The 72,089-nt window shown below is 34.1% G+C and overlaps 3 protein-coding genes and 1 pseudogene across 3 annotated transcripts; 1 reads left to right on the top strand and 3 right to left on the bottom strand.

The window, feature by feature from the left end:
- Positions 1 to 14,577: 14,577 nt before the first annotated feature.
- On the bottom strand, positions 14,578 to 20,272 carry LOC108982699 (3-ketoacyl-CoA thiolase 2, peroxisomal-like). The gene is made up of 14 exons (XM_018954137.2): positions 20,130 to 20,272; positions 19,626 to 19,702; positions 19,414 to 19,498; positions 19,200 to 19,326; positions 19,007 to 19,105; positions 18,846 to 18,913; positions 18,654 to 18,761; positions 18,498 to 18,575; positions 18,277 to 18,409; positions 18,075 to 18,171; positions 17,070 to 17,193; positions 16,874 to 16,982; positions 15,032 to 15,115; positions 14,578 to 14,915 (listed from the first exon to the last, which is right to left on the bottom strand). Exons 1-14 carry the CDS (start codon positions 20,217 to 20,219, stop codon positions 14,803 to 14,805), a joined length of 1,392 nt encoding a protein of 463 aa, XP_018809682.1. The 5' UTR covers positions 20,220 to 20,272; the 3' UTR covers positions 14,578 to 14,802.
- A 6,579-nt stretch (positions 20,273 to 26,851) lies between these two features.
- LOC108989311 (uncharacterized mitochondrial protein AtMg00810-like) lies at positions 26,852 to 27,805 on the bottom strand. The gene has a single exon (XM_018962868.1). The coding sequence runs from the start codon at positions 27,803 to 27,805 to the stop codon at positions 26,852 to 26,854; it is 954 nt and encodes a 317-aa protein (XP_018818413.1).
- Positions 27,806 to 38,994: 11,189 nt separating this feature from the next.
- Positions 38,995 to 42,736, bottom strand: LOC108989313 (probable voltage-gated potassium channel subunit beta). Its single transcript, XM_018962869.2, has 4 exons — positions 42,072 to 42,736; positions 40,081 to 40,224; positions 39,661 to 39,825; positions 38,995 to 39,381 (listed from the first exon to the last, which is right to left on the bottom strand). The coding sequence occupies exons 1-4, from the start codon at positions 42,633 to 42,635 to the stop codon at positions 39,268 to 39,270; spliced, it is 987 nt and encodes a 328-aa protein (XP_018818414.1). The 5' UTR covers positions 42,636 to 42,736; the 3' UTR covers positions 38,995 to 39,267.
- A 12,694-nt stretch (positions 42,737 to 55,430) lies between these two features.
- Positions 55,431 to 55,680, top strand: LOC108995884 (annotated as a pseudogene).
- The last annotated feature ends 16,409 nt before the right edge of the window (positions 55,681 to 72,089 follow it).

Raw genomic sequence — 72,089 nt, 5'->3', positions numbered from 1 at the left:
TGATTTGCTGACATGTGTCATAGGTAAAAGGATTTGTTAACTGACAAACGACTTATAGAAGTTGCGAATTGCAAAATTTCAAAATCTTATTTATAAATCTTGCGGGTGGAAAAAAACGAGGGAGCTTTTTGCAAACTGGCAAAAATCAAAATAGTGAATTTGCAATTAACACTAAAAATAAATTAGGATATTGTTGTTCATTAGAGAATGATAACATAAAGATACAATCTTGGACTTAAAAAATCCTACGTGGCAGACGATTTTTCCTACTCTGTTAGGGTTTGTGTGTTTTCGATTGTGCGTGAGGACTTGGCCTATGGCCGAGTTGCCTGACCCTCTCGCAGCTTCGGTGGTCGGCGGGGTTAGGCTTCCTAGGTTGGGTTGGGTTCGCTGTAGAAGGGAGAGGGGTTTGCGTTTCGGGCTGCTGGAAGGGAGAACATTGCGGTGGCTTCTGGAGGCAGGGGAGATCGTTGCACATTTCTCCAGGCTCTACATGACCCGTTGCTGCTTGCGAAGTTTAAGCTGCCTATGCGGAAACTGGAGTTGATTAATGGCGATTTGGGCTTTGTATTCTCGGATGTAGAAATGGACAGGGCGACGAAAGATCTGAAATTTGCTCTAGTGCTGAAATTTCTCTCTTCGAGACCTTCGATTGATGTTCTGAGGGTTTAGATTATTAAAACTTGGGGCTTTAGTGAAGTTCTGATGGTAAGCTTCATGGACGAATTCCACGTGCTCTTGCACTTGGCAAATGAGAAGGATTACTTTCATGCTTGGGCAAGAGAAGGTAGAGCTATTGCTGGTTGTCATTTTCGGCTCTTTAGCTGGTCTGTGGATTTTGATGTACATAAGGAACCCTTTATTGCTCCTCAATGGATTTTCTTGCCAAGGTTGCCGCTGCATCTATACAGGTTAGACTGCTTGCAAATCCTTGCCTCTCGGTTTGAAAATTCCTTGGTGCGGATAATGCTTCGTTATATAGAACTCGGGCTACAGGGGTGAGAATTTGTCTGGAAGTTGATTTACGAGATGAACCTGTGGCTGGTTTTCCTTTGATTATTGGGCAGAAAAACAAATTGTGGCAGGCAATTGTTTATGAAAAAAAGGGATTCTATTGAGGTAAATGCTGTTGACAGGGGCATTTTGAGGTAATATGCAGGGCTGGTGAGAGAGGAAAAAAAAAGCCTGTTAGAAAGGAGGGGGTGAAAATACCTAAGAAGGAGGGAGAAGGCAAAGTGTGGAAGGAGATTGGTCGTAAGGATAGACAACAGGAAAAAAAAAATTGATTGAGGTGGTTGAGGAGATTGTCAGTGGTCAAGAAATTTCTGGTAAGATAGTCATAGTTGAACAATTGGTTGCTGGTCCGGATAGTGATGCTGCTTTGGTTTCAGATTTGGTGATCCAAACAGGGGCTCGGGTTGAGGAGGGGGAAATTGTGGTAGGGGTTTCAAAGGTCAGAGAACTAGTGATGGGAGTAACGTAGACCGGGTTTATAATGAGGAGGAAGGAGGAGGAAGGAGGAGTGGAAAAAGTAGGAAAAGGAACGGCTGATGTGAAGGTTATGAGTGAGGAGAATGGAGAGGTAGAGTGCTTCAATAGTTTTGTTGTGTTTTCGGAAGGGAAAAACGAAGCTTCCCTTGATGTTTAGAAGGATTATGGCTCTGATCAAGGCTCTAGTGTGAGGTTCCTATCCTCTAAAGAAGTGTCAGTTAGGAAGTCTTGCAGGTCGAAGGCACAACCCCGAAAGCTGAATTTATGATTGACAAATTAGTAGTATGGAATGTGAAGGGTTTGGGGACGTCGAAAAGAAGGTTAAGAAAATTGGTTCGTAAGTATGACATTGTTGTGTTGGCGATTTCATAACCTTTTCAGGAGAATTCAAAATTATAGAGTTGGGCTTACAGTTTGCAACTTCCAAATTACAGGTCCAATGCGGAGGTGGGAGGGAAAATATGGATGTGTTGGAAAAAGGATATTGTCATGGATTTAATAGGTATGACAAATCAATGATCGGAATTTTTGGTTTTAATGGTTGTAACCTGTTAGCAACCTTTGTATATGCTAAATGCACTCGACTTGAGCACCAGGATCTGTGGCCCCACTTGAGTGGGGTGTCTTGTGTTGGAATCCCTTGGGTGGTGTTGGGGGATTTCAATATTATTAGAAGTAATGAGGAAAGAGTGGGGGTAGACTAAGGCCCACAACAACCATTGAAGATTTTAATAGTTGTATCTTCAGATGTGGGTTACTGGATCTTAGAGTGTAGGGCAAGCAATTTTCTTGGTGCAATGGGCACCATGGTATGGCTAGAAGCTGGGCCAAACTTGACAGAGTTCTGGTTAACACTGTGTTTTTGTCCAAATTCGGGGAAGCTAGTGCCAGTTTTTTTAGTAGAAGAACCTCGGACCACTCCCCTATTTTGTTGCAACTGTCTTCGGGCTCGGAGAGGTATGGTCCTGCTCCTTTACGATTCTAGAACATGTGGATTTCCCATGAAAATTTTTTGGAAGCTATGGAAGTGTCTTGGAAGGCATCGTTAGAATGCAATTCGGGCTTACAGTTATTAGTTGGCAAGCTGAAAAGGCTGAAAGTAAAGCTACGTGTGTGGAATAAAGAGATTTTTGGTCGTGTTGGTGGTGTGATAAAGGAATTGGAAGAGAGAATTGAGCAACTTGATTCTAAGTTGCAAATGACTTACTCGGCAGCTATTGAGGAGGAAATGTTGGTCTCTAAGGCAGAGTTGGAGATTTGGGTAAAATGGGAGGATATGAGGATATCTCAACAAGCAAAAAAAAAAAAAAAAATGGTTGGTGGAGGGGGACCAATACTAAAAAAATTTTCACGCTGTCATTGCACAAAGAAGGTGGAACTTGAGGGTAAAATCTATGAGACTTCCGAATGGGTCGATTCTTGAGTCAATGGAGATGGTTCATTCTGAGGCGGTGCGTTATTTTACGGATTTTCTTGCTCAAGAGGATTCGGTTGACTTGCCTGAGTTTAGCCATTTGTTCCCTCCCATTTTTAATGAAAATGATGTCGCTAGACTAAGAGAGGAACCCGTAGAGGTGGAAGTCTTTGAGGCACTATCTTCCATTTCAGCGGACAGCAGCCCGGGGCCAGATGGTTTTGGCTCAGCTTTTTATTTAGCTTGTTGGCACTTTCTTAAAGAAGACGTGATGAAAGCTGTGAAGGAGTTCTACAAGGGTGAGGTCTTTCCTAGATTTTACGCTTCGTCATTTATTGTTCTTATTCCAAAGATAAAAAATGCTCAAAGTTTCGAAAAGTTCCAGCCAATTAGTCTTTTTAATGTAATCTACAAAGTGTTCTCGAAGATCTTGGTTGCTAGATTATCCTTGTTTCTTGGAAAAATTATTTTGCAAGAACAATGAGCTTTTGTAAAAGGAAGGAATATCCTTGAAAATGTATCTCTGATGCAAGAGATGACAAGGATGCTACATCGAAAGATGAGAGTGTTTGATTTCTTTATTAAACACTTGTATAGAGAAGGCAACCAAGTAGCAGACTCTTTAGCCAAAGTCGGGGCGTTGGGGGAAAATAGGGTGTTTACTAACTGTCTTGACTTACTGAGGTTGACTAGAGGGTTGTATAGATTGGACAAAATGGGCACGGCGTATGTTTGTTGCAAATAGGTTTTGATTGGGGGGGAAGTTGTATTTTGTTTTTGGTTTGGCTTGTTTTGTGTAAAGGTTTTCATTCACCGCAAGTGAGGTTCAATATAGCGCCTAGTTAATTTTTTTAAAAAAAATCCTAATGATAACATAAAGATACAGCATCCTTGGTCAGCTATTTTTTTCAGGGTTTTAAAATATTATCATGGGGATGTTTGGAAACATTTTTTTATCTAATTTCATCTCATTTCCTTCCCAAACACTATTTAAACACAAACACTTTCAAATTAATTATTACAAATTTTCTAACTTTTCAAAAAAAACAAAAACAAAAAAATAATTTAATTTTTTCAAATCTCAAAATAAAAACTATATTTAAAAATTATATTATAACAATATTTTAATTTTATAATATTTTTTATTCCACTTTTTCTTTCTCATTTCACAAAACCTAATAAATATTTATCTCAAACTATCTTACTATATTTGGCCTTTTTGAGCTCCCAAAGATATGGTTGGCCTTTTTGTTTTGGATCGTGCAAGTATTCCTAACTTTCATCATTAATTTATAATATTTTTAGCTTTAAGCAGCACTATGTCGTATTTTTTAGCTGAAGTTTTCCAATAATATTTTTCATGAGCCTGGTTTTGGGATTTCTTTTGTAACTCATTTGTAGGGGTATCAAATCGTGTTAATGGGTCGTGTTCGTGTTATGTCAAGGCATGTATATTATACTATATAAGTTAACCCTAATCCGATCCGTTAAGTTTATCGTGTCAAAATCTCAAACCCTAACACGACTCATTAATATAATGGGTCGTGTCGTATCAATCCATTAGTGAATACTACAAAATAGGTTAACACGACTCGATTGATTTCAACCCGTTTATGTAAAGAAAAGTTCTATTAATTATCCTCACACACTACACCACACTTTTTTTTTTTGTTCTCTTACCAAATGTAAGGTATATGAATGATGAGTAGAATAATTCAATAAGTTTAAGAAGAATAAAATCAAAAAAAATTTAAAAAATAAAAAGAAGTGTGATGTGTGATGTGTGGTGTGTGGGAATGATGAGTAGCAAAACTCAAGTTGAACAGACACGAAATTAATCCGTTTGACTTGGTTAAATTTAGTATACTTTTATATAAATGTTAAAATCACAATATCTATAAAAAAAAATATAAAACTAACTACAAATCCAAAATTATAATCCAAACAATAAATTAAAATTTCAACAATTTTACTTTTAGGTATAAGGGTATAATTATAACTTTAATTTTATTAATGAGTTATAACGGGTCAAAACGGGTTGACCTATTAAGTAATCGTGTCTTAACGGGTCAATCCATTTTGACTACAACCCGTTAAGACTAAACCCTATATTGTGTCGTGTTCATGTTGGGTTAACGAGTCGTGTCACATATTGTCACCTCTACTTATTTGCTCTATTTGTATAAGATATTCTTCTGTCAAAATTGAGGATTTATTAATAAAATTGGCATACCCTTTTTTTTATGAAAAAAAAATTAAATTAAATTGTTAAAATGATGATTGGCCAAAACATTACGTGTTTCATGAAACGACGACCATTACTTTCTCAAGCCTTCAATGCCACAGAAACGACTTGACTTGGAAAGTGAGGCTTTTTTAACTCTTTACCAGCATACATTGTAAGCTAGCTTAGCATGCAGACAAGACGACGACATGACTAATTTAAACATATGGTCCCCTGCCAACTCATCCAAGACTAATTTAAATACGTCACGTACTCGTTGAGTGAATAAAATCATCTAAAATTCCATTCCTCCATTTCTTTTCTGATCTCCTGATCTCTTCCCAGCTCCAATATTTTAGACAATGGGTTTATCATTTCCTCTCATCATCTTGATCGTGTGCTTTCTTGTTTCATTGATGATGCTTTATCTTATACTTTCTACCTCTTCTTCTGGTGTGTAGCCCCTATGCCATGATGATGAGAGATTTGCCTTGTTGCAATTCAAGGAAAGCTTCATCATCAATCAGTCCGCATCTGGATATCCCTCTGCTTATCCGAAGGTTTCATCTTGGAAGCCTGATCAAATCAGTGATTGCTGCAAGTGGGATGGTGTAGAGTGCAATAAGGACACTGGTCATGTCATCGGCCTCGATCTCAGTAGCAGCTGTCTTAAAGGTTTTCTTAACTCCAATAGCAGCCTCTTCTGCCTTTCTCACCTCCAAAACCTCAATTTGGATGACAATGACTTTAACTCTTCTCTACTTCCAACTAGTTTCAGGCAACTTTCCAGGCTAACAGTGCTCAACCTCGCATCCTTTGTATTTTCTGGCCAAATCCCTTCAAAAATTTTTGAGCTCTCCGAGTTAGTTTCCCTAGATTTCTCACATAATCCGTTGTTGAAGCTCCAAGAATCTGGCTTAAGAGTTATAGCTCACCTCACCAACTTGAAAGTACTATCTCTTACCAGGTTGACATATCATCCAATGTTCCCAATATTATGGCAAACTTATCTTCTTTAACAAATCTATCTCTAAGTGAGTGTCACCTGCATGGTGAGTTTCCTGTGGGAATTTTCCATCTACCTAAGCTTCAGCTTCTTGATCTATCATATAATCCGTTGTTGAAGCTCCAAAAATCTGGCCTAAGAGTTATAGGTCAAAACTTCACAAACTTGAAAGTAGTACGTCTTGACCAGGTTGACATATCATCCAATGTACCCAATATCTTGGCAAACTTAACTTCTTTAACATCTCTATCTCTATACCAGTGTGACTTGCATGGTGAGTTTCCCGTGGGAATTTTCTATATACCTAATCTTCAGCTTCTCCATATAGAGGATAATGAAAACCTCAAGGGTTGTATCCCAGAATTTCACAGAACTAGCCCCTTTAAATTATTGAGACTTGCATCCACGAGCTTCTATAGTGAGATACTAGATTCGATTGGTCACCTCAAGTCATTGGTTGGCTTTGCTACATATAATTGCAATTTCCCAGGGGAAATACCATCTTCACTAGGTAACCTTACCAATCTATCTGATTTAGATCTTCAATCAAATAGTTTGCACAGTTCAATTCCACGATCAATATCAAGGCTTGTGAATCTTGAATCTCTTTCTCTCAATGATAACCATTTGAGTGGCACAGTGGAGTTTGAGTTGTTTCTGAAACTCAAAAAGCTAGATGCATTGTAGATATCTGGAAATGATATTTCATTGCTTACAAATCCGAGTACCAACTCAACTTTTCCAAAATTTAATACATTATCACTAGATGATTATGACTTGCGTGAGTTCCTAGAGTTTCTAAGGAACCAAGATCAGTTGGAGCTATTAGAGTTTGGCGGAAACAATATTCACGGCCAAGTTCCAAAATGGATGGGGAACGTAAGTACATAAACTCAATGGGAATTAGCTCTGGAACACAACTTTCTCACCAGTTTTGACCAACTTCCGGTTGTACTCCCCTACATTAATCTAAAGTATCTGATGCTTGATTCTAACATGTTTCAAGGGTTAGTGCCAATCCCACCTCCTTCCATTGATTTGTATACGATCTCAAACAACAGACTGACCGTAGAAATTCCACATTTGATTTGCAATCTAAGTTTAATAACTGAGCTCGATTTGTCAAGCAAGAACTTGAGTGGTAATCTTCCTCAATGCTTAGGCAACTTGAGTGCTTCTCTCACAAAATTGGATCTACACAACAATAACTTTCATGGAACCATTCCTCGGATCTATGATGAAGCAAACAAATTGATGATAATTAATTTTAGCGAAAATCATTTACAGGGCTATGTACCGAGATCATTGACAGATTGTACCAAGCTTGAAGCTATTAATCTTGGTAACAATCAGATACATGATATTTTTCCTTCCTGGTTGGGCATTCTTCCAGAGTTGAGGATTCTCATTTTGAGATCTAATGAACTTTATGATACAATAGGAAATTCTTATAGCAATTTCGATTTCCCAAAATTGCACATCATTGACCTCTCAAATAATGATCTTACTGGCAAGTTTCCCTCCGAACACTTCCAAAATTGGAAAGCCATGCAAACTGTTGATGGCGAGAGCTTAAAGTACACAGAAGAACACCAAATTCTAGCGACTCATGTAGGCAATCTCATGCACCATACCTACTCTTTCTCAATGACAATGATAAAAAAAAAAGGCACTGAAACACTATATGAAAGAGTCACTTATTAATAGTTATTGATCTCTCAAACAACAGATTTGATGGAGAAATCCCAGATGTGGTGGGGAATCTGAAAGGACTTGATTTGCTCAACCTTTCCTCAAACTTTATCACAGGACCAATCCCATTTACATATGCAAACTTGATAGGGCTAGAAGCATTGGATCTATCTCAGAACAAGTTGTCTGGTGCGATCCCTCTGCAACTAACGAAACTCACTTTCTTTTCATACTTTAATGTCTCCCATAATCATTTGAAAAGACTTATACCACATGGGAAACAATTTGGCACATTCGACAACCGTTCATTTAGTGAGAACCCTGAATTATGCGGAAGTCCTTTGTCAAAGAAATGTGGGAATCCTAAGGACTCACTGCCTCCATCTTCAAGCCACAACTCAGAATTCTCATTTGAATTTGGTTGGAAAGTAGTCGCGATTGGATATGGAAGTGGATTTGTGTTTGGAGCTGTGTCTGGGCAAATCGTAATCACAAAAAAGTATGGTTGGTTTATGACGACGTTTGTGATTGGGCAGCCGAACTGAACAAGTGTGAATTGGAGGGGACGCAGAAATAAAATATAAGAATGTTTCCATGCACAATGTCTGTAGTACGTACTATTATTGTGGCTTTACTTTTCTTTTTCACTTTTCCCCTCTCTTTTAGATGTTATAGGAAAGGCCCATGGATAGGATGTTTGTACTGAAAAGAATTTGTTGTATTTGCACCCATGCTCTCAACAAAATAAGTGTTTTGAAAGAAAATTAACCACAGAGATGCCCTGCTTTGGTGTATTTTACTATTTCCGTTCAAATTACAGTAATCGTTACACTAATGTTCTGTATACAAGGAGAGAATTTCAAACACAGATATCTAAGATAAGATAAAGAGTAGTAGTTTGGTAATCTGGAGAATATTCAACTTCATCTTGAGCTACTACTACTGTACTCTGCTAGTCCTTGTCTGGACCTCCTCTATTCATAGATATTTGGACTAAGACTCATACCCCTACAACAAAAACACCTAAAAAAGCTATAACAACAAGTTATGAACTTCAATAATGTTTCACAACACCTATGTTACTTGATTCATTAAATTGGGGAAGAGAACTACTCCCTCAATTTTCTCTAAAACAAACAGAAGACTTGAGAAAAAGATAAAAATAATTAAGGGTGAGTGAAGGGAAACTGACTTGCTAAATGTCTCGCTCATGTTTCCCATGGCTAGCAGGATCTACCATTCCATCTAAAAATACCGTAAAGAAGGCGATGAGGACGAACCTCAAGCAATAATTGCATTAGGCCATAACATGGCGGTGACTCGTGCCCTAGTCTTCAGAGATGCATATGCCATGCTTTCTTCTCCAACTTTGGCCTCTTATCAAAATTACCCACTACCCCCAAAATCAAGATTGCCAAATGAGGAACAAATGGTAAAAAGTAACCACCAAAAGAGATTCAAATATCATCGACATATTCAAAAGGAACATGAGCCCAATGCAATCGGGAGAGAGAGGAAGAAAAGGAGGAATGAGAGGAAGTACGCGGTGATCAGATTGATGAAGCCATGATGGTGGTAATTTGCTGCTCAAAAGAAACTGGGTGACTTCTTATCTGCTGCCACGTCCCCAACACAACAAAATTCTTCTAAAGAAAATCATGTTAAATATGTGTTATATATTAACGGAGTAGCACTGATTTAGATGCAACTTCTCCCAATTAATAATAATATTATAGTAGTACAACATCTACTTATAATTTTCTATTTATAAAAATTAAATCAGGTCTGCCCATTAACTCATATGTAATCAATTATTATTTTCTATTTATTTACGTTTGTAAAAAATCAAATGATTCGAAAACATGAAGATGAAGGTAGGAGGATAAATACAATAATACGAAGTAGTAGCTTATAAGTGGATGAGATGATAAATAATATATCATTCCATGTTTTTCGAGATTTTTGAAAAATGTAATGATATACAAACAATTTTACAATTAATCAATGCAAACACGTCATTTTATTAAAAATGAATTTTAATTTTACAAAATTACTTTTTATCTATTTATAGAGTTACAAAATAATTGTAAGATGATATTTTCATTTTTTTAAAAAAAATATTACTATTAGATGTTTGGTACAATTAATGTGTTATTTATTATTTTGAAAGAGACGAAGTTGCGTGGAGTATACTCTTATTAATATGTAATATTATATATAACAATAACAAAAAGTTTTAGTTATACTTTAAATAGCCTTTGCCTACAAAAAGTTTTACCATCAACGTTGCATGAACCACGTAATAGTACTAGTTGGGGGCTCTCGACCATTGTTTTTATTTCCATTCCGTTCCGGCATGAATGACCAGAATATTTCTTGCCAGATGAGAAACCGGCACGAATTACTTGTTCCATCTTGGCTCAAATTCCAGCCGTTTCGGCCCGTTCTAGTACATTCCAGTTAGATTCTGATGTTTCAGCTGAAATACATATTTCGTTCCGGATTTAAAGATAATGGCAGTTTGGTAAATATTTTGAAAAAAGAGAAACTTTTACTCTTGATATTTCTTTTTCTCCTACCCTGCGATGAAAAGTCACCTCAAATACTCATTCCATTCATAAGATGTTGTGAGGTGCAAACATATTTCTTCTTTCAAAACTCATCAAATTTGAGTGTAAATTTGTAATCCGTAATTTATCTACTCGACGAGGCCTTATTTCTCTCTTTATTTTTTACTTTCTGAATTTATCCTATTTGAGTGTAAATTTCTAATCCCTAATCTCTCTCTCTCTCTCTCTCTCAAATTTTGGTTTTTGGTTTTTCAAAATACTGAAACGCCATAGTCATATCCAAAAAGTTAGAAAAGTGAGAAATAAACAAAACCTAGAGGTTTTCTAGGATTGATTTTTTTTAAGGAAAATATCATCATTTATTTATCAAGAGAAACTTACATCTATAATCGGATACATGCAATCCCCATAATAACTATTTGGAGCTCCACCAATACACTACTGGACTGGGACTTCACTACTGTTGATACTCTCTATAGACAAACGTCAAAGTAACAGTACTCTGCCTAAACAGAGATTCAATCTCACCCTTCATAAAAAGGGAGGACTCAACATCTACAGATAAACCGTTCAAGAGACAAACTCTTTTATTTTTTTAATTTTAACTATATAATAAAGAAAATCAGAACGAAAAAAGACGGATTACAATTTGGATCAAATCTGGTTGACTTCAAAATCTTCTACAGCCGTTTAGCTTTTATCTTTTCAGCCACAAAAGACAAATCTGAAAGATCTAGTAGTGGCGATTCCGGTGATCCAGCGCGTGTGGTGAAAAAAGCTACCGGAAGGGTCGGCGTGTGAGGACCACGCGTAGTTGTGAGCGGCCCATGAGGACCACGAGTGATGATTTTTGTAAAATTGCCACTATTTTCCAAATGATTTGCAATCTAAGAGTTTTCTTGTACTACGTATGTCTCTCGAGAGTAGTCGAAAAACTGTAGATCTGACCTTTTTGACTTTGAATTAAGAAAAATAAACTAGGAAAAGAGAGGGAGAAGGAGGAGGAAGTTGAGGTCTCCTCCTCTAGCGAAAATCATATCTGGAGGCTTTTTTTGGTGTGAGAGAGAGGGAGAGAAGATTGTTAAGCATTCAGATCTTCCAACTTCAACTCAAATAATTTTGGGAGGTATTGATAAGATGCTAATTAATAACTCATTACATAGTTAATCCTGAAATCAGATCACCTAATCTTAAGTATTATTAAAAATTTTAACTTGTTAATCTATTTTTCAGTGTTTTGGAATATAGTTTATATATATAATTACCTATATAACAATTATTCCAAAACAGTACTCCGAAACATATCAGTACCAAAATATTTCATTCAAATACTTCAACCGGAATGGATTTTAAAGCTTTGCCCTCGACCCATATGAGTCTTTGCGTCTAGGGGCGATGTCGCGTCGCATTTAATGTGGTGCTTCTTGTCAGAGATCTCAACTTATATTTAATCATTCGATTTGGTGTGACCGAGGGCATGCCTTAATAGGGGTTGTTTCATCTTTTCCCAAGCTGGCCCAAGCCTTCTCCTCGCCATACGGGGAGCCAACATTGGGCCCTTAACTCTGATAATCAGACTGGGTTCAGCATGCCTAGGGACGAATCTATCCTTCCAACAACTTTCCCAGACTTTCGAACAAAACCTAAAAAATAATTTTTTTTTTCAAATTTCAAAGCAAAAATTATATTAAAAAACTATATTCTAATGATATTTCAATTTTATAATTTTATAATTTTTTTTTTCTATTTTCTCAAAATCTTATAAAATATCTTAACTCAAACAATTTCATTATTATTCACAAATTATTTCACTATTATTTATAAATTTCTCACCTCAACATCTAAAAGACACCTAAATCTTAAAGCGATACATGATTTCCTTACATATCTATCTCTTTTTCTTTTCCAAGAGATTGTATAAATCATTTCTTTATGAAATACACGGATATCTTAAATTGTTATTTAGAAGCAAATGATGATTCGCCAAAACATTACGTGGTTCATATGACGACGACCATAACTTTCAGGAGCAGTCAATGCCACAGAAACGAATTGACTTTGGAAAGTGAGGTTTTTTAAGGTGCATTAGTTTGGATAGTGAATTGAGATGAGATAAAAGTTAAAAATTAAATAAAATATTATTAAAATATTTTTTTATATTATTATTATTTTAAAATTTGAAAAAATAAAATTGTTCATTATATTTTGTGTGATAATTTGAAAAAAATATAATAATAAAATAATATTAAATGAAACACGTTTTATATATAAAACTGGCTAACTCTTTCTCGGCATAATATATATGTCTGAGCGAAGTGAGAATACGTGAACAGGATAGGAGAACAGATTTCCCAAGATGTTACTTACATATAAACCATCATTAATATTGTAAGCTAGCTTAGCATGAGACGACAACTTGATTTATTCAAAAATGACATATGGTCATAATATTGTAAGCTAGCTTAGATGATTGGCCAAAACATTACATGGTTCATACGATGCTGACCATTACTTTTACAAGCCTTCAATGCCACAAAAACGACTTGAGATGGGAAAGTGAGGTTTTTTTCACAAGACTTCAAGCTAGCTTAGTGTGTGTGTGTGGTGTGTAATGTTTGCAGTCAATTTTTGGTGATGGGTGGATGTTATGAACCGCATAATCATGAATCTTTCCAAAAAAGGGTATCATTAAAATTAATTGTTAATGCAGTTTGATCCAATCTAGCTAGAGACCATCATTCTCTAGTTTAATGTAGGCAAATTCTAGGCTGGTGATTAAATCCCTTCAGAGGAATTGTGTTAGAATCGATGATTATGGCTTTCTTGAGTAGTTAAATGGCTATTATGGGGCAAAGACGACATGGTGATTACAAGAAAGAAAGAAAGAAAGGGGTGTGTGGGGATATTGTCAAAGGAACATACATAAATAATTGCTCCTAAAGCACACTCTATAATGTGCGGCACGGGGCACCATATTCGTGTGACCGGCATCATTTATTATTACGGTAGAAAAGATCAAAGAGTAATGCTTGGTGCCATGTCAAGTCAAGGGGACAATGAGTGGTATAAATTAGGGATACAGTAGTATTTCTCAAGGTGAAAATACATTTCAAAACGAGCCACCCCTATAGGGTTCTACAAACTACATACGCATGCTATTATTCACACAGTACTGCTTGCCAATGTCTTAGATCCTATTTGGTTTCACAGATAATTTCAACTCATTTCATCTCATCTTATCTTATCACAATATCTAAACATCATTTAAATACAAATATTATTCATCTTTTTTATCTAATCATTACAACTTTTCTAAATTTAGAAACAAAATAAAAAACAAATCAATTTTTTTAAATTTCAAAACAAAAATAATATGAGTTTTGTTACTCATCATGATTCTCACATACAACACGTATTTTTGTTTTTTTAATTTGTTTTAATTTTTTATTCTTTCTAAACTAATTGAGTTCTTCTACTCATCATCCATAAACCATACATTTGGTAAGAAAATAAAAATAAAAAAATTATATGTGGTGCGTAGTGTGAAAATAATGAGTAAAATTTTAAAATATATATTATAATAATATTTTAATTTTATAATATTTTTATTCAACTTTTTTTTCTCTCATTTTTCTAAGTCTCATAAAACATCTTAACTCAAACTATTTTACTACTATTTTCAAACTATTTTACTATTATTCACAGATTTTGCATCTCATATGTGTAACCAAACAAGAAGATCTTAGTTAAATCACTCTGAGAGTAACGTCTTGGTCATTATTTTTACACACTAACAGAAGTTATTTCATTTAAGGAAAGGATCATTGAGAAAAGAGTGCGAGAAACCGTCACCATCGCGTGTTAATTAATCCAAAATGTTGCTGTGTGGATCATATGGTTGATAAATATTTAAAGTTTATCCACCTTAATTAATTTGCTAAAATCCCTCATATGGAGCATCACAAATTATCAGTCACAGACCCTACAAAATGAGGATCAGAAAAATGAGATTGAGAGGAAATTCTAAAATTTGGAATTAGAATTAGAATTTCAAATGAACAAAATTTCAAATCCAAGATTTTAAAAGGTCCAAAATCTTGTTCGACTTTAGAATATGATCCAAACAGGGAAGTTGAACCTGATTCTATATTGTTTTATCCAACTTCCAAGGACCTGATTATGATACTAATAGCACCGCAGTGAGTTACCACCACCCATGTATTCCATTTGGTGACTTTATTGCCAAGAACGTCCACAAATTACTCCAACCCTTTGATGTCCATGGTTCTTTCAAAAATACAAAATAATGCCATATTTATTACATTTCTTTACCGGGATTTCAATCCTAGCCCTGAATCCTGATATTATTAATAGGAATCTGCAACCAGTGGCAGATAAGACTAATCTACCGAGCATCCTTAGATAAAAGGTGGTGCTTGCTGTCAGCTTTCCGGGCATTGCAAAACTCATCAACGGCATCACCTCTCTCAAAAACAGCTGCTGCTCCCATTCCTGTGCCTGCATTTCAGATACAAATACCCGTAGTTAACCACATATTCCAGTAGATAAACATGCTTGCACCCGCACCCATAGATATAGAGCGAGCGAGAGGGGGGGGTTAAGTGAGCGCATACCTATGCACATTGATACCACTCCAAAGCGGCAATCTTTGCCACGCCGCTTCATCTCATGTAATAGAGTAGCAACACAGCGAGCACCTGTGACAATAATAATCTTAACCGATTTCCACACTGAAAAAGCATCATAGCATTTTTCATGCTCCATCTACTAAATTATCTGTCTCCAATTTGAAACCATATGAGCAGAAATCAAAATAATACTTCAAAGTTTTTCTTCTGCAAAAATAAATCTATGAATATTGCAAAAGGTAACAATCCCCCAATTGTTTCCCTCAAAGAATACAGCACTATTTCTTGAAACTAACCATTTGTTTAATACAATCTTCAAACAAAGCAATTCTCAGCATACAGTAAGCAGGCTGTACAGGAACTTGAGATCACCAACTTTTAGAGTAATTCCAATAAAATCCAACTAATAAAAAAAAAAGATTAAGGCTTCGTTTGGTTACCAAATATCTCTCAACTCATCTCAACTCATCATTACAATTTTTTCAAATCCCAACATAAAATATAATAAACAATTCAACTTTTTCAAATCTCAAAATAATAATAATATTAAAAAATAATATTCTAATAATATTTTATCATTTCAACTCAACTCAACTCAACTCAACTCACTTCAACATCCAAACACAACCTAAGAATAAACCAAAAGGAAACAAGAGGGCATATTTGCTTAGTAGCATCCCTCAATCCCTCTATTGAAGCAACAATTTTGCTGCCAAAACACATTGTTTTGATTTGGAAAGCATCTCAACTCATCTCATCTAATCATTACAATTTTTTCAAATTCCTAAACAAAATACAATAAACAATTCAATTTTTTCAAATCTCAAAATAAAAATAATATTAAAAATTAATATTCTAACAATTCAACTTTTATCTCATCTCAACTCACTCTTCAAATCTCCCCTAAGGCTTGGTTTGGTTTCACAAAACTTTGAAATCATCTCATCCCATCACATCTCATCTAATTTCAACATCCAAACACTATTCAAGCACAAATATTTTTCAATTTCAAATTTTCAACTTTTTCATCTAATTATTAGCTAATCATGACAACTTTTCCAAACTTCTAAACAAAACACAAAAACAATCCAACTTTTTCAAATCCCAAAACAAAAAATATTATTATATTCTAATCCTCTTTTAACTTTATAATATTTTTATTCAATTTTTTTTTCTCATTTTCCAAAACTCCATAAAAATCTTAACTCAAACCATTTCACTACTATTTACAAATTATCTCACTACTATTCATAGATTTCTCATCTCATCTTAGTAACCAAACGAGAACTAAGTTTGCTCCTCTGTATATTGGGATTTATCACGACGAGCACTTCCCAGGAAATAAAACCATCCCCCCTCACAAAACAAATATAAACCTTAATATAGAATAGATTCAACTTCAAGCAACAAGTTTAGCAAATTACAATATCCCTCCAATGTTTGTAAATAGATACATATATATAGCAGTTTTGGAATTATACCCAGTGCAATTGACTATATGGTGACCTCATCAATTGTGGTATAAATAAATTAAATCAGGCTGCAAACTGCCCCCCTATAAGTTCATTTGATCACCAGAAATCACTCCTAGAACCAATCAGTTGGTGAACAGTTTCCAAACTGAAGCAATACTAAGGGTTGATAGGTTGCCCTTGGTGCCTATGCCCGACAACAATGCCTAAGGCAGGTTGGCCGGGTCAGTTATTCAGATTTTCTCCATAAATGTGAACACTATAGAGTAGAATCACCTTTAATGGTTCCAGGAGTATTTTAAAATTGTGAATGGAGTAACTCAAACTCAAGTTAATTTAAATTCATTGTATATACCTGTTGCACCCAAAGGATGCCCAAGAGCCATAGCACCTCCATTCACATTGATCTTTTCTGGATCAAGACCGAGCTTATTACGGCAATATACAAATTGGGATGCAAATGCCTGCACAGTTGCAAAGGTAAACTCTTGAGTAATTGAATATTCACAGAGCCTGAGGCCACTATTAAAATTTCTTTCAAAATTTAATACCTCATTTATCTCAAAAAGGTCAATATCATCAAGCTCTAAACCAGCAGCCTTGACTGCAGCTGGAATTGCAACAGCTGGGCCTACACCCATGATAGATGGATCAACACCAACAGCAACAAAAGTCCTGCAAAACCAACAACAGGTATTCTTATTAGTATAAAATAAAAAGAAGTCACTTTTCGGCATTAAGTTATAAGGATAGCTGTGAAGAAATGAAGGTTTAGGGTCGGTGGTATCTCAACACGGATTTACTAGATGAGTTAATTGATTCCAATGACTCATGATAGGGGTTAAGAATAGAGTTTAGCTATCTCCATGATGGCTCAACTCTTAAAATAGACGACATGATAAACAAGTTCATGTCAATGAACTAACATACAAGACATGATAAATGAGGTTGTCCGATTGAGGCTGAGAGATATCCTTGCCCTAATTAAACTTGTATGGCTAACTTGTTCGGATCAAGAACCTCTGTCTAACGTTTTGGGTTGCAACATCTTTAATGGTAATGTCAATGAACAGTGGAAAACCCACGAAAAGAGGCAAACTGAAGGTAACATAGTTCTACATTCCCTACATGACGGAATGCATGCTTGGAAATTTTTCACTACACTGGCGCAAAGAGCCTATGATATTACAAATTGGATTCTTTTATTTTTCTTAGCTTATGATATTACAGATTGATCCTTTTATTTTTCTTATTATATATTTATATGGTGAGGGGTTCTGGTGAATTATGCTGCTTGTAATAATTGCAGCATAAGGTTATTTGTTCCTGCCAAGATTGACTAGTAAGTGGACCCCAGAAAAACCAACGCAAGTCAATAAAAAGTAAACAGAATGTTAGTGGAAACCCAGCACTAAAATAGGCTTTGTGGGTGGAAATAGCAATGTGAATATACCTAAACCAGACCTGTCAGGCTAAAGCTTATTTATGCAGCACTTCTTATTTTGAAGCTAGTGCAAATTATCAGATTAATGAACTTTTACCCAGAAGATACAAACCTGAATACACCAAGGATGGGTAGTCCTTTTTGCAATGCGACACTTCTCTTCATTAGGAGTACAGCCCCAGCTCCGTCACTCACTTGGCTAGAATTGCCTGTGATAGAAGCACCAAAATGATAAAGTGGAATAGACGCAACTTACCATCAAAATCATAATATGATGATGATGATGATTATGACGGGTGCCATTAATCCAATACCTGCAGTGGTGCTCCCATCTTTCTTAAAAGCAGGCTTCAGTCTTGCCAGATCTGACACTGTTGCGCTAGGCCGAATCCCATCATCAACAGAGATTTTAACAGGTTTCTCCTCACCCGATTTTGGGTCAACAATCTAATTAAATGACCTGGGTATCAGTTCCCTAACAATAACCATCTGTGCACACACAAATTTCTGCTAAAACCGCAATAATAGTGGATACCTTCGTAGGCACGGGAATAATTTCATCTTTAAATTTACCAGAGGCAGTAGCGGCAGCAGCTCGCCTATGTGACTCAACCTAACAGAATAAGCATAATAATCAATAACAGGAAAAAGATCATTCGGTCACAATACCAAAAAGGTTTATTCAACTCACTGCAGCCTGATCTTGCTCCTGCCTAGTTACACCAAAACGATGTGCAACATTTTCTGAGGTTATACCCATGGGAAGAAGGCAATTTTGGGCTTGTTCAAAGGCCTTCACCTGCCATTATTAATGGAAAATCATGTCAGATCCGTAGGATCTGGTAGAAGAGCTTGCACACACAAACAAGGTGAGAAAGTATACTTTTGGGTTCACAGACCCTTCCCATGCCATTGGATTAGTTGTCATAGACTCCAACCCAGCTCCAATACCTATATCAAATTATCAAAGATCGAGGATATATTTTCAAAGAAGGATAAACATATGATATCCCTAGAAAAGGAGAAAAAAATGTATTCCTTTACCAATATCATAAAATCCAGCTCTTATGGCTGCAGCTACATCAGCAACAGCCTGAAGCCCAGATGAGCATTGCCTGTTCACGGTCCTGACAGGCACAGTCTCTAAACACCACAAATGTGATATGCTCGATAAATATAGTGATTACTTCAAATTTTAACAAATTAAGGCTGCCTGAGAAAATAAAATTAACAATACCAGGGAAACCGGCATAGAATGCAGCCATTCTGCATTCACTTGCTCTCTGAGATCCTGGTGCCAAGACAGAGCCCACCACAATATCCCCAACTTCACTAGGATTCAGATTAGTTTTCTCTATCAATGCCTACACCAAACAACTACCATGAACCTTAGCTATGTATAGATAGAACAAAATAATTAACAGAAAAATTAAAATAAAGACAAAGTTCACCTTCAAAACTGGAGCGAGGAGATCATCAGGATAAGTATCCTTAAAACCACCACGTTTAGATTTGCAAATTGGCGTCCGATGTGCTCTGTGTAATATCCAATTCAACGAAATACGATTCACGACGGACCCGATTGATTGATAGTTCACGATTAAGAAATTTGCAAAACAAAAGCTAATCTGTGCAAGGTAATTTGCAAGACAGAGCAACTTACGCTACAATCACCACATCATCCCCAAAAACCGAAGTTCTCTGGTACGCAGCACTGTCCCCAGCCAGACATGCCGATCCCTGGTAAAATTTAACAACATCTCTTTATTTATTTGTGGGGAAACCAAATAAAAAAGAACCTAATTTGTGAAACTTAGATCAAGTGCCACAGCTTTTCGGACTAAGATTTGAAATCGCTTGGTTGGTTATCGAACATGCCAAAAATCATAACCCGCAATATATTTTTTCCGTTAGCAGCTTATTAGCAGTTATAAAGTATCACAACAGGTAAAAACTGTAGCCATGCATCTACAGGTTAACATCTAGATTCAAATTCCAAAGTCTCCGAATCATTTCAACCGCCCGGATGTGTGAAAAAACTTACAAAAACAAGAAAATTAGAGCAAAAATCTCCGGAATATCCTGCAGATAAAAAGCATCCAATCCCAAAATGAAAAAAAAAAAAATAGAGAGAACAAGAAAAGATTTCGGAGAATCAAACACATACAGAGATAGAAGAATCGCTGCCGTAAGAAGAAGAAGAGGAAGGTCGGAGGTGCTCGAGGAGAATCCTCTGCCTGTTGATAGCTTTCTCCATTGTTGCTTGTCTTACCTTCTAAGTTCTATCTCTGTCTGAGCGAGTTATGGAGAAAGAAAGATTGGTGCTTTTATAGTAGATGGGGACTTGGGACCTTTGGGCCGGTCGGTCACTCTCACTTCTTGGCGCGTGCTTTACCTAAATGACCGAAAATATATAATAAAGCATTTACCGATTCTCGATGAATAAGGAATTAAGCATCAGTCATCAAACCTTAACATAATTCGTGAAGACTAATTTTTTTAATACCTTCTACTAAAAAATAAATTAAATAAATATTTTCATAAAAAGATAAAATAATGGCGTGAGACCCGCACAATAGTTCTCAGATCTTGCAAAGGGGCCAATCCTTTGATACGAGAAGTTTATGGATCTTGATTTTAATATTGATCATTTAGGATTTAAGGTTCTTTAGATTGGTTGGGGATGATTGATGTTGGAATTATTCTTATTTTTATTTTTTATTATTTTATGCTAATCGACGAGAAGGCCAAGTGGAGGCTTAGGGAATGCAGGGGTAGAATCAATATAATTTTATTTAGATTCTAGTTTAAATTTTCAGTTTGAGTTACATTTATAATTTTAACTCACTATTAATTTACATTTTTAAGTTCGGATATCATTTCTATTAGAAAGCATTAATAATTTTTTATATTCATGAAAAGAGCATATTTATATTAAACTTCGAAAAATGCTAATATGCCGTCTAATTTTGTCCTCTCATTTTGACCACTTATTTATTTAATTTTTTTTTACTTAATGGTTAAAAAAGTGACTTTTAATGTACTGACGTATTTTTTATTTTTTAAAACATTTAAAGATATTTAAGAAATATGAAAAGAAAATGAACAAAAAAATAAAGTATAAAATATGTATTAATAGGCATGTCTAACGGTCAAAACTGGAAGGTACACTAACATCACACTTAAATAAAGGTGATACCCGCACCATACGGTGCAGTGACACCCCCTCCCCGCCCACTGCCCCGCACCATGCAGGGGGAGGATTTCCAACGCCGCCCCGGTACTGGGGGTGGGGTTGAAGCCGCACCCTGCTCAACCTAATGACCTATTGGGTCTATAAATTTTTTTTTTGTCTAAAAATTTTTTTAGACCCATATTATAATATAATTAAAATTATAAATTAAAATTTATACATTCAAAAAAAATATAAACTTTTTATAATTGTATTTTGGATTGCTTTGGCACAGTAAGTCTCATATTAGTTAAATATAACTATTGTATTATCTTAACTTCTTATATAAAGGTTAACCTAACAAGTTAAGACAATCAATTAACTTGAATTCAATTTCAAGTTTTTATATTAAATATGGAAGGTGCGCAGAACGGGATGTGGGGAGGGGTCCTGTTGGGGTCAACTCACCCCCACCCCTGCTAAAGATTTTTTATGTAGGGCGGGGGCCCTGTCCCCTGCATGGGCCTCCGCTGCTCACTCCTACTCTTAAGGCTATGTTTGGGTACCAAAAGTTCCTTAACACTTTCCAAGTATTCTCGTACTTTTGAAAATACTTCACATGCCAAACAACTTAAAATACTCTCAATGGGACCCACAAACCCACTTCAATCTCTACTCATAACTATTCACAAACATTCTATAATACTTATCATTATTACATATAAATAAAAAATAAAATCACTATAATATTTATCACTATTAAATATAAATAAAATAAAATCACTATAATATATAAATATAAAATAAAATCACTATAATATATAAATAAAAAATATTTATCACTATTATATATAAATCAAAAATAAAATCGCTATAATATATAAATAAAAAATAAAATCACTATAATATATAAATAAAAAACAAAATCGCTATAATATATAAATAAAAAATAAAATCACTATAATATATAAATAAAAAACAAAATCACTATAATATATAAATAAAAAATAAAATCACTATAATATTTATAACTATTAAATATAAATAAAAAATAAAATCATTATAATATATGAATAAAAAATAAAATCACTATAATATATAAATAAAAAATAAAATCACTATAATATATAAATAAAAAATAAAATCACTATAATATTTATATATATTAAATATAAATAAAAAATAAAATCATTATAATATATGAATAAAAAATAAAATCACTATAATATATAAATAAAAAAATAAAATCATTATAATATATAAATAAAAAATAAAATCACTATAATATTTGTCACTATTAAATATAAATAAAAAATAAAATCATTATAATATATAAATAAAAATAAAATCACTATAATATATAAATAAAAAATAAAATCACTATAATAAAATAACTATAATATATAAATAAAAAATAAAATCACCAAAATATATAAATAAAAAATAAAATCACTATAATATATAAATAAAAAATAAAATCGCTATAATATATAAATAAAAAATAAAATCACTATAATATATAATAAATAAAAAATAAAATTACTATAATATTTATCACTATTAAATAAAAATAGAAAATAAAATCATTATAATATATAAATAAAAAATAAAATCACTATAATATATAAATAAAAAATAAAATCACTATAATATTTATCACTATTAAATATAAATAAAAAATAAAATCATTATAATATATAAATAAAAAATAAATTCACTATAATATATAAATAAAAAATAAAATCACTATAATATATAAATATAAAATAAAATCACTATAATATATAAATAAAAAATAAAATCACTATAATATTTATCACTATTAATATATAAATAAAAAATAAAATCACTATAATATATAAATAAAAAATAAAATCACTATAATATATATATATAAATAAAAAATAAAATCACTATAATATATAAATAAAAAATAAAATCACTATAATATTTATCACTATTAAATATAATAAAAAATCATTATAATATATAAATAAAAAAATCACTATAATATATAAATAAAAAATAAAATCACTATAATATATATATATAAATAAAAAATAAAATCACTATAATATATAAATAAAAAATAAAATCACTATAATATATAAATAAAAAATAAAATCATTATAATATATAAATAAAAAATAAAATCACTATAATATATAAATAAAAAATAAAATCACTATAATAAAATAACTATAATATATAAATAAAAAATATTTATCACTATTATATATAAATAAAAAATAAAATCACTAAAATATATAAATAAAAAATAAAATCACTATAATATATAATAAATAAAAAATAAAATTACTATAATATTTATCACTATTAAATATAAATAGAAAATAAAATCATTATAATATATAAATAAAAAATAAAATCACTATAATATATAAATAAAAAATAAAATCATTATAATATTTATCTCTATTATATATAAATAAAAAATAAAAACACTAAAATATATAAATAAAAATAAAATCACTATTATATATAAATAAAAAATAAAATACTATAATATTTATTACTATTATATATAAATTAAAAATAGAATCACTATAATATGTAAATAAAAAATAACATTACTATAATATTTATCACTATTATATATATAAATAAAATCATTATAATATTTATCACTATTATATATAAATTAAAAATAAAATCATTATAATATTTATCATTATTATATATAAATTAAAAATAAAATCATTATAATATTTATCATTATTATATATAAAAGTAAAATAAAATCACTACAATATTTATTAATATTAAAAAATCACTATAACAAAATCATTATAATATTTATTATTAAAAATCAAATCACTATAATATTTATGGGACCCACACATTTTTCAACTACCTACTCAAAAGTCAACAACTCAACATACTTCACACATCCAAACAACTCAAAATACTCTTAATGGGACCTACAAACTCACTCCAATCTCTACTCATAACTATTCACAAATATTCTTAACAGTTCTGAACATTTTTCAACTACCAAACGTACCCTTAAACTTTTGAGACGAAGTGTAACATTAAGTAGAAAAAAGAACTATATTACCCTTAATTTAAATTTTATCATTTACAGCCATTTTAATTGGTATCAACTATGACAACTCAAGATAGATGGTGACACGCACGCGCCTAAATAGTCGTGGTTTTGTGATCTTTACTATTTTTTGCCATGGATAGGAGGTGTGTTGGAGTGCGTGCCATTAGGAACTTGGGAGTTAAGGGCAGGTTTGGGACCAAAAATAAAACATAAAATTCTCATTTCATCATTACATCTTTTTCAAATTTTTATACAAAATATAATAAACAATTCAATTTTTTCAAATTCCAATACACATTTTTCAAATTCCAAAATAATAATAATACTAAAACTTAATATTTTAAACTTCAAAACAAAACACAAAATTCTCATCTCACCCCCAAACCGACCCTAAGTCTATCCAATTCGTGGAAACAGGTAGTCATTTGGTACGCATTGCGTGGTATTAACCAATACCAAAGTAGGTCAGATGCCGTTGGATGAGATTGGTCAAGGCCTCTTCACCTTTTTTTTAAGGGAAAAAACTCTAGTCTTACCGCTGGTCCGCTGGGGCTACCGCTGGTTTTCTTTTCTTTCTTTTTTATTTATTTATTTATTTAATAATTAATTAAATATTTTTTAATAATATTATGATTTTCTTTTTAAAAAAAAAATTAATAACATTAGAGAAATACATATAAAAAAAATTAACTAGCAGGAGGTTCCAACTATGAGAGTAGAAACTAGAACCACCCTTCTTTTTTAACCCGATTGAAAGCTCCCAATTTCTTTAAAATAAATATTTTTATCTAGCTAACACGTTCCTTGTAAGCCTATTATAATAATATTTTTACTAGAATAATCGTATATATAATCTCTAAAATGTTAAGTTGAGTTGAGATAAATTGAATTTTTTATAAATAGTTATGAGTTGAAATAGTGGAGTGAGTTTTATGGAGCTCTCCTAAAATGAGTTTAAATATATTTAAATGTTAAAATGAATTTAAATGTATTTATAAGAAGTTAAAAAAAATTGTGAGTTTTCTTAATTTTTCTTTTTTACTTCTTAAATCTTTTTTAATATAAGTCTGGAAATAATTATTTATATTATTGGATTCATATAAACTTATTAATTTTTTTTTAATCTTTTATTATTTTAAAAACTTACCATGAATGATATGGGCAGACAATAGTTTTTTTTTTTGAAGAAAAAAGATATTGATGTTTCACAAATTGTATCCACTTCTACCGTTAAACCGAAATTAAAGTACTGTGTACATTCTCCTAAAATAATATTTAGAGTTTAACTTGTAGAAGATGTTAATATAGCTATAAAATGGATGATGATTTTAATTTCTCTTACATATTAGTGGTAATATTAATAACAATTGGTGGAATATTTAGTATGAATGTGATCATTTATGACTTTTATTCGTGAAAGAACACCTAGTTAAATTAACATATTTAATATTATATACCTTTTTATTATACAATCAAATTGCAGTTGGCAAGATATATATATATTTTTTTTCATGTATATTTTTTTTTTTTTACTTTTTTTCAATTAAAAAAAAAAAACCTTTTTGTATGGTTCAACCCCTAATACTAGAATCCTGGCTCTGTTCATGATTTGTGTTATCAGTAAATGAAAATTAAATAATGTATCTTAAGACAAATCTTCTTAAATAAAAAGTAATATGTCTAATCAAACTCTTAATTTTATTTGAAATTAGTAAACTAAAATTAGTAGTCATTTGGTTTTATTAATACGCTTCTTTTTTTTGTTTTCTCAACATATATGCCTTTTTAGTTTCATAACTTAAGGATTCATAAATGTAAATAAATTAGATGAGGGAAGGATTAGTCTCCTCTGGTTTTTTCTCTCTAGAGAAAAATTGAGGTGGTGAGTGGAATTTCCTGCTAGTGCTGGTAGCGGCAACAGAGGTGGATTGTGAGTGTGTTGTTGATAGCGATGGAGAGTATACAGGAGGTGTGGGGGAATTTACGTTTGAGTGAAGAAGAGGGTGGTGAAATTGTTTTAGAGGATGGCGCAATATCATAAGTTTAGAAAAAAGGAGAGAGATGTTTGGTTGGGAAGATTTGTTCAGATCGTCGTATTAGCAGTAATGTGGTGGAGTCGATGATGGCAAAAATATGGAGGCTTAGCAAACCTGCAAAGTTCAAGGAGGTGTGTGCGAATGTGTTTATTCTCACATTTGAAACTCATGCTGATAAGCATAAAATTCTTGATGGGAGATCGTGGTCCTTTGATGGGAGTCTATTGGTGATTGATGAGTTTCAAGGTTTTATTTAGCCGAGCATGATGAAATTTGAATCTGCTTCTTTTTGGGTTCAATTTCATAACATGCCTTTGGTGGGGATGAATCCGAAGTGTGGTGTCAACTAGGCAGTACTATCAAGAACGAAGAAACCCTAGAAGGCAAAACGCATTCAAGAAGCCGAAAATCATCAAAAAGCAAATTGAGTTAAACATAAATGGTACAAGTATTTATACAAGGAAGAGAAAGTCTATTTTAACCCTGCTAATGACCAAAGACTAAAATGCCCTATAGACAGTAAAACATAAAATACAATGTAAAACATAACTGTACACATGTAAAGAAATAATTTACGACTTATTTAATAAATTTACAACTTAATACCCCCTTCAAGATGGAGAGTAAATAGAGCAAACTCCCATCTTGGAAATCAAGGAGTAAAACTGCTGAGAACCCAATGGCTTGGTTAAGACATTAGCAAGTTGATGTTGAGATGCAAGATGAAATGTTTTGATGATTCCAGCTTGGAGCTTGTCTCGAATGAAATGGCAATCGAGCTCAATGTGCTTTGTCCTTTCGTGAAAAACGGGGTTGGCAGCGATGTGAAGTGCAGCTTGACTGTCACAAAAAAGATGAGCACTATGAGAATGAGGAATATGAAGGTCACATAAAAGAGTTAAAAGCCAAACTATTTCACAAGTGGTGGACGTCATGGCCCTATATTCAGCTTCAGCAGAAGAGCGAGAAACAATTTGTTGTTTCTTACTCTTCCGAGAAATCAGAGAGCCACCAAGAAAAACACAAAAATCAGTGGTTGATCTTCTGCCATCGGGACAAGAGGCCCAGTCTGAATCTGCAAAAGTTTTGAGAGTTAGATAAGTATGAGCTGGAAAGAAAAGACCAAAACCAGGAGCATTTTTTACATATTGTAAAATCCTGTGAGATGCTGTCAGGTGAGGCATTCTAGGACGATCCATAAACTGACTAAGCCTCTGAACAAAGTAAGATAAATCTGGTCTTGTGAGAGTAAGGTAAAGAAGTCTACCAATCAATCTTCGAAATACTGTAGGGTCAGGCAACAAGGCACCAATATCTTTACTGAGTTTTAAATTTTGCTCTATAGGGAAAGAAACTGGTTTACAAGCTAAAAAACCAGCGTCTTGTAAGATTTCAAGAGCATACTTTCGTTGGCACAGTGAAATTCCACGAGATGATCTGGCAACCTCTAAGCCTAGACAATATTTGAGGGGCCCAAGATCATTCAGCTTGAATTTTTCATCAAGTAAATATTTCAAAGTACTCACAGATGTCATATCATTACTGGCAATCAAAATGTCATCCATATATACCAAAAAAGCAATAAAAGTGGGACCATCAGATTTGGTAAACAGTAAATAATTAGATCTGGATTGCACAAAACCCAACTCAAAAAGAGTGGTAGAGAACTTAGAAAACCATTGTCGAGATGCCTGTTTGAGGCCATAAAGGGACTTATTCAGTTTGCACACTTGGGACCTCCTTTAATATGGAACCCAGGAGGTAATTTCATATATACCTCTTCAAAAAGATCACCATGTAAAAAGGCACTATTGACATCAAGTTGAATAAGATGCTAATTTTTTACAGCAGCAACAACCAGTAAAGTTCTAACAATGGTCATTTTGGCAACAGGAGAGAAGGTTTCAGAATAATCTAAACATTCTTTTTTTGTATAACCTTTAGCAACCAGCCTTGCTTTATAACGTTCCACAGAACCATCAGCTCGATATTTTATTTTATACGCCCATTTACAACCAATAGGTTGTTTATTATGGGGTAGAGGGACAACATTTCAGGTATTGTTTTATTCTAAAGCAGCAATCTCAGCAGTCATGGCATCTCTCTAATGAGAGTGTTTGACTGCTTGATGGTAGAACTCAGGTTCAATGTTAGCAGAGATAGCAAAAGTAAAAGATTTATGAGCAGGGGACAGGTGATCATAAGAAATAAAATGAGAAATATCATATTTAATAGATGAGGGAATGTGACCTAGTAGAAGAGCTGATTGAGAGTGGGCAGTGGAGGAATTACAATAATAATTCTGCAAGTAACCAGGAGCACCTCGGATTCGAGTGGATCTTCTTGGGGATAAAGGTTGGGAAGGTGTATTTAAAAAATCATTTGGGAGAGAAGCGTCAGTAGGTGAGATATTAATAATAGGGGAAGAAGCTTCATTAGGAGGAGTTGAAGGGACATTAAACATGTCAACATTGAAGGATTGAGTAGGAATAGGGAGAGGAAGATAGAAAGAAGGAGAAGGCAGGTCATTATTGGAAGACTTAAAAGGGAAAATAGTTTCATAAAAAATTACATGGCGAGAAATAAAATATTGATTTGTTGTTAGATCATACAATTTGTAATCCCTGATCCCAAAAGGATAACCAATGAAAACACAGAGCCTAGCTCTCGGGTCAAATTTTGTTCTCGCCCTTTGTAAAGTAGATGCAAAACATAAGCAACCAAAAATCCTTAAATGATCATAGGAGGGAGAGGAGTGACACAAAACTTCAATAGGAGATTTATTGTGAGTAATGGGAGAAGGTAATCTGTTAATTAAATAAGTAGCTGTTAAAACAGCATCACCCCAAAATTTAAGAGGTAAATGAGATTGAAACAATAAGGCTTGAGCAACATTGAGGATATGTTGATGTTTTCTTTCCACAACATAGTTTTGTTGTGGAGTTTCTACACAACTATGGTGGTGGAGAACACCTTCAGAAATAAGGTAGGAAGACAAAAAATTCACTACCATGATCAGTACGAATTTTTTTTTTTTTATCTTAGTACCAAACTGAGTTTTAATCATTTTGAAAAAGGTTTGAATGAGAAAAGAAACTTCAGATTTGTGCTTGAAAAGATAAGCCCAAGTAGCCTTGGTACAATCATTAACAATGGTTAAAAAAAATTTATAGCCTTCAATAGTTGGGACTGAGAAGGGTCCCCAAACATCACAATGTATAAGGTCAAAATGAGAAAGATTATTAGAATTTGGAAATGGTAACTTTCTCTATTTAGCTAATGGGCAAACAACACATGTATCATTAGACATAGTCAAATTAGGCACCAATTTATGCAAAAAGGACATTCGTGAAGCAGATGGATGTCCTAAGCGACTATGTCAGAGGTGAAACGATGATTGTTTAGAAGAAGTAAAACAAACAGATGGTAGTAAAGTAAGAGTCTCATTACATTGATTATTTGAAAAAATTAAAGGTAATTGAAGGGAAAAAGGAATCCCTAGTTGTTGTAAAAAATAGAGGTCTATTTGTTGTTTACCCACTTCAATCAGCCTCGAGGTGATCAGGTCCTGAATGAGACAAAAGTTAGAAGAGAAAAAACAAGAAATGTGAGATTGTGTGAGTCTACTAACTGAAATTAATTGAAATTGAAAAGTTGGCACACAAATGACATCTTTAAGGGTGAGATGTTCAGTAAGATTAATAGTGACAATATGTGTAACAGTAACATTTTGACCATTAGGAAGTTGGACAGAAGTATTTTGAACAAGAATAAAAGATGTATACAGACTAGTAGAGGGGACCATATGGTCTGTGGCCCCTGTATCAATTATCCAACCAGAGTTATAAGCAGTACAAGAAGCATTATTAGAAAAATGAAAAGCATAATGTGTAGAGGAAACAATACCAGATAAGGAGTGGGAAGAAGCTATGATGTTGACCACATGGCTGAAATCATCAGGCTTAGGCTGAGGATTGGAAGCTATTATAGACAGTAACTGCTTATATTGTGCCTCAATCATGGAGAATGGAGAGGCTGCGGAAGTGTTGTCATTGAGAGCAACAGTGTTGGCCGTGATTGGCTGCGGTGGCTTTTGCTTGTATCCCGGAGGAAAACCATGTAGTTTATAGGATTTATCAATTACATGACCATCTATGCCACAATATTTGCATACTGGCCTATCTTTTTTTTGAAAAGACTTTGTAGATCTTAAAGAATCAGAGTTAGCAACAAAAGCATCAGCATCAGTAAGGAAAGGAGGAATAGAGATTTCTCTCTATTGCTCTTCCTGAAGAATAAGGGAAAAAACTTTGTTGAGAGGCGGTAAAGGCTCCATTAACAAGATCTGAGCCCTAGCCGAAGAAAAAGAATCATTAAGTCCCATGAGGAACTGCAAAATGCGTTCCTATTGAACATAAGAGTTCAAGAGAGTGACAACACCACAAGAACACAATGGAAACAGTTTGTAATTAACTAATTCGTCCCAAAGTGCCTTCAACCGCATAAAATACGCACTAACAATAAGTTGTCCTTGAGATAACGATGAAATGGATTTCTGGATTTGAAAGATCCGAGGTCCATTTTTTTGAGAGAACCATTCCTTTAGATCAGTCCAAATCTCAAAAACAGTGATAACATATAACACTAGCAGAGATTTCAGGGGAAACAGAGTTAAGCAACCACGAAATTACCATATTATTACATCTTAACCATGAATGGAAAAGAGAGGCAGTGGTGGCGGGTTTAGTAATCATACTGTTGATGAACCCTAACTTGTTTTTGGCAGAGAGAGCCATGTTCATGGAGCGAGACCAAGTGTGATAGTTGTCGCCAAGGAGGAGCTGTGTGACCAGAACAACCCCAGGGTTATCGCTGGGGTGAAGGAAGAAAGGACTCGCAACATCAGGGGAGGAAGAGGGAGGAGGCGGAGAGGGGGTGGATCTGGTGGCGCCATGAAAAGAGATGAAGAATTTCAAAAGACTGCTGATACCATATAAAAAACGAAGAAACCCTAGAAGGCAAAACGCATTCAAGAAGCCGTTTGGGATTAAAATCATCAAGAAGCAACTTGAATTAAACGTAAATGGTACAAGTATTTATACAAGGAAGAGAAAGACTATTTTAACCCTACTAATGACCAAAGACTAAAATGCCCTAAAGACTGTAAAACATAAAATACAATGTAAAACATAACTGTACACATGTAAAGAAATAATTTACAACTTATTTAATAAAGGGAAATGCTATGCATCAGCCCCACACCAGCACACACTTCACATCACTTTTTTTTTTTTTTACACTTAATAGGTTGAGTGTGTGCTGGTGTGGGGCTGATGCAAATATTTTTCCTTTAATAAATTTACAACTTAATAAGTACAATGGGAGTTGTTGAAGATGTGGATGTAGAGGATGATAACGTAGGGTGGGGATGTTTTTTGAGAGTGAAGATTAGGTTGGATCTTTATCAACCTTTAGCTCGTGGGAGAACCATTACATTGCATGGGGTGAAGTATTGGATCCCCATGCAGTATGAAAAACTCCCTCGCATCTGTTTTCAATGTGGCAGGATTTTGCATGTAATAGATAAATGTCCAAACCAAACCATGGAGACAAATACTCAATTTGGATCTTGGTTGCGTAATGATCGAGGGGGAAGAGACGTCGTGATTCTGTTGTTGGGAGGTTTAGTTATGGGGATAGTAGCAATAGAGGTGATTAGGGATTGAAAAAGGTAGAGGATGGTGGTGCTGGTCAGGTTTGAGTATCGCCGATGAGTTTCACGAGCCTAAAGTCTAATGACAAAAACTGAAGGGCAGAGAATCTCGGTGGCAATCATGGTAATAGTAATGACAAGGCTTTGTTCCAGGAGAAGATTGGGGACGTCTTAAATGGGACAATTTTGAAGGATAGTGTAATTGTCAAGTCTACTAAAATGATGGAAAATGAGGTAATTACTATTGTTGGCAAGTCAGATCTTGAAATTCAAAAGGAAGATGCGGTTATGCAGGAAATGAATACTGATGTGCCTAATGTCATGGCTAACAATTATGGGTTGAGTCTAACTGAACCTACTATGCATAATCTAGTCCATAATAAGGGGATGCAAGCCCAAGAAATTCGATCTTCAAGCCCAACAACCATTTCTAGTCCATTGAAGAAAACAACATGGAAGAAGAGAGCAGGAGGCCTAGGTAACAATTTTGTTTCTCAAAGGGTGGTTTTGAAAAAAAGAAAAATGTATTTGGAGTAAGGAAAATAGTGAACATGTTGATGCAAAACTTGCTAAAAAAAGTAAATTGCTTATGAGTAGCTCTGATGTTGCTAAGAAGGTAGAAGTTGGTAGATGTTCAACATTGAGATCGGCAGAGGCTGTTAAGCAGCCCTGTCGGAAGCAATAATTCTTCTAAGTTGGAATTCTCGTAGGCTTGGAAACCCACTGGGAATTAGAGTGCTTCGTGACTTAATCAGAAGAGAAGGTCCCAACATTTTATTTCTTCAAGAAACTCGTTTACAATCTAAAGTGGTGGAGAAGTATAAGTATAGTTTGGGTTTTGACAATTGTTTGGCTGTGAGTAGTGAGGGTAGAAGTAGGAGTTTAGCTTTGTTTTGGAATAAAAAATTTCAACTTACGATTCTTAATTACTCAAAGTTTCACATTCATGCTTTGGTTACTAATAATGATCATGATTCTGCTGCTTGGTATTTGACTGATATTTATAATTATCTTGAGGCTTCAAGAAGACAGGAAACATGGGATATTATTAGATCTTTACAAGTCAGTGTAGGCTAATGGTGGTTGATGATGGGGGATTTTAATGAGATATTTAGTAATCATGATAAATGTGGTGGTAGGGATAAATCAGAAAGACAAATGAGGGCTTTTAGACAAATGGTAGATGATTGTGAGATGCAGGATTTGGGATTTATTGGAAATCAATTCACTTGGTGGAATGGTAGGGAAGTGCAACACAGTATTGGTGAAAGGTTCGATCGTTTCTTTGCTAATATGCATTGGAAGGTTCTAAATCCTATGGCAGAAGTTTACCATTGTGTTGCTCCCTACTCAGATTATGTGCCTATCATTCTAAAGAAGCAAGATGTTAGTAGGCAATGTTTTAGCAAAAAGATTTTTAAGTTTGAGGCCATGTGAAATGACGAACCAGATTGCAGAAAGGTGATTGAGCAAGCTTGGATAGGGCTTATAGGCACAAGGGATTTGACAACAATCATGAAAAAAATACATACATGTGGGGAAAAACTAACTATTTGGAATAAAAATAATTTTGGCAATGTAAGAAAGAATATTGAGAAGGCAAGATTGAATTTATAGATGCTGCAACAGCTGGATCCTTGCTGTCATATGAGAGATGAACACAGAGCTGCAAGATCTAAGTTATAGAAGTGGTTAGAAAGAGAGGAATTAGTGTGGAAGCAAAGAGCAAAAGTCATGTGGTTGCAAGCAGGGGACAAAAACACATGTTTCTTCCATAGTAAAGCTTCTCAAAGGAGAAAAAGAATCTGATAAAAGGTGTTAAGGACCTTGCTGGTGTTTGGCAGATTGGGGACATAAGGGATAATGTAATTGTTGAATAGTTCACAAACTTGTTTAAGTCTTCTGATCAACAAGGTCATATTGATTTTTTGGAGGAACTTGTAGGGAGGGTTAGTCAAGACATGAATGACGCTTTAACTAGAGTTTTTACTACAGAAGAGGTGAGGTTGGCTTTGCAACTAATGGACCCTACAAAAGCTCCTGGCCCTAATGGTATGACTCTTATTTTCTATCAAAAATTATGGGGTGTTGTGAATATATATGTGATTGAACCAGTTCTAAGTGCACTCAAGTCTGGGCAGTTTCAAGCAGGGGTTAATCACACTTTTATCACGTTGATTCCAAAAAAGAAAAAGCTTGAGGAGGTATCTAATTACAGACCAATTAGTTTATGCAATGTTCTTTACAAGCTAGTATCAAAAGTTATTGCAAATAGACTCAAAGGCATATTATCTTTTTTTTTTTATATAAGTAAAAAATTATATATATCAAAAGAAGAAATCAAGTACACTGAATGTATACAATAAAACACATTACCCAAAATGACCAAACAATCCCATGGAAAAACAACCCAAAATATACCAGACCCGACCCCAACCCCAACCCCAACCCCAACCCATTGTTTCCCGTAGAACTAAAACTCTACCCAAACACTCAACCCTAACCCCTTGATTCCCATTTTCACAATGCCCTCCCTTTAGACTTCCCTCTAGTTGAGCTACCATCCTTAGCGTCATAGTTGATTGCCCAAAAAAGACGTTGTAACTCCCTGCTTTTCTTGAAACTTGATTTGGTTTCAAATGCATTGCTTGCCTCGATCGTAATGATTAGTTCTTTAAATTGATCTTCACATCCTCCATGTGAGATTCCCACAAACTGCTGAATCTCGTTAACTTTAGGTAAAATCCAATCCGCTATTGGAGGAAGATAGACCAGGGGAGTAACATTATTCTTAGACACAGTATCCAACTGCACTCCCGACTCTACACAAGGCACCAATGCCAAACCCATAGGTTCTCCAACAACTCTATTGGTTCTCTCTATTGGAGATTCTGGGGTGACAGCAAGTCCCTTCACCTTTGGAGTGATAGTGGATCCTATATCTCCTTCAGACCTCGGCAGTACACCATTTTCCTTCAACTCTAACGAGGGAACTATAGTTTCTTCGGGGACCAAGGTTGTAATACTGACTATCGGTCTATCCCGTGTTACATGAGGTGAATGACATTCCACTGATGTATCTACGCCAATACCCAATGTAGATCCCGCTTCAAATAACTCAGATTTCCTTTTGATCTGCCATACTCTCCTAGATCTAGTTATAGGGATAGGGTCGAATCCGATCTTCCGTTTTCCTTTTTATGAGTTTAAAGAATTCGAGTCTATATTGTTACTTATAACCATGTTGCCTCTAACTAAAAGCCGGTCAATTTTCGTAGACAAGATAGTTATCGCTATCTTCAACTCGCCAAGTTGGGTTTTCATTTCCTTTAAAAAATTGTACATCTCGACAAATTGGTCTTGAGGCATGATTTGCAGTCCCCCATCACTCTGAACCCCCGAAGCCTGACCCGTCTTTAGAGCTGCCGCATAGGATCGCCTCGCCATCAAGGATGTACTTGGGTCTTTATACACCTCCAAGTTCTCCCTCTCTGCCATGCCATCTACATGTCTGCTACGCGACTCCCTAACAGAGCCATGTCCTGCAACACATTATCCTTCCAAACCATCACTCCCTTTCTTGCCAAAGGAAAAATCACGCAACACCTCCCCCATCCTTCTCCAGCCACTACTCCCTTCCTCAAGAATGAAAATGTGATTTCACCAACTCAAGCAGCTTTCGTTCCTAGGAGGCTTATTACTAATAATGTGTTAGTTGTATATGAAATGGTTCATTTCTTGAGGCAGAAGAGAAAGGGCAAAAATGGCTACATATCTTTAAAGTTAGATATGAGCAAAACTTATGATAGAGTTGAATAGAGTTTTCTTGAAATGGTAATGTTAAAGATGAGTTTTAATGAACAATGGGTTCATTTGGTGGTGTTGTGTGTAAAATCTATCTCTTTCTCAGTTTTAGTTAATGGAAAGCCTAAAGGTCCAATATTTCATTCTCAATGGCTGAGATAAGGGGATCCCATATCCTCTTATCTTTTCTTACTATGCATAGAGGGATTGATCTCCCTTTTAAAGAAAGCTGAGAGGACAAAGCAAATTGAAGGGCTAAGCATTTGCATATGAGCACCAAGACTAAATCATCTTCTTTTTGCATATGATAGTGTTCTTTTTTGCAAGGCTAATATGGTGACTAATTTATATATTCAACACCTGCTACAACTCTATGAGCAGGCCTCAGGTCAAAAAGTGAACAAAGAAAAAACCTCCATGGTTTTCAGTAAGAATGTGCTTCATAGACAACAACATGAGATTCTTAGTTTCTGGGGGTACAAAGCCATCAACAGTATGAGAGATACCTTGGTCTCCCTCCTATGATAAGGTATTTTTAGATTTGAAACATAAAGTGTTGTCAAAATTGCAAGGGTGGAAAGAAAAATTGTTGTCTCAAGGTGGTAAAGAAGTATTGATTAAAGTTATTGCTCTTTCTATATACACATATACTATGAGCTGTTTTAAGTTGCCTTCAACCTTATGCCCTGAGTTAGAAAGTATGATGGCAAACTTCTGATGGGGTCAATGGAAAGAGGAAAAAAGAATTAGATGAATAAGTTGGAAGAAGATGTGTGAGACCAAAGGAAATGGTGGAATGGGCTTCAAGGACTTTCAGACTTTTAACATGGCACTTATTGCAAAACAACGCTGGAGAATTATGACTGAAGAGGATTCTCTGTTGCACAAAATTTTTAAAGCCAAATATTTCCCTAAGAACATGTCTCAAGAAGCTAGAATAAGAGTAAATCTCTCTTTTGTTTGGAGAGGAATTTGGGAGGCTAAAGAATAGTTGTTAAAAGATTGTCGATGGAGAGTGGGTGATGGAAAGTCTATTAATGTTTGGACTGACTATTGGTTGCCACAGCATAAGCTTATTCCTAAACTTGCAGAAACTGATTTGGTTCATCAACATGATACAGTTGAGTGCCTCATTGATAGAGAAACAAAGTGGAATGTTGTTAAGATTCAAAGCTTAATTCCTGCACAACAAGCAGCAAAAATCTTCAAAATTTTATTGAGCTCAAAACCTGCAGTAGATTGTTTAATTTGGGAACATGAAAAAAGTGGTGTGTATAGTGTTAATAGTGGATACATGTTCTTCAATTCATTAGAGCACTCTCATTGGATTAGTCAAAATTAGAGAACATTTTTTATGAATGTAAGAGAAATTTGACTTTTGACTATTCCATTCAGATAAATCTCCATATTGGAATATCTATTTTTTCATTATATAACAATAAAATAATATAAGATGAATTTGGTTTTGATTATTCACATCAAATCTCCATACTACATTATACATTTATTCATTATATAGTAATGAATAACTAATAATTTCAAAAATATTTAATTTTTTTAATTATTAATTTATTTTATTTTATCATATTTTACTATTCTACCTATTATATATTAATTAATAATCATATTCTTATTAAATTAATATATCACTAACTCAAATTAATATACCAATTGTGATAAAAATATGTGAAAGAAATAAAGAAATAATTAATAAAATATGTATTTGATGTATGTACAATAACCTTCAAATTTGAAAAAACTTTTAAGTCACTTTTGGAATTTAGTTAATCCATTGTGAGCACATTTTATTCTCTAATAGCTAAATACTCAATGGATTTAACTTTTAGCTAATCCAATAAGAGTTCTCTAAAGAAAGATGAACAGATGGGGGAATATTCAGAGGCTCAAAACTAGAGGAAATTTTGGCCAAAGCTATGGAGGATGAATGTGCCAAATAGAGTTAAGATCTTTGTATTGAGGGCCAAACAGAAATGGCTTACCAACTTTGCAAAACCTAAAAGCCCGAAAAGTTGTTGAGGAAGCTTCTTGTAGGTGGTGTAATGAGGAGGAGGAGGATATTACTCATGCTTTACTGAACTGTAAAACTATAAGAGAAGTGTGGTCTGATTAGTTTCCAGATTTAATCACAGAAGATTCCAATACAAATTTGTTACGTCATGCAATGTAGTTACAATACAGAGGTAATAATGTAAACTTGGAGAAGCTATTCTTGATAGCATGGGGCATGTGGTACAGAAGGAATCAGATGTTATATGAAGATGTGGTACTTACTGCTATGCAGGCAGCAGAGAATGTATTGGTAACCTATAAAGCTCACCTGCAAGTTCATGAAACTCATGGAGAAAGGAAAATTTGAAGATGGGTGCCTCCTGATCAAGGAATACTAAAGTTAAATGTGGATGGGACAGTGTTTGCAAACCAAATAAGTGCAGGGGTGGGAGTTGTTCTAAGGGATGAAAAGGGTGGTGTTATCCTCTAGACTTGTAAGAAAGAATATGAGATTAATAATCCTGTCGAGATTGAGATGCTAGCAATTTTGAGAGAGGTCTTCAGATATTCATTCCTCTTGGTATAACACAACTTGTTATTGAGAGTGACTCTTTGCTTATGGTGAATGAAGTTTAGAATGAAAGAACATCAAGATCACTTCATGGAAATCTTGTGCTGCAGATTAAGCAACTTATGCGGAGATTTCCAAACTGCTTTATACAACACATCGGCCGTTTAGGCAATGGTGCAGCTCATGGGATGGCTAAACATGCATGGAATATTGATGATTTGATAATTAGGTGGGATTCTTATCCTAATTGTATTGCCCAAGTTATTTGGTTTGATTCTATATTGTAATTCTTTTCAAAGTATTGAATAAAGTTTTCTGTTGTCAAAAAAATAAATGTAAATAAATTATATAATAAGTTAAGAATTTATCTATTACGATTATGATGCCCAAAGTTACTTAGATACTTATTAGCTATTGATTTCTCACTTGGTCTAAGCAAAGTTTGTGAGGTTTCACTAACATAAAAACAAAGAAAAGTAAAGGGTATACAAGATCAAAGTTGTTACAATAAAAAATTTAGATATCAAAATTTTTCAAACCATGGGACAAACTTCTTCTAAACTAGCAAATCTTTTGGTTACAATGCATCACCATCTATGCTCAATCTAGACAAGGAAAAGATGGAAGGTATAGAATGGAAGGCATGAGATGTGAGATAAAAATGGGCATAAAAGTTCAGAAGGAATAAACTTGAGCTGATTTTCTCAGGCAAATAACACATGAACAATCCGTACAATATCAAACCACAATCGTCTCCTCCCTGCCCACAAAGGGCCAAAACAAGAAAAGAAGAAGGAAAAAAGACCAGATACACATGAAGTTCCATGAGTAGTTCAACGAAACAAGAAATAATTAAGCATCAGGAACATTGGTACAATGAAGTCTATGCTGCAATGTGTAGCATAGAGAATAGCATTGAAAATATTGTTTCATCTATACGATTCTGGACGCTTTGGCTTGCTTTGAACGACAGCCTCAATACTCTCCATCACGGCAGGAGTCAGACGTGGGATGACATCAATAGCTTTCATGTTTTCTTGAATCTAGGATAAAAACAGCTCATTAATTAGCTATAAAAAAGGGGCCCAAGATGTAAAACATTATGGGTCGTATCAATTTTAGATTTAGATGCTAACTAGCTCCTTATTCTTGCAGGTATTTTTTTTTTTCCAATTAACGAACAGTGCTGCATATACATTATCAATAAAGCTTTTAATTTTCTTCTTTAATGAAGTTGAATGATGAGCAAACCCAACAATATCAGGGCAAATGCAGAATTGCATGCAAATATGCTTCAAAAATGTGAGACTTTTGGATCTAACCTGAGATTCTTTTGTTGCTCCAGTAATAACAGATGAGACATTAGGATTCGCAGCACACCATGCAATTGCTAGTTGAGATAACGGCACACCAAGTTCATCTGCAATTGGCTTCAGACCTTCAACTTTTTTCAGCACGTCATCAACCAATGACCGATTAGCGAGATTCTACAAGAAAAAAATTGCAGTTTAACAATGTTCTACTTTCTTTTTTTTTTTCTTTTTCCTTCATTCAGAGAAAAAAGAGTAGAAGTCTGGTTCAACTAAGCATAACATCAAGGAAAAGTACTCATAATAACAAAACCAACACAGGTATCTGTATTATACTGATTTTTTTCCTTTTTATATTGAACTTTGCAGATGAATGTACAATATAATTATAGGCACAAAAACTAATAAGTGCTTCACACAGAAAAAGCTTACCTTGTAATTTTCCAATGAAAACCGGCTATCAGATGGTATAACTTTGTTGTTGTATTTTCCAGTGAGCACTCCAGATGCAAGTGGGCTCCATGTGGTAAGACCCAAGCCGTAGTTGCTGTACAGAGGAAGGAATTCAGACTCAACCTGCATCCAGTCAGAATGTAAGCATACACAAATATGAATACACAGAACTGAAATGCATATAAATGTCTATCGCTGCAACCATTTGATTCCTCATGACCTTCAGCAGCAACTATTCCATAAAGAAAAATCAAACAAGCAAAAGGCAGTTGAAGAAACAAACTCCCCACATTTATGGTAAAGTTCATAGAAGCATTAGAGGAACCTTCAACACTTAACTAGCAACAAAACAGACAATAACATGGTAAAGTTCAAATTTCAATGTATGCATCGAATCAATAAGAACATTAAGTAGTCATAGCCACCTGATTTCAAAAGACCGTTCCATATTGATTACCAAACCAAATTACAACAAATGGCGATTCTTGAAAAAGAGAAACAAAATTAATGAATGCTAGTCATATCACAAAGATAAGGAATAGCTTATCAGGATTGATGTATTGATTGCTCAGAAATTCAATAAGCTACAAAATGCATTTGTCAGGTTAATTGGGTTTTTCAGATTTTCCAACACATGAACAGAAACTGGTTTACTTGCATGATAAAATAATAAAGGATTGAAGTAAACTGGCTGCTGTGTTAACATTCCGGGTTCACGTAAAACAGAAAGACCATATCAGCAATGATTGATTGTGTTGACTAAGAATGTGAAATATTGAGAAAAATGTCGTGCCATTGAAGGCCAGTTAGGAATGAAACTCAAAGGAATAACCGGGAAAGATCCTATCCCACGAATCCAAGTCATTCTCTTCTTGTGTGAAAAAAGGACAGCTAATAATTCTTAGCAACAATATTAACTTAATTCTAGTAAACTACTAATGGTTTCCTCCCTTGTAGTTTCTACTATCAGGGAGAAAACAGACTGATGGATAACTGTAGAAACTAGAAGGAAAATGTGGAGGAATGCGTACTGAAAAAAAGTGGAAACTAGACAAGGCATGTACATGTCTTCAATATTGATTATGAGTCGGAATTTAGGGGCTAAATAGCAGTTACGAACTGGACACCTAGTGTGCCAATGGGGATAAACAAGTTCATTATACGGTATCTTTCAAGATATATGAGTTATACCTTGAAAGAATGCTGGCACCATGAGGAAGATATTGAAAATTTTCAGCTCTAACACGAGGGAGGTATAAGAGACCGCTAGGTAGGCAAAAGAGACCATGTTGTGAAATGAGGAATGCTGAGTGATTCTGATTCAGATGCACATTTCAACAAACCAAGCCAACAGAGGACTGGGATATGATGAATTTTAGTCACGTAATCATTGCAGGGGTTCCTCTTCATGTGGGAGAAGTGACAGAAGAGAAGCATTTCTGGTTGCTTTTTTTGTGCCATTAGGCATTGGGTATTGAAATTGATGTCAACGGAGAGCTCTCACAAAGTCACTATGGCAAAACTCAAGTGGTATCGAGATGAAGGATTGAAATCGAATTTCTTTGTCAAGCACGAGGTGTTCACAATCAAACTCCCATGTATGAAATATGAAATATGACTTTAAATCCTCAACTCCTAAACAGGTGCGTTGGAAGCCACCACATGATGTGCAGCAAACTCAACGGAACCTGATTCAGGTAAATTAACTTGAATGAAGAAAAAAAACACTCATCCCTTGCTAAAAACTGTGCCTACAGAGTGAGTTAATCAAACCCCGTCCAAAAATCCACAGACAGAGCACTGGACCAAAAACAAAGTATCCCGACATGCTACCGTTGGCCAAAACCACACATTTGTTACAACAAGCACTATGATTGAATTGATTATTAAATTCCCAAAAGCAAAACTTAAGCAATATAATATTATGAAGAAACCAAAACAGAAAAAGAAAAGAGGAGAAAATCAGAGACCTTGTGACGGGACAACAAATTATACTCGGGCTGCTCGACGATCGGCCCCACCAAGTCCAATCTCTCGGCGACCCCCCAAGCCTCGGTGATCTGCTGGGCCGACCACTCGCTGGTACCCCAGTAGAATGCCCAGCCCTTATCAATAACATAGTTCATGGCCCTAACGGTCTCCTCGATCGGGGTGGAGGAGTCCGGGCGGTGGCAATAAAGAACGTCGACGTATTCCATGTCGAGGCGCTTGAGGGAGGCCTTGGTGCCTTCGACGACGTGCTTCCTGGAGAGGCCCTTGTCGTTGGGTCCGGAACCGCCCCAGAAGATCTTGGTGGAAACAACAATATCGGAGCGCTTCCAACCAAGCTCGCGGATGGCCTGGCCCATGATCTCCTCGGCACGGCCATTGGCATAGACCTCGGCGTTGTCGAAGAAGTTGACGCCGTGGTCGCGGCAGCACTGGAGCAGAGACTTGGCCTCCTTGACGTCGAGCTGGTTGCCGAAGCTGACCCAGGCCCCGTACGAGAGCTGGCTCACCTTCAGCCCCGAGCGCCCCAAGTTCTTGTACTGCATTTTTATTTCTTATTTTCTCGCTTCTTCACGGAGAGTTGTCAGATACTTGAGTCTCGGCTTGAGTCCTCTGACTGCGTGAACCACGGTGTTTTGCTTTCTCTACTCTTTTAAAAAAGGCGTGAACGAGGAAATATCAGGTGCGGTGGCAAGAGGGTGACAGTACCGACTTGAACCTCGACACGTGTTGGTTAGATAATCAAACGACTATTTTGTCCTTGGGAGTGTATAAGTTTTCAATACTGCTTAAGGCAACCGTTGAAGGAAACCTTGGGGAACGGGCTTGCCACGTCACTCAATATATTTATTAAAAAAAATTGAAATGAAACGGAGGGAGAAAAAAATATCATATTTCTCATTTTCTCGTTTAGATAAAACCAAAATTGGGGTCTTCGACGCTACGTCTCATGTGGCTATCTCTATGGGTGTCATCCATCTATGTGGGTGTTTTCGAATAAGTAGCTTTGTGTGGGTATTTCTTCCATCTCTGTGGGTGTCTCGTCTAAATCTGTATTGTGTGGGTGTCTTCGTGGCTAGCTTTGGGCAATATCTCGACTCTTTAATAACACATTTTGTGTTGTGGTGGTGCATGTTGCTGCTTAGGATCTTGGATTTTTACATTTCTTGGATAAAATATGTCTATTTTGAGGCCTTGTCAAGTATCAAATTTCTTGCACTAGCAGTTATTACAAACCGCATTAAAATGATAAAAATTTGAAATTTTATAAGTACTGTAATATTAATCTTAGACGAGCTAAGAGGGAGCAACTGCCTTGATTTGGAGGTTTTGATGCAATGGATTGTAATGTCATTATAAACAAAGCCGAGCCATGGTGGGTTGAGTGGAATTTGGTAACATGAACCTGGCTTTATTTGTCCATTTTACTTCTAAACTTAAATCTGCCCATATATCTAAGTTGGATTATGATCCAGTCTCCCTATTTAGAAATATTTTCAGACCAAAGATAGATTAATAATGATAACGAGAAAGGCTTTACTTGCTTGTTTGCGTCAATTACAACAAAGTTCGTGTCTAAGCTATTAGCTTAATTCTCGGTGTTATTAAAATGGGAGATGATGCCTAATGAGAACATAAAGGTATTTGATAGGAAAAAGCTAGAAAAAAAAAAAAACCACTATTCTAACCTTGTTTTAGGTCACTACATTAAAATAATTGCATGATTAAGTGTTTCATGATGATCTTTTATTCTTCTTCTTTTTTCCCCTTTGTGTGAAATAATTAAAGATGTTTAATATATGTGGTTTGAAAGAGTCCAGACTTGTGTGGAATTTCAAACACAGAACCCATGATGATATTGATGCCAACTACTAACTTATGATCTGGTTTTGTATACTTAAACCTATCTTATTCATTGTCTTTTTAAGAGCATTAGTATTGGATTATGCAAATGAAAATGTAAAATTTGTATAATATGACATGATTTTGTATTTGGCTATTCCATTCAAAACTTATTCTCATATTGGATTATCTATATATTAGTCAAAATAATAACAAAATATTATAAATTTTAAAATTTCTTTTTTTCAAATTTTCAATTTTTTTTGTTCTAGTAATTTTTTTTTCTAAATTAAGAGTTACATGGAAATATTAATGTTATATAATATGGGACTTGGATAAAGATGTGGATGGGTCTTGGAATGCAGCAAATACATTCTAAATATTTCATACAATACCATTGAAAAAAAAAAACACCTGTCTATTTTCACCTAAAAAAAAACCATTAAGAAAAATACAAGTCATCACTAATGTTCAACACATTTCAATCCATCAAAAAAATATACACACCTCCAAAAGTCAGTCCATCATTAATATTACTATCCATCACAAAAAATAAGACAATGCCCAATCACAAAGTTGCTACCCAGCCACATATACTTCCATCACATATAACTTGACGGCCACTAAAATCATATAAAGTAAACGTTAAACATATAATATTATTAATTATAACATCGAAATGGGCTAGATAAATACTTACACACCTCCAAAAGGTGTGGATGGTTCCTTAGACGGTGATGTGATTGCAGACGTACACATTAAACCATAAAAAATTTCATCCTGAAGACGTTGGAAATAAAGTTGTTGCTTGGGTTTCATCCCATCAAGATCTAATTTCATTATTTTAGCTTCGAACTTCTTCTTCTCTAATACAATATGTTCATCTCTATCCCGTTCTTACCTGCTGCAAAATCCTCTTCTCTCCACCCTGAATGTATTTGTTAGCAGTCATGCGAGCTAAGGCATGGTTAAATTCAACATCTACATCATCTCTATACTTCCTATATTTTGTATTTTCTTTCTCAACCTTTTTTCCTGGAGATCTCTCAAGGATGACCTCCACGTTGTCATCCAAAATATCTTCTTCATCTGGAGTTAAGCTAGCATTTGTCGGACGTCTTCCATGTGATTTCCTCTTCATTGACAATGTTGATTAATGTTGTTGCCATTTTGGTTGGTGTCTCAATAGACACCAACAATGCTCCAAGGTCAAAGTTGTCTTCTCAGTTTCTTTGTACATTATTTTTGCCTTCTCAATCTTAAATGAACAAAATGATAAAATTAGTATGTAAATAACTTTATCTCTGTGGTATCACTTGGATGCAAAGACTACTTGTGCTACAGCAGCACAAAACTTGTTTGTGCATTTTTGGATCGATTACCATCGATTGGTCAATGATGCAATCGAACGTTCATGATTGTTTGGTTTTTTATACTCACGATGGTATTCAAAAATTCTTTCCCACATTTGCGTGGATTTTTGGTCAGTGCCTCGAATAGCATCAAGGCTAATGTATAGTCAAACTGAAACAAGGAGATTATCCTCCTTAGTGGTGAAAGACACCTCGTTAAGATTTTTTAGTAGGTGGCTTCCGTTCACCTTCAGCTTGTGATGGTTGGACCACCACATTACCATGTTTGCTATTGAAGGGGGTATTGTCTTCCTCTTGTCCATCACTTTGCAAGAGAGTAGTGAAGAAGGGATCCGTATCAAATGAAGGCTCCATCCTTAAATAATTTAAAATTCATCATAATGAAATGAGGCAGCACATAATGAAATGAGTGTTCAACAAGTCATTAAATGATGCAGCTTTATTCATGGAGGACAAACAATAAAAAAGAAAAAAATTAAGTCAATCTAGCCGGTGCTTCTGGTTTTACATTTCACGTTTAGGTGCTTCTTCCAGAAAATTGTCAAGAATTAGTCCAAAAGATTAAGTCAAAGGGCATGAGGCTTGGGGTGGCTCTTGAATTATATGGCTCTTGAGTTTGATTTGTATTGAATTAGCTAATCATGATGACATTCAACCTTACCAAGATGACCCTATTGTGTGTACAATAATATTTTGTTAAAGGATGAAGGATAATAACCTATTGTGTTAAAGGGATACATTTGGAAGCTGAAATCGATAAGGGAATAGTTAAAAGGTTGATGAATAATATTTTTCGTTAACTTATAGACAATTCAAAGGTGAGGATGGGAAAGCAGTTCCTCCAGTAAAAAATGAGGATTACATCTTTTACTTTATAGGGGAGGAAAAATGCTTTTAGAGAGAATGGGTGATGCCTAGGTTCTAGGGGTGGGCAGCAGGGCCTTGACCCTGCCCCGCTGCCGCTCCGCCCCCTGTAAATGGGGCGGAGCCCCCCGTTCGTCAGATGCTGGAGGCAGGTGGCCCCACCCGCATCTGACCCCATGGCGGGGCTGGGATAGGGGCAACCCCGGCCCGTTATTATATATATAAATATATATAAGTATATACAAAAAAAAAAAAAACAAAGGCGGGTTATTTTTTTAAATATACTCATTACGAAACGACGTCGTTTCGTCAATGGTGAAACGGCATCGTTTCGTCAATGGTGAAATGGCATCGTTTCCTTTTTGTTTAAAACCTCCCGAGCCGCGATCACCCTCTCTCTCTCTCTCTCTCTCTCTCTCTCTCTCTCTCTCTCTCTCTCTCTCTCTCTCAGTGTCTCGGCATCTCGCAGACTCGCTCTGTCGCTCACTTGCCACACTCTCTGTGTCTCGCAGCATCTCCGTCGCTTGCTATCGCCGCAGCCATCCGTGACTCCTCGTCTTCATTTCCGTCGCCGAAGGTAAGAAACCCATCATCTACTACAATTTATTGTGATATTTATTTTATGGAATGGAGATTGGAGGAAGGATGTGATTTAATCGGAGATGGAAGATGGGGTTTTGTGAATTGTGTTTTGTGGAGACTTGATTGTGCATGTGGTTCACTGATTGTGCATGTGGTTCACTTGATTGTATAGTGTGTTGACTTTGTGTTCGTGTGTGAATCTGTCGTGATTGGCTCTTTTTTTCAATTTTTTCGAAATAGTTCCAATACAAAACCCTAAATTAATTTAGGGGTTTAAAAAATAGGGTTCCAATCCGCAAGCCTAATATAATTTAGGGGTTTCAATCCTTGAAACCCCTAAATTATTTTAGGTAAGGTTTCGGATTGAAACCCTAAATAATCAAAACCCTAAAATACCCTAATTAATTGGGTATTTCAATTTTTTTTACAACTTTTATAACCCATTTTAGTTTTTAATTGGGTATTTCAGTTCTTTTAGAACTTGTATAACCCATTTTAATTGGGTATTTCTGTTTCATTTTTTTTACAACTTGTAGTCTTGTATAACCCATTTTAATTGGGTATTTCATTTTTTTTTTTTTTTATGTTTGATATTTGATCATTGATGTTTCATCTTCCAACTTCCAATATATATGTTAATGCTTTGATGTAATTGTTTGGCATGTTGTTATGTTTACTTTAATTTTAGATTTCTAGTTTGGTTGAGTTTATGGATATGCCAACAGATTCTAATGCGAGCTCTCATTTCCATGCCCAAGGTACCCCTACCCCTACACCTATCCGTACTCCTACTTCTACTCCTACCCTTAACCCTACCCCTACCCCTACCCCTGGCCCAACACCTACCCCAACAGCACTTTGCCCTGCCCCTAAACCCAACAAGAAACCTGTTTCTATAGTTTGGGCTCATTTCACCAAATTAGAGGGTGGTGACTCCAATAACCCCCAAGCCAAGTGTAACTATTGTGGAAAAATCTATGCATGTCACTATAGTAAACATGGCACCTCACAATTAAAGGTGCACTTAGAAGACCAATGTAAAAAAAGTCCAATATAACGATCATTACAAGAGAAAAACCAATCTAGGCTAGAAATTGGACTTCAAAATATGGCAGATGGGACTAATGGGGGTGCAACTTTGAGGGGGTATATTAAGTATAATCCCGATGAGTGTAGAAGACACTTAGCTCGTATGGTCATTATGGACGAGCTACATTTTCAAGTTGTTGATGGGAAAGGGTTCCAAGCGTTTGCTCGCTACTTGGAACCAAGGTTTAATATTCATTCTCGCCACACGGTGACAAATGATGTAAAAAAATATTTTTGGTCTGAAAAGGAGAAGCTGAGGGATGAATTGGCCGGTCAATTTGTTTGCCTTACCACTGATACTTGGATATCAGTCTAAAATTTTAATTATATGTCTTTAACTGTACATTTTGTTGATTGTAATTAGACATTGCATAAGAAAATTATAAAATCTTGTCAAATCACTGATCATAAGGGTGAGACAATTGGGAGGTTTTAGATGCTGGAATAAAGGAGTAGAGGTTGACCCGAGTTCTTACAGTCACAGTTGATAATGCCTAGTCTAATGATGTCGCATTGGGATATTTGAAAACCTCTCTTAGAGAGGCAAATAAGACAATCTTGGGTGATGAGTGTCTGTACGTGAGATGTGTGGCACATATTCTGAATCTTATTGTTACTGATGGTTTGAGGGATTTTCATGACTCGATTGCTCGAGTCAAGACTGCTGTGAGATGGGTGAGATCTTCTCCTCCGAGGTTGGAAAAATTCAAGATTACTTCAAGGTCTGCGGGCCTAACATCCAAGAAGGGCTTTTTTACTGATATGCCTATACGATGGAACTCAACATATTTGATGTTGGAGGCGACCCAAGAATATAGGCTGGCATTTGCATTATTGGGTGATGAATACATCCAATATGTTGAATATTTTGATGATCATGGGGGATTGGGGAAACCAGTAGATGATGATTGGGAGATTGTATATATTTTTGTAGAGTTTTTAAGGCTTTTTTTATGAGGTCACCACGACGATATCTGGAACTTTGTACCCTATATCCCATCAATTCTGTCAGCAAATATATAAGGTAAAAGAAGAATTAAATGGCATGGTCGCGGGTGGTCACTATAGGCTACGGGAGATGGCATTGGCTATGAGATCAAAGTACGACAAGTATTTGAGAGATTTTACTAGGGCTAATATTTTGTTAAATGTAGTTGTCGTCCTTAACCCGAGGTTTAAGGTGAATGGCATGGTATTTGGATTGGGCCTTGTGTACGGGCAAGCATGGGCGGAGATTATTGCAGCAAGGGTTCGAGAAACCCTTTATAGATTATTTGATGAGTTTACCGTCCTGCGGGGTGGTGATATTGCGGCACCTACACATACCCCCACACCGGTTCAAGAAGTCGATAGTGAGAAAAGACGTAGATTGGACTGGGGTGAGAGGTTTGAGCAGACCCCCTTAATGCGGAGTTATGTAGAGGCTCAATCAGAAATAAACAGATACTTAATAGCGGAAGTAATACCATTTTTACAAGACTTCAATATATTAAATTGGTGGAAGGTGAATGCCGTGAAATATCTCGTCCTTGGAGAGATAGCCCGCAGTCTTTTGGCAATCCCTGCTAGCATCGTAGTCTCGGAGTCGGCTTTTAGCACCTGATGGCGTGTATTGGATTCATTTAGGAGTTCATTAGCTCCTACCACTGTGGAGGCTTTGATTTGCACCCAGAATTGGATCAAGGGAACTCCAATTCATGTTCTGGATTTTCTTGAGTATGAGGAGGCCGACGTCGAGGAGGAGGGTGATGATCAGTCAGGATCTGGTATTTATTTTAATTTCATTTTCTAATTTCTTATTAATTAATTTATTTTCATTTAATTGATATTCATTAATTTAATTTCAAATTTTATTGTTATAGTGATACATGAGACGACGTCTACGGCTACCTCCAATGCAATATGACTTTGTATTGGACCCACCATTGCCATGGTTTGCACAATTTGTCCTTTATTTATTTTTTGTATTTATAATTTTATATCATATTTTAGTATCTAACTATTTTGCTTGTTATTATTTTAGCTTTTATATTCTGAATATACAATTATACATATGCCCAATCCTAATGACCGATCTATGCTCACCTGCCTCATCTTCATCTCAAATTCCAATTGCCCAATCCCAATCTTATCTTGGTTAGTACTTTTAATATTTTGTATTTTAATTTTTTAAATTTTTGTTTCATTTTATCACTTTATAATTCTAATTTGTTTTATTTTTAACTTATTAATATTTCAGCCTTTAAGGTTTTATAACTTATTAACATTTATGATCTTGATTTTCAGTTTCATAGCAGTCGACACAACTCACCACTCAGTGAATTCACCTCTACACAGCGCCACGCCGTCATCCCAAATTGATCAAGTTGAAAAGTTATGAGTTATAATTGTTAATTTACAATTAAGCATAATGTTCCTACAATAGTTAATAGTACAATTTGTAATATTTAATAATTTTAAAAGAGTTTGTAATATTGTAATAGTTTAAGTTTATTAGTTCTCTTAGAGTCTTAATTTGTATAATTGTAAATTATAATTTGTAATAGCTTAGTAGTTAATAGTTCTATCTATATATACGTATATACTATATAGTTTTTCAATTTTTAAATATATTTAATTTTTTTTAGTTAAATTTTGTGCCCAAAAACAAATTCTGGACCCAAAAATATATTTAGGGCCCAGAAAAATGAGCTGGGCCTTCGGCCCAGTAGGAGGCAGACGGATGGGGGTTTACCCCCGCCCCCCATCGAACAGATGGGGTACACCGCCCCCGCGTACAGGAAAAAAAATTAATCCCCCGCCCATGAGGGGGCGAGGGGCGGGGGAGGGGTGCCTCTGGCCCTTAGGGGGCGGGTAGCACCCCTACTAGCTCCTTTTCGAGAGTTTGGAGATGATAATTGAGAATAAATGTTTCTTAAGCTAGCTTGATTGCATTATTTTCATATGTTTGGTTTGCAGTCAATTCATTAGTTCCAAAAAGAAATATCATTGTTAGTAGTAAACCCGTGGCAGGTTTGGGTCTCCTTTCCTTTCTAAAATGGGGTCGAATGGTTAATAGCATTACATCCAAAATGGAATGCATGCAAGTGAAAAATAAAACCTTTTTTTTTTCTTTTTTTCTTCTTAACTAGATGAAAGTCGTACAAGTGACTCAACTCTCTTAAAACCTCAATATCTCTTTACAAGATTAGAGCTTTAATTTCTTTTTAATGAATGATCTTTTCTTCTAGAGTAACTTATCAAATATATATATATATATATATATATATATATCTTTTCTTCTAGAGTATCCAATATCAATCTGAAACTTCCAACTTTGAACTATTTTTCCTGGCTAATCTGAAATTCTAGCACATATCTTGACTCCTGGCTAATCTGAAACTTCCAAGTATGAATTATTTTTCCTATCATTTGGGTCAACAGTAAAAGAAAAAAAAACACACACACACACTTACCACAGTTTAGTTTCCATGGAAAATGAGAAAATTGAAAAAGAAAAACTGAGGAAATGACTAAAAAAAATCCAAGGAAAATCAAACTACTCAAAAACAAAGAAAAACAATAAGCATCTAAGAAAAAAAAAACTACACAAATCGAACATAAGATAAATATGAACTAAAAGTTTGAAAAAACAAATCTAAGCACATATAGAGAGAGAGAGAGAGAGAGAGAGAGAGAGAGAGAGAGAGAGAGAGAGAGAGAGAGAGAGAGAGAGAGAGAGAGAGAGAGAGAGAGAGTAACCTTGGCGAGAAAAGGCACAAAAATAATCCCTAGGAGAAGAGAAAAGACACAAGGATGAAAGGCAGAGAACTTGCTAGCGAGAGGAAGAAATCAAGGAAAGAAAAAGAGTTGGTAGAATAAAGAGGGAAAATCAAGGGAAGACAAAGTGTTCAAACGAAAGAAATAATTTTTTAACAGATTTGGTTGAGCTACATTGAATGTCAAATATAACCACAAGAGCTAATTTACTGTTGCTGAAAGTCATCTTGGTTTACATTTGGATAATCCTATGTAGGTCATTTTCATCTTCTATTAACCAAATTATCCATTTTATTTGCATTTGCATAATTTAATGACAATGCACTAAGTACATGCATTGAAATCCATTCATGCAAGATTAACACCAAAGTATTCTTATTCATTGTCTTTTACTGAAGCGCGTATATATAGCTCTAGTGGGATTGTCAACATGGAAAAAGGAGAAGAACACTTATCTCCCCTAACACTATCTAGCTCAAATCCTCCAAGCATGGTATATTATATTATTTTAAAAATTTGTTGGAATGTGTTGAGTAGCTAATTATCATTATTATTTTTTATGTTAGGACATACCAAAAACTGCTCCAAACAGCTCAGCTTTTGACATTAGTGGAACTCGGCCCTGAGAAATAGTGATTGCGAGTCAAGAAAGTGTAAGTTCATTATAATTTATAAAATTTGAATAGTATTATTGATATCACATAAATATTTGAATATTTATTGGTTACAAATGCAATTTGGGTTGGATGGATCACAATCGGCGCAATGAATGTAATTCATGGATTTTGTGTATTGAATGTATTTGGTAGATGTAACTCATGGATTTTGTAATGCATTTTTTGTGTATTGAATGTAATTCATGGATTCTGTAATGGGTTTGTTATGTATTCAATGTAATTCATGGATGTAAATGATGGATTTGGAATTTGTAATTTTGTAATGGGTTTTTTGTGGTTTGAATGTAATTCATGAATGTATTTCATAGATTTTGTAATGGTTTGTTATCGATGGCAGTAACTTAATGCATGTTAAAAGCATATTGCATTTTATTGCTAGGTAGATTGCATTTCAAATGAGTGGCTTTTGATTGCATTTTATTGCTAGGTAGATTGCATTTTTTTGCCATGCAGTTGGCATTTCAAATAAGTGGCTTTTGATTGCATTTTATTGATTGCATTTTTAATGCGTAAATCTGTTGGCATGTTAAAAACTAGAGTTGCTGGAAATCTATTGGCATGTTGACATGTTTAATGCATAAGAACTTCTGGAAACAAGAGGTGGTAAAAAACTAGATTTATATTCATTTCAATGGTTGCCTTCACCAAGGCTTTATATACCAGCCACATTGTTTTGAACTTACACATTCTTAAGTTTTGGATTTACATAAGTCAGAAACACACATACTTAAGTTATATATTTACAAACCAAGTTCCGAAATTAATTAGATACTATTAAGTAACATGACACAACAATTAGAAAAGCCTAATTCAGCCGGAGTAGTGTGCGTGAATGCCTTATTTCAACTTGATGCTCTAGAAGCACCAACTCCTTCTTCAGAACCCTATCATTTCTATTCGATAGTAAAATCTCTCTCTTCTAGATTTCATCTGGATGAAGGCCACATAAATGTATATGTTATGCAGTGTAACCAAACAATTCAGGGAAGTAGAGGAAAAAGTATAAAATGCAACATTCAGAGCAATGCATACCTTTAAGCAGTGCTAGAGTAAGACTGTCAAACAACAATGAAACTATTACAAAGAATAAGATAGAAACTTGTAGAAGAACAAATCATAAGGAATAAAAATGGCCAAAAACTGAACCATAAAAACATCATATGATCAATGGTACATAGGGCATGTGGCAATTTGTAGAACAGAACAAATAAAGAGGGGCTAAAACTGAAGAATTATGAGCATTTTACATTATTAATAACAAGAGTGTTCCAATTCTTTTCCAAATTAACACTAAAGAAAATAAACTTTTTTTTATGTATTGTCTTCACTTTTATGAAAAATGGTTGTGGTATCTAAAGGTTCATTGATTACCATTGCCTTCAAACTAACTTTTAAATGAAAAAATCAAGAGTTAAAAAAAAAAAAAAAAAGCATCCATAAAAAACAGACAGTATAATCGATCTACACATTCTACACATCAAATATAATTTATCAAGAAAAGTCACAAATGTCAGCATGGAAAGTAAAATGCACATAAGCTGCATCAATAACCTCTTGCATCAGAATAAAGAATTAAAAGCATCTTCTACTACCTGATGAAATGAAGGTATTGAAGGAAAAAGTAAAACAAAATTGTAGACCAAGAATCTCTCTAAAACTGCCACCCTAATCAAATTGTAGTATTTGATTTGATTTTATTCAACTAGTTTCTTTATTTAACTTCTCTCTATATCCTCTTACTTCCAGACAGGACCTTCACTAATCAAGAAAATAATCAATTTGACAACACGTCACACAAGCGACATTGAGTTCATGGAATTGTGGGCATGATACCATCATACCAGTTATATTCATTTTTCATAAGAAGATCAACATAAATGTTTAATGCGTAAATGAAAAGTCACAAATGTTTAATGTGTAAATCTGTTGGCATGGACCATATAGTCTGATATGCAACATCATACTGAGTAAGTAAAGAGAATGAAACCTGAAACTTGATGTTGTTCACCAATGTCCACTACCCACCATCCAGATTTATGTCCATCTTCCATGCGAGGCACAACAAAAGGCGTTCCCTTACATAGGTAAAAACAGATAAGTTACCATTTATAGAAGAAAGAAGAAAAAACAGATTTTCCATTTATTATACTTGATAAGTTCTTGAGACCAAAACTTTGAGACCAAAGAAGAAAATATCTACCCATTTTGGTTAGGGTTAAGGTTACGTACAATATTTCTGGGTTAGGGTTAGAATTAAGTCGCGGGTTGGGTTAGGGTTTGTGTTTCGAGTAAGGAGACTGTGTCGAAGGGAGAGACAGAGGATCTGAGGGTTTCAGAGGGTTTCGTTGTAACATTCGTGTGGTAGATTCGAGTAGGGAAGGTGGAAGATGGAGGAAATGAGAACATGGATCTGAGAAGGTGGAAAATGAAGACGAAGGAAGAATGAAATATTTCGAGGGAGCTCTGGAAGACGAAGGGGAAAGGGAGATTTCAGATGTCTCGAAAATTTTAGAAGGAAAGATGGATTTCTATCAAACATTGAAACGGCGTCGTTTCAATTTGCCACATGCGATATGGTTCCCCCGCAATTCCCCTAGCCGGTTGTGTATAGAGTTTTTCATCTTTCACACTTTTGGTATAGAAAAATGTTATTCGTAACCGATTAGAGAAACCATCAGGGAACTGCATCTAATGTGGCAAAAATGAAACGACCACATCTCATTCAACTTGTCAAAACGCACGGTTTCTTCTTCATCTTATTAGACCCAAGAAGCCCCCATCTCCACGAAGCCACAAAAGTCTTCGTCTTCTCCAAAGCCACTCCCCTCTTTATCTTCTCCACCCACATCTGAAATCTACGAACCCAAAACCCCATAGAGCTCTACATCAAGCTCCTGTGTCATCTCTTCATCTTCTCAAGCACTTAGATCTTAAATCCCCTTCCCACAAATCGAGCATAGTTTGTTGTTGTTGTTGTTCTCTTACTTCTCTCCGCTCCTTTATGATGAACTCCACCTTGTTGTTTTCTCCAACGTCTCATACTTAAATAGGTAAACCCCAAAGACAAACATGCTCAAAGACCAAACAAAAGAACCTAGAAAAGTCAAGCAAGAGAAAAATAAAAAGAAAAAAATAAAAAACAGAAGTAGTAAACAGAAGCCAAGATGCAGAACGAAGAGGGGGTTATAACTGAGCTTTACATTCGCAGGAAATGTTTGGCTACAAACAGGTTGATTACATCAAAGGACCATGCTTCTGTTCAGATCAACGTTGGGCATTTGGATGAGAATGGCATGTACAATGGCCATTGCTCCACCTTTGCTCTGTGTGGATTCATTCGTACTTAGGGAGATGTTGACAGTGTGTTGGATCGTATCTGGCAGAAAAAGAAAGTTGAAGCTTGAAAACAATAAACCAAGGGAGAGAGAATATAATTGATTTTTGTTTTTGAAGCTCTCCTTGAGGGTAGAAAAATGTGGTTGAAGGATTTTGACTCATTTTAGTCAGTTACTATGGAATATTGCATCCTCTTTGAACTGCCATGAATCAAAATGTTTTATGTTTTTGTGCTAAAAAAAAGGGACATTTGAGAAGGAAAGGGAGACAGCAAGGGAGATTGAGAGGGAAAGGCTTGATGAGGGTGCCGTTGGTGTCGTTGGTCTTGCTTTGGCATGGGTCCTGTTTGGGATATTGAGGAACTGCAGGCCCTAAGTTGCTTGGATCGAGTGGAGGGTGAAGAAGATGTAAATGGAGTGACATCACTAGCATGGGTCATTTGCCTTTTAATTTTTACTTTTTGCTTTTCTACTTTTTTTTTTTTTTTAATTCCACGTAAGGCCGATTACCTCTCGATTGTCCCTAGCAGCACTGTTTGGTATAAGTCCCGGTTTGTATACAAAAGTCATCCAATTCATCTTATATAATCATTACAATTGTCTTAAATTTTTACACAAAATATAATAAACAATTTAATTTTTTCAAATCTTAAAACAATAATAATATTAAAAAAATAATATTTTAATAATATTTTATTCAACTTCCATCTCAACTCGTTATCTAAACCTCACTTAAGTCTTTTGCACAAATATTTTGTAAAAATATGGGTTCCTTTAAGAAAAAAAAAAAATAAATTTTTCACATTTTTTCAAAGTGAAATTCATGTTTTTATAAAAGACTTGCGTGAAACTTGCGCGTTTAGAATTTGTATATATCATTTCACTTAGTAAAAGAGTTACTAATATTTTGCTACTTATTTTTGTGAAATATTTACTAGTTAGGCAGGCAAAGTTTAAAGAATATGGATCAAAGTTATTTGCATTGGCATCTGTAAAAATTAGCTAAAACAAGTTTAGGTTAAACTTTCCTACAAATATAAGTGGGGCACTGTAACAATTAAATAATAAATTATAAAAAAAGGAAAGATAGTTATTTCAACGTAGAGTCAGTTTTAGATTATGCAAACTAAAAGTGACTCTATTTAGTTAAACTTGATTAAGTTTCTGCTTGAATTTGAGTTTGAAAATCTAAAATAGAGAATAAATAAATAAATAAATTATTAACTCGCCTCTAATATGCAAGAGTTAATTTAATATTTGTATTTCTCAAGTGTCCCTTACTCCATTTAGGCTGAATATAAATTAAATTATACTAATATAATATCACAAATTGTGTTTGTCCTTACATTTATAACGAACATATGTCTATATATTGTATATGTTTCTAATATGTGTTATTGCTCTATATCTTATATAATATTTACATATAATACTTCAATCCATATAACATAATTTTATTAATATTTGTGTGCTAGCAAGTTTACAAGTGGAGTCAATCTTTATACAAACTTGTTTGCAGTGTATGTGTTTATTCATAAACATTAATTAAACCAAGTAGAGTTTTATACGAATTGTATCGTTTAATAATTTATCTTGATTCCATGTTTATAAACGTGGTCATTTACTAAAAAAATCGAGTACAAATCAGATTCAACCAAATTGAATTTGAGCTACTTTCAAGCACCCTATTCAAGTTATCCATTTCAATATGGATATATTGTCCTCGCATTTATAACATTGAAAGTTTGAGATGACAATTCTTGTTAATGAGGCATTATTTCAAATTGTTTCTCATTTACAAGGCAAATACGAAAGTAAATGAGAGGTACACCTTAGATTGGTAATGATTCGGATAGGGACATTTCATATAGGGGTGGGCAGTGGGGCCCCAGTTCGCCCCACCCCCCACATGGCGAGGCGGGCAACCCCGCCCTGCATTTGACCCCCCTAGCGGGGACGGGGGCTGGGAGGGCCTAACTCCAGCCCATACTTATATATTTTATTATATAAATATATATTTATACTATACATATTTATAAATATTATTATTTGTACTATATATAAATATAGTAATATGTAATAAGTAAAATTTTTAATTAATATTTTGTACAAGTTGTGGTGCAGTAGGATGACTCTTTTATAGATTGTCAAGGTAATTAATACAAGAGTTTCATGTTACTTAAGTGTGAGATTTGTAGTGTGAAGGCAATCTATAAAAGGGTCACCCTACTACACTATAATTTACACAAAATATGCACTAAATTTAAAAACTACATAGTTTTAGATTATAGTTATATTTACAAATTTAAATTTATAGTTTGGGTCTAAAAGCATGTTTTTGATCACTTTTAGACTCATAAATAATTTTTGGACCTAGTGGATTGTAGTCCATTATTAAAGCAGGGAGGAGGCTACCATGCACCATATGGTGCGGGTAGCACCCCTACTTTCACCACATGCAAGAAAGCAAAATTACCAAAATATAGGGTAGTGTTGATGTAATTTTTTGACGTGGTTGGAGCCCAATAAAACGATCCATTGACTCACGATGATGGTTTGAGCTTGATATAGTATTCGAATGGTCATTCTTGAAATAAATAATAAACAAATTAAATAAAATATAAATAAAGAGAAAGACAGATATTTACGTGATTCAGCATAAAAGCCTACATCCACAAATCGTTTGAGGGTTAAATTCACTATATTTGGTGATTGTACAGTTTCTCGTGATCTCACATAATTCTCAATATAATGAAGAAAATAGGGTTGATGAGAGGTTGAAGAAGATGTATCTCTTGTAGAAATCGAGAGAGAGAGAGAGAGAGAGTCCCAAGAAAGTGTATCGAAGTGTAATTTGCAGAAGTTTCCTCCTACTATAAAGGTTTTTTCCTTCTTTGGAATAGTTCTGGAATAGTTGAGTTCTACTTTTTTTATATCACTTTCAACTTTTTAATTAACAGTCATATACTTTTCGCTTTATCACTTCCTTATCTTATCTCTTCCTTTTATCCCTTCTAATTGTTCAGCGTTGATTGTCTTTTTCCTGATGGAAATTGTTTGCCATTGAGTTACTTTTGTTGATGGAGATTGTCTCGTTTGTGTATCCTCTTTGTTCCAATTGCTAGTATTGGGCTTACGATTGGACCCAGTTCACCTTAGTGATGTTAATTACATAAGACGGGGGAAGGAAGTGTGTCACTTACCACTTGTCCATCCTTGTATTCTTGTTTGTTGACTCCCTTGGAGCTTAATAGTGTTCTGGGGGCTTGTGGGGGGGGGACCATTCAAATCCATACTCGGTTAGCATAATTAACATTTAGATGGAAAGTTTGAGGGAAGCAAACTCGGGCTCACAACCACTGCAAGCAAGCTCAAAGTTTAGCTCGTGATGCTAGGTGGGGGCGAGCTGTAGTGCCTGTCATGCTTGTTGCTCAGGGCGAGTGTCATTGCTTGCTCGCGAGTGACACGCATTGCTCAGAGGCGAGCGTCACTACTCGTCCACGACATTCTGAGTGTTGGCAAGCAAAGGGCCTGCTAAGTTATTTTCCAAGGGCGACCTTCACTCCTCACCCAAGGTGTTCCGAACACTAGCAAGTTAAGTGACCTTCAGGCTTGTGACTCAGGCGAGCTTCATTGCTTGACCCTTATGTGACTTATGCGTGCAAGGCTCAGTGTCTAGGCTTCCGTGCTCACCATGATGTGTTGCTCGGGGCGAGCAGTGAAGCTCACCCCGAGATTATTTATGCATGGGCGAGTTAAGTGCCCTGCCTTGCTTGCCTTTGGTAATCCCTGTGCAAGTGGGCTAAGTGTCCGCCTTGCACATCCCTTGGGGCAAGCTTCATTGCTCACCCATGAGCCATGCTCATTACTCAAGGAGAGACTCATTACTCGCCCATGAGTTATGCTTGATTGCTTGCCCTTAATTACTTAATTTGTAGGGGCGAATTGCCCACCTTACTCATGACATCTACAGTGCGGCGAGCAAAGTGCACACCAAACATGTTTTGCAAGGTGAGATTCCTTCCTCACCTTGGGCATTCTGAGCCGAGAGCACTGGTGGGTTAAGTGCCAACCAAGCTTTTGATTCAGGGCGAGCTATAGTGCTTGCTTGCGACACTAACTGTTGATGCAATTCTCCAGCGTGACTAGAGCCCAACAGTATGTTGAATGGCCCATGATAATGACTTGGACATTGATACAGTATTCAGATGCTCATCCATAAAATAAATAATAAATAAAGCATATAAGATGTAAATAAAGAGATAGACAAAAATATTTATGTGGTTTGGAATAAAAGTCTACGTCCACGAGTCGTTTGAGGGTGAAATCTACTATGCTTGGTGATTCTACAATTTCTCATGGCCTCACATGATTCTCAATACGATAGAACAAATAGAGTTAATGAGAGGTTGAAGACATCCCTATAAAAATCTAGAGAGAGAGAGTCCCAAGAAAGTTTATAAAAGTGTCTAAATTTGTATAAATCCCATCCTTTTATAGAAGTCTTGTTCCTTCTTTGGAGTAGCTAAACTCGGCTTGTTTTATGTCCCTTTCATATTTTTGTATACCAATCAAATACTTTTGGCTTAATCTCTTCTTTGTCCTATCTCTTCTTTTTATTCTTTACAATGGATTTCCAATGAGTTGGATATGAAATGAACTGGGTCTAGCCCATTGGAAGCCAATTACCAAGAATAATGGAAGAGACGAGATAAGGAATAAATAAGGAAAAAAAAAAGAGAGATAAAATCAAAACAGGTTGACTCAAATTCAAATGGTGAAAGTGACATAAAAACAAATAGGACTCAACTGCTCCAAGGAAAGTAAGACTCACATACTCTAAAGAATGAGGGAGACCTGTATAAAAGGAGAGGATTACTACAAATCTCCAAACTTCTCTATAGATAGCCTCTAAGATTACAGGCTCTCATCTCTAGATTTCTACAACGAAATTGTTTTCTTCAACCTCCCAAAAACCTTATTTTCTCTATTATATTAAGAGCTATAAGAAGTCATAAGAGACTTAGAGTTGTTTGGAATAAGTTTTATCTCATCCCATCTCATCTTATCTCATTTCCAAATATCACTCAAACACTTTTTCAATTTCAAATATTCAATTTTTTCATTTAATTATTACTTAATCATTACAATTTTCTCAGACTTTCAAACAAAACACATAAAACAATTCAACATTTTCAAATTTTAAAATAAATATAATATTAAAAAATTATATTCTAACAATATTTTAACTTTATAAATATTTTTATCCAACTTTTTCTTTCATTTCTCAAAACTAATAAAACATCATAACTCAAATTATTTCATTATTATTCACAAATCATTTTACTACTATTTACAAATTTCTCATCTCATCTCATTTTCCAAACATCCCTAAATGATCAAACATAGTTGATTTCACACCTAAATAACCCATGAACGTAGGCTTTTATATAAAACCACGTAAATCTATTTGTCTATCTCTTTATTTAAGGTTTATATTCTTTATTTATCATTTATATCATGTATGAGTATCTGAAAATCGTATCAACGCCTGAGCCATCATCTTGGGCTACTCAACCATATTGTTGGGCCTCGACCCCATCGGAAAAATGCATCAATAGTATACTAATGGAAATCATGACCAAGGACTAAGGAGCAGGGTTTAACAGGTCTTGTTCGGTTTCGTTTTGGATAAATTTGAAACCGAACCAATATATATCGGTTTTGAAAATTAAAGAATTGATACGGACCAATTTATCACCGAAATCAGGACGTTTGATTTTTTCGATCTCAATCCAATCCAGTTTTCTAATTTACTATTTATATATGTGACACTACATAAATTGAAACTTTAGAGCCGATTCCTCTTATATATGTTTGTTCTCTTCCAAGGAATTTTATTTTTCTTTTTTTACAAGTATCCTCAAAAGAACTTTTCATTCTCCAAGAAGCATTTATGACGGATTAGCAAATTGAAAAGTTTGAGAACAAAATATTTTAATCCATCTAGAATAAAAATATCTTACATTGAATATAAAAATAGTTTGGCGTTATATAATTGTACAGGAGCATATACGTACAGAAAAGCATCTCGTCACACATCAACATGTGATGATAGCCAACAGGTAAAGGAATGGCACTCATCAACATTACTTCTCTACAATATATACAGAAAGGTACAAATTAACAAACTTTCATTTGAACCTCACAAACTTTCGTAATATAATATAAGAAATTATATATAATATAAAAAATTACATAAAAATATTTTATATATAAATTTATAATATAAAAAATCAAATATATGAGCATTGCTATTCATAAGCCTCACACACCACAATTTTTTTTATTTTTGTAATTTTTTTTTTAAAAAAAACTGGTTTTATTATTCTTAAAACAATTGAATTCTTCTACTTATTATCCATATATCATACATTTGGTAAGAGAAAAAAATTAAAAAATTATAAAAAGAGTGGTGTGTGGTGTATGAGACTTATAAATAAAATTTTTCTTATGAGTAAAGAAGAGATATATCTACAAGTCCATCTAAGTTGAGATATTTGACCCATAGAGAGGGAGAACTTTGTTAAATTACCACTTGTTCCTGAAATTTAAATTGATAGATTTGCTCTAATATCATATTAAATTATTTCTAAATTGATAGAAAAAAGTAAATTGAATTATTTATACTATATCTTAATAAAGCATGAGCTCTTTTAAACTAGGTCACTTGTTCCTAGCTAGTATGTATATCTTATCTTTCTTGCTTTCCAAATCCTCTCAAGGGATTGATGTGTTACTAATATTTCTTTAAGGAGTTTGGCTTACATCCCCTGTTGGAAGTTGAAAGAGTGATACAAAAGTCAACTTATTTTTCACTTAAAACAATCTTGTTCGTTCACTTTTCAAACAGGATGTAGTGAAGTTTTAATAGGATAGCAAGCATTGTGATCAGGTCATATTCGTTTAATTTTTAACGAGTCATGACTAGTCGATCTCGAGTTTATTAGTGAGTTTACATCTTATATTTTATATTTACGAATATTTTATTTTATTTGTTATTGGATCAAGTTCTATATTATTTATGAGTTTTGCTATATACAAGCAAATTTGCATACCAATTTGCGTATTAATATTATTGTCTTCATATTCTAAATTCAAATTAGCACTGTTTTCAATAAAATCTATTTTCTGACCAATCATATTGAATGAGTGCACGTATTAGAGCGCAGAATCGCTTATAATTAAATTTTTCCTATTTATATTGTATCTCATAAATCTATCTATAAATTTTGGTAAACAAACTTTGAGATTTTGTAAATATTATAAATAGTTTGCATATACATATATCAATGATCATATTTGTAAGGATTCAAGCAACACGCCTAGTGTTAGAAATATGATTTACTCTTATTTAAAAAAAAAAATCAATATATTCTCATTTATAAAATTATGTATAATACTAAAAAAATAATAAAAATAAAGTTGTTCGAATTTATATAAGCTTAGACTAGTTGAGTTGAGCTTTATAGGAGTTAGATCGTTAAAATGAGTTTGGGGATTTAGATATTTTCATAATATTTTAATATTATTTATTATTTTATTATTATTTTTTAATATTATTTAATTTTTTATTTTTTTATTATTATTTACAGAATACTACTCAAATGCAAATGAATTGAGTCGAATTTGAATTTGACGTAGCTCGTCTCAAACTAGCTATCGAATAATCTTTTCCTAATCTTAATCCCTTGTGGGCTTTATTTTCACCAGCCACATGTGTTGGGCCTCTAATGGGCTTAGCAAAAGACCAAGGGCAAAGGAAGACAGATTGTCCATACGCTTCTCTATTATTGGGCTCTAAAAGGATCAAAATGAGTTGCAAATATGAACAAATTGGTCTGGGCATTTTTATGGTTACAGAATGCTGATTGTGCTTCCTAAAATATTACAATGTCGATTATAACTTTGTTTATACTATCCGGGCACAGAAAAGGCAAAGCCCATTATAAACGAGGTTTGAATAATTAGGCTACGTTTAGATGTTGAGCTGAATTTAGTTGAGTTGAGTTCTTTATAAATAATAATAAATTAAGTTGTGGATGGAGTTATGTGAGGCTCATCTAAACTAAGTTCAAAGTGTATTTTGATATTAAGATGAGTTTAATACTTTTTATAGAAAATTAAAAAAAGTTGTGGGTTCTACGTATAAAGACGTTTTAAGTTGAAAAAAGTTGTGGGTTCTACATGTAAAAAGGTTTAGAGTTGAGATGAGTTTAGTAATTTGAAAATTTGATGTTTGGATGTTAGACTCAGCTTAAAGTTAAATTAAACTCAGTTGAGCTCAGCTGAGTTTAGAATACGATGGTAACCGATTCATTGATTAGACGATTTAATTTGTTAAATTGGAAGATTCTTAATAATTTTAAATCGAGCATTTTAAAATTAATAAAAATTTCAAAAAGAAAAAAACATATGCAATACAATTCAATAATTTAAAATCATATATAAATAAGTTTAAAATAAAAAATTATTAACTAACTTTAATAAGAATACGATATGAATCTAAATAGTTTTAATAATAATGCAGTTCATATATCCGACTTCAAGTGTCCTTTCTTCCTCAAATATAGAATTTATATTATAAGTGTGATGATGGAGATGATTATATTACTTCATTCATAGTTGTTACAAATTTAATACAAAACACTTATTTATGAATTCTGCTACATTAATCATTTTTGTATATTTTTTGTATACTCCATTGATATGATTGGTTAAAGAAATTATTTTATATTAAAAAAAGTGACGCAGCCAATCATATCAGTGACTTCACAAGAAGTGCGTAAGAGTAATTACATATAAAATTTTTACTTATTTATCTCATGTAGTTTCTTTTCAAACAAATAAATCAAATAACTCCATATTTTAAGATTCAATTTCCTACCATCCATATTCAACACAAGGATTGAAACGTTAATATATATAGTACCTCTTCAGTTATCTCATAATTTCATGAAAGAAAAAAAGGGAAACAAATTTATGTATAAAATATAATAAAAAATCAGAAACACTAATTTCCATCTACTCAAATCCATCTAAGTCGGTTAGAAGTGGTTCGAATCGATCTCAACCGTCCAGTTAAACAGATATCGTGGCCGGTTAAAAAAAAATTGCTAATTCGATTAGATTTTTGAATCTTGATTCTTGAGATAAGGGGATCAACCAGATCAGACAAGTTGGCATGTGCCTCATGCACGCTTAATTTGCTTTGTAATGAATGCAAACATCGTACGGAATGTATCCACGTTATGATTTATACACAATATTTTTATAATATTTTACATAATTATATTTTAAATCAGAAGTATTTTTAAAAAAATATCTTATAAAAATAATATCATTTTATAATATTATTGTATAATATATTGTGTATATATTATTGCTCATTTTATATAAAGTAATGTTAACTATAAATTTTAAATTTTTTATAAAACTTTTTGCAAAAATGTGGGTTTCAAGAAAAAATGATTTTTTTATACCTTTTCATTTTCATTATGGAGTGCATTCATTTTGTACACATGATGTGATATCATCTAAATCACACATCTCTCTAAATGAGTGTTGGAAATAATTAATTAAAAACAGTCACACAATAAATATAAAATGTACACTGCTATAATAACTTATCTCAAATATTACTCTTTTTTATATATAAGTTATGCAAAATTTGTACAGTTGACTTGTATATGTTCTTTCGCTTTCATATAGGTATCTCTGTCTGTCCGTGTCTGATCCATCATGTGCAGTCATGTGTTAGCACTACCGGTGATTCAATTCTCTCTCGTTTTCATCCTCGCTCGCGAAACAGACACGGTCCAGCTCTCTTTATATATATATATATATATATATGGTGGATAACAATTGGAGCCAACTAATAATAATCAAAATTTTAAGCAATAACAATATTACTAGCTATTTAATTAGGTTGGCCGATGGAGTACTAGCAATTGTACTTGACATCATTCTAATTTCTAAGCTCTGTTTTTTTATTTAATTGATTTCTCTTTTATGATCATAAGGATACTTTATGGGAAAATTAGTGAACAATATTATATTATAAGAAAATTATTTATTTATTATTAATTATTTTCTGTTAAAATGATTATTTCTTATCAAAATGAGTCCATTCTCATCACAAATAATCATTTTCATTATAAATAATTCGTTATAAATATTTATTTTTCTTATTGTGAATATTCAAAAATTAGAAAATAAAAATTTGAAGTACTGAAAAAATTTATTGAATGATGTATGCATGTATACTCAATCTTATATGAATATAAAAAAGACATATATATATTTAATTAGGAGAATATATATATATATAAACTTTCATATATATATATATATATATATATAATAAGATCTTAAATAATTAATATGATAATTCCGTACGTAGGAGCAAGCAAAGTCCGTGCATATGCCATGTGGAAGTCCATTTGAGAGAGAGCGCCCGGGCAGCATTAGTAATAAATAGTATTGCATGCTAGTCCAATATGATGGCGCTAACAGCATGCATGCATGCATTGAATGAATGAATGAATTTGGACTTTAGACGTCTCTTTGATCTAGTACTTCTACTTGCGTGGGATTGTGTCATTATGCGGTGCATGCTGCATGCATGCATGTGCTTTTCATTCGATGTACAGAATCATGCATTCATGCATATTATTGTCCGTCACTGCATATCATGTGCCTTAGACACTCGTGGTCCTGTGCTCAATCTCTAAATATTGCATGCCACGCGACTTTCTTTTTCCCTCGCAATCTATCATGGTGGTGACTCAACAGGAAACTTTATAAACAGCTCAACGCTATTTGTAGGATATCGATTAGGTTCTCCAAACATAAAAACCTTTGAAAATGATATTGTTCCACAAATGTAGTGTGTGGTGTGCATGATTTATGGATAGACTTTGTTAGTCACCTATCGTATGCATCGGCTTGGCTTCGTCCAAAACCAAAGAGCTGTGTAGATCCTATTACAAGGCTAACTATGAGTTCATACTATACATAAACAATGAGATTGATTTTGATTTAGTTGACTTGGCCAACCAATTGTATTCTTGCAACTGTATACTTAACACCCTCGTCAAGCTGACAGGGGATCGTGATACGGTCAACTTGGAGCAGAAGAAAATGAACTAAGGGCGAGACAAGTTTTTTGTGAAGACATCGGCAATTTACAAATAAGAAGGAATTAATAAACTTAACAATGATAGAGCCAGATTGAACTTGTTCTCGAATGAAATGATAATCTAGAGCAATGTGTTTCGATCGAGGATGCAAGACAAGATTAGTTGACATAAAAATTGCACTGCGAATATCACAAAAAAATAGTTGCAGAAGCTTTGATATCCAACATGAAGTTCATGCAAAAGATTCATGAGCCAAGTGACTTCAGTTGCAGTGAGGGCTAGAGAACAATATTTAGACTCGACACTTGAGCGAGAAAAAATCGGTTGTTTTTTTGCAATCCAAGAGACCATATTTGCTCTAAGAAAAATTGCATAACGAGAGTTTGAGCAATAAGTGTTAGAACAACCATCGAGTAGGCCAGAATTTGAGTTTGAGCTTTGGAAGAAAATCTAGAAGTAGAAGTGAGGAGTCCCTTTTATGTATCTCAAAATTCTTTTGACAGCACATAAATGTTCTTCAGTAGGGGAATGCATGTATTAGCATACAATGCTGATAGAGTAAGCCAAGTTTGGATGTGTGATAGTCAAATATTGTAGTGCATCGACAAGAGTCTGGTACAAAGTAGGATCGGAGAAGAGTTTTCCTTTAGCTGTGAGATGTTGGCCAGCGACCATGGGTGTAGCAGTTGGTTTAAAGTTTTGCAGAGCAAAACGTTGAAGGAGATCGAGAGCATATTTGGTTTGACTAAGGAAGAGACCAGAGGTGGTGTGTTAAACTTCAATGTCTAGAAAATAATGGAGGGTCCCAAGATCTTTCATGGCAAAAACACGACTGAGTTGACTGATAAAATCTACAAGCATTTGAGTTGTTTCTACTATTAATAATAGCATCTACATACAAAAGTAGATAACACCAGAAGAACTCTTGTAATAAATAAGCTTGAGTCAACTTTGCTAAAAATGAAGCCAAAATGTACCAAGAATGCACCAAACCAAGGAAACCAAGTCCTTGGTGCTTGTTTAAGCCCATATATGGCTCTTTGTAATCAACAAAAATGATCGGGAAATTAAGAACTGGTGTATCCAGGAGGTTTAGAACTTCTTTATAGGAGTTGTGAAGAAATGCACTCTTCACGTCGAGTTGGAGGGACCAGCCAACAGAGACAATAAGAGAAAGAATGATTCAAACCGTAGTTGCCTTAAGAATTGGACTGAATGTTTCATGGAAGTCTAGTCCAGGAAGCTGCGTGTATCATTTTGCTACTAAATGTGCTTTATAACACTCAACAGTGCCATTGGGATCATGAAGTTTGCTACGAAAAACCTATCGATAGCCTACAATGTTTTTGTTTTTTTTTTTTTTTATAGAAAATGATAATTTCATTCATCAATTGGAAAACAAACAATTACAGATAATCATCAAACCATACAGTTTGAGAAATACAGTCTGGAATACAATTCCACCAAACCTCCATACTATCAACCTTAAAAGCATTTCTAGCCAACTTATGAGCTACCCTGTTGCCTTCCCGATATACATGAGAAAACAAACAAACAGCAAAACAACTAGCCAGCTTCTTTATCTCATAATAAAGCACTCCCAACATAGAGTTAGCCTACAATGTTTTTGTTAGGTGGGCATGGAACTAATGTCTACGTTTGATTATGATGTAATGCACAAATTTCCTCATCAATGGTTGAAATCCATTCTAGGTGTTTGGATGCAAAGATGAAACCTTTGTATTCTTTAAGAGCTAATAAGGACTTAATGAAGGAGGAAGCTAGAACTTGAGTAATACTGTGATAAGCTTTCGGTTTTGAGATTCCAGCTTTGCCTCGTGTTACCATGGGATGAGAGTTCATTGTTGCAGGGAGTGCCAAATGCTGTGGAGAAGTACCAGGAGCTTCATTAAGTGATGGGAAGAGAAGATAGGATGCGCCTAGATCAATGATGCTACATTCACCCTTATTAATTTTATCAGTTATACTAATCTTTGGCCTTTTGGCATTGTGCATTGCAGAACTTAAGGTTATGTGAAGAGGTATATTTAATTATTTGTATTATATCCCTAACACTTTCTCTCATGTTTTGACCAAACTCTCTCTAAATAAGTAAGCCCAACATATGAAATATTTAATTAAATGAGTTAGAATATAGAGTCATGTTCCGAATTCAGGACTGCTGCACTGATACTCACATGAGAACAATCACTATGGATAGGGTTTCATTCTAAGAGGTACACCATTTGGTTAGAAAAAAACTTATTGAAAATGAGTTTTTGGATATTCCAAGCTCACTTGTGAATTTTCTACTAACAAAAACACAAAAATTGAAAATCCAAGGATCTTTAGGATCAACGAGGGAAAACTAATTATAGGGGTTAAACTTGGATCTAACCCGTCATCACATGATGATCTTTGAGACTAAGTACTGCAATTCTAATCAGAAATTAAATCGTGTGGTGTGACTATTGCACAGTACTTGCGGGGATATTTGGAAATAAAAAGGCATGATTGGTCAAAAGTATTACGATTAAGATTTAATTAATAGATCATGTCAAGAAGATCAACTGATTAACTTAACAAGCTTGCTTGCTTGCTAGGGCACAATTAATAGAAATTAATTAAGCTGTTATTTTCTTTTAATTTTATCATTAATTTGGAAACTATATTCCATTGAATTCTAATTTCTCTAAACATTTGAGGTTAGGGGAATCAATCCCAAATATCCCATACACCCTCTTAATTCCCTGATGAAATTACTTGCCCTTTTTTATTAGTTAATATATAGATATTAGTTTACTTAAAAATGTATATAATTAATTAACCAAATTATTGAAATGAACCTACAGATAAAAAAGGTAAAAGATCATTTCAGAAATAAATACAAATTATTCAGTTAGTTATAAGTTCATGATCATTTGATTCAAACTCATTTAAAAAGTAAATGAATATTTTTAATTCCAATATTTCATGCTCAAATAAAAATTGAACTATGGGAAGGAAGAACATAACACCATAAAGATTATATTTTGATGAAGTAACATGATCATGAATCATCTAACTCGATCTATTGCAAGTAATTCTTGCCGAAAGATCCCCGAAAAACTCCTAAATTGGTTTAGCCTCCAAACATTCTCCCTAATTAAATAGGAACCCCTAACAGTAGTAACAGTTATTTTCAAGTAAAATTAGTCTGCAACTAGCAAGAATAGTTTGAAAATTATAAATAAGATGATCATGAGTAGTCCCAAGTAAATTTGCTTCTTTTTTGCTAAATGTTGCCCTCTTTATATATAATATATATATATATATATATATATATATATATATATTTATAGACATCATGATTGATCAGAATATATAAGAAAACCAGGTAATTCTTTATCCTGATGATCTCTATTTTGAGATTTTGTAATAATATTGCAAAAGGTCAAAGTTCAGTTTTGGTGGATGTTCCTATATAATTAGTTGTTCAAACAACCACCATCTCCTTTAACTAAAGCTAAGACTTAAAAGCCATCTATAAAGTGCAAATAGACAGCCATGCATATATGCAAATTAAGGGTCAAGGACCTTTGAAAACATAAAGATTGGTAATTAGGATTTGGTTAAACTAAGGATAAAATTAGTTTAATTACTACTTGCGTGCGTGCTTAGTCAGTACGTACGTATGTAAACACACCAGTACTTACTGTGGAATACAGAACAATTATAAAAATATTGAGAACTTTCTAAATGACATTAATATATAATTTCAAACTTAATAAAGACAATAGAAGAAGATCATAACATACATATCATCACATACTAAAACTACAAATTAATAAGGGCAAAAGTGCATTGATCTATATATATATGGCAATATTATATATATATCACAGCTGCTTGGATATAGATATAGATATAGATCATGGATGCAGCTACATGCATGTAAAGAACGGTACTTGTCATTATCTTAGGTAGTACTACTGGTTTATTGGTTGGTGGAACCACAAGAATCTTTGGTTCATGGGCATGATGAGGAAAGATTTTAACCCATGCATGTGATTGTGGGGTGAACACCGAAGGCAATGTCTGTTGTCAATGGCTAGCTAGCTGTTTCTACTACTTTCTGGTATATATAACACATTTCATTATCTCTTGATCGATCCATACATCGCTTCTTGTTACTTTAGTTAGGCAAACAACCATGGGAGGACATCAACCACTCGATCGATGTTCAGCTAATACGTACACTTTACTCTAAAAGTATAACCCATGAGATTCATATATATATATAAATAAAGAAATGATACTTGCAGTTGTGAGTATGCAAGCGCCGTATTATCACTTTAAAAAAAATGAATAAATATGATACCCATATGAAAAGAAATGATTTTTTTAATAATAGACTCTACTCTTTTTTAAAGTAACTATACGATATTTACATATTCCAAGACTGTATATAACATTATTTATATAAATAAACTAAATATTAGAATAGGTTGAGAATATTTATCCTCTTTACTTGTCTAATCGTCTAATCAGATTGGATGGTACTCTTATTTTAAAAAGAGATAGACATATTATGTGAATCCTGTAACATTTAATGCTAACCAGTACATACGGTTTTTGGGAGCTGTAATCAATTCCACATGAACATTTAATATTGTGTCTCTCTCTCTATATATTGTACGATCTAATCTAAAAAAAGAAGGAAAAAAAAAAAAAACTCAGAAAAGATACCAGTTGATTGAATTGTTAGCATATTACCATGATAATAATTTATTATATGAGTAGTGCTATATTTATTTGTAATTTTATTTATAAGACTCATTTTATTATTATTTTTTTTAAAATTAAATTTCAAATTTCATGATTTTTAATTTATCAATAATTAATATGTAGATAATTAATTTTTTTATAATTTTTTCTTATGTACCTTTAGCATTTTCCTTGTTATATATCCCACGGGGCCACAAGCTTCTTTTTTCAAGATAATGTCTCTCTGAGCTGGAGATATGAAGCCCACTAAACTAGTGCAAATTAGTACACAAAAATGTTTGTTGCATCATAGGCAACCTCTCTCTCTCTCTCTCTCTCTCTATATATATATATATATATATACACACACACACACACAATTTGGACCATTTGTCACAATGTTGAGACTTTATATAATTGTGTTATTTAATTATCAATATTAAATATATAATACTAATTGTCAACATGGATCGAAAAAAATTTTCTCCAATTCAAATGAAATGTAGATCGATCTTTTGAGCACACTATTAA

The sequence above is a fragment of the Juglans regia genome, chromosome 12 (genome assembly GCF_001411555.2).
Source record: "Juglans regia cultivar Chandler chromosome 12, Walnut 2.0, whole genome shotgun sequence".
Lineage (NCBI taxonomy): Eukaryota > Viridiplantae > Streptophyta > Magnoliopsida > Fagales > Juglandaceae > Juglans > Juglans regia.
This window is presented reverse-complemented; position numbering and strand designations above follow the sequence as displayed.

Bases quoted from the DNA above. Each gene is read 5' to 3' on its own strand.
- LOC108989311 (XM_018962868.1), bottom strand. From the start codon at position 27,805: ATGGATGACATTTTGATTGCCAGTAATGATATGACATCTGTGAGTACT.
- LOC108989313 (XM_018962869.2), bottom strand. From the start codon at position 42,635: ATGCAGTACAAGAACTTGGGGCGCTCGGGGCTGAAGGTGAGCCAGCTC. The intron at 40,225-42,071 runs GTCTCTGATTTT...GACTGGATGCAG, and splicing joins ATTTGTTGTCCCGTCACAAG to GTTGAGTCTGAATTCCTTCC. The intron at 39,382-39,660 runs GTTAGATCCAAA...TTTTTATCCTAG, and splicing joins GAGCAACAAAAGAATCTCAG to ATTCAAGAAAACATGAAAGC.
- LOC108982699 (XM_018954137.2), bottom strand. From the start codon at position 20,219: ATGGAGAAAGCTATCAACAGGCAGAGGATTCTCCTCGAGCACCTCCGA. The intron at 19,703-20,129 runs GTATGTGTTTGA...AAATTTTACCAG, and splicing joins GCAGCGATTCTTCTATCTCT to GGATCGGCATGTCTGGCTGG. The intron at 18,914-19,006 runs GTAAAGGAATAC...AATTTGATATAG, and splicing joins AGCTGGATTTTATGATATTG to GTATTGGAGCTGGGTTGGAG.